Here is a 72,089-nt window from a genome sequence, read left to right on the forward strand (position 1 = left end):
TATGTCATAAAACATACATCATTCTCTTATCATTGCAAATTAATGATAAAACATCACATTGCTCACTTTAAGCTACAACTTATTGCATACACGTTTATCAATCATATAACGATCAACAATAAGCATTAATAGTATCAACATGTATCAACAATCATGTAAGGATACCCTTAAACCATGTTACAAGTGCCTAGTTACACTTATAAACATCAACAACAATTGCTGTCACAGAGGCCTTCGCTAAGCGAGGGCTTAGCGAGACATGGCGAACCTCACCAGGGGATCACCTGCTCATAGCGAGCTTCGGCGAGCTTCAGCGAACCTGTTCGCTACAGCGAACTCCTGGTCGTTTAGCGAACTATACCAGAAAAATATCTGTTCTTGAGTTTCAATAAGGCGGTTTAACCTCAAATCAACTCAAAAATCCATCTAGACATGTTATAAATTCTTATAAACAGCTAATTCAAGCATATATGGTATCAAGGAACATTAATCATCCCTTCCAAACATCCAAATACATCAAACAATCAAAATCATGTCAATTTCTTGCACTTTAAGCAAGTTTATCAAAACATGCAAATCATTGATCAAACATCTACATATTCCCATTTTCAACTCCCCAAAGTTGTTTACCTCATCTACCATGAGTTCACTACACATGTTAGGATCAAAAGAATCCATTTTCCATTAAGAAAATCACCCACAAAACCCACAAGAAAATAGAGTGGAAAGAGTTTGGGAATGGAGGAATCGACATCCTCCCCTCTTTCGAATCACTCACGAATATGTAATCTAACTCTCGTACCTTAGCTCGACGAATCCACAAGCTTGCTCTTCTCTTCCTCTCCCACGAGCTCTACCTCTCCCTCATGAGCTCCTTGCCCTAGCTAAGCTCTCAATCTTCCTTTCTCATGAAACATAATTATGAGACTATTCATGTGTTTGACTTGCTACTTATACTACTTTCCATGGTCATGAACCAAGCCCAAATGGCTTAGGCCCATTGCCTCTCACGCCCATTAAGCCCAAAACAAAGGTTCTCGCGTCTAATAACTTATGCTCGGCTAAATAATTATTCGCCGCTTAATAATTTAATTATAAATCACGCCCTCGCGTAATAAAATAATTAAATAACGAATACTAAATTTTGGGTCGTTACATATGCATTTTCTTAATCCTAGTGTTTTTCTACCTAAGAGCTACTCTCCTAGATATGAGTTACTTGCTCACCTTCTTCTCACCACTATCACAAGTGATGGTTCTTCTTCTTTGTCGTTCTTCAATAATGTTGAATAACAATTCAACAACAACACCACCAAGTAATTAAGTACCCAACGTCTTTAAGCCTTAATCACCTAGTTGAATACCTTGCACAGTGGGCACAAGGTCTTTGACTCGCAATCTTCAGTTATTGCTCGTGCTTCAAAACGTATGCTTGAGTCTCTATTTATAGCCATGCTCCTCCTCTTGATTATAGATTGTTTGAGATGCGCGCCAATAGGGGATTTTAGTTTTAAAACAAACTTTTGATTTAAACTTAGCTCATAAGATAAAAGATTCAAGTAAATCTTTCTACACCTTCTCTTGATTATGGAGATCGTGAGATGCAAGCTCATATGATTAAGTTTTAAAACAAACTTTTGTTTTAAAACAAACTCCATAAGATAAAATATTTAATCTTATCATTTATCAAAGTTAGTTATGATCCCCAATCATATCTAACACATATGTTCGATAACAAACTTCATTATCTCACCATTAAACAACTGCCAATCATATATTTGCGCATGTAACAAACTTTGGAGTAAATCGCGCGCCTTGGATAAGCTTTAAGTTCTTCAGCCTGCTGTACAAGGGCAAGATGTCCTACACTATTGTTTGTGACATCTTGTTCAACATGTTGCACATATATGTATTCTCCTCCTTAATAAGATGCCTGACACATCTTGTTCAACATGTTGCACCTGCACATTTTGTTCCTTGCACAAGTTGTTTTAGCTTTATTATGCAGCCAACTCATAAGAATAACACTAGTAGAGCGAGTATTTGGAAGTGCCCTCATTGGTAGAACGCCTAAATCATTTTGACTATATTATCGAGCATCAAAATTGACCTCATGGTATTCACGACAATTATCTTTTGCGGGTATAATTAGTTTGTCAAAACACTACAAGAAAACATCAAATTCCTTGGGGGCCTAAAGCCCTAAAGAACGACCCAAAGCGGCCAACAACTGTATAACTTATTGGTTGCCTCATGGCGGCCAAAATTCATCAATAAATTGTTCGTCGGTAAGTTTCTTGTCGGCTAAAACCACCAACAAGTAGGAAATGGAACGAACGACCATTTCTTGATGGCTAAAGCCGCCAACAAGTTTATGACCCACTTTTGCTTCACTCACACCTTCATCCTTGGAATACAATGATTCACTTTAATTTTCTTAAAGGAGAATAGAATATGAGAACAGATTCTCCACGGTTTACTTTTCCTCATGTGACATTTCAGCCGCTAATTTTTTTTCCCTAAATTATTGTTTATATCATTTAAAAAATTTCGAAGGTGTTGATCAGCACTAGAATGCCTCCAATGAAGATCCGACGGGAGAGAATACACCCTCATAGAATACTATCATACGAGTCTCTACCTATTTTGACGGATATCCTGTTTCAATGTTGTAATTGCTAGCTTCACGCAATTATACGCAATAAAAAATCTTGACTACCGATAATTTTTAATTTCATCCTTTCACTTTTAATGAGACAGCTTACAACCGTTAATCTATGCAGTAAGTGTTGGGATTGATTGCAATGTAAGTCCCATATTGCTAATGAAGAAAAAGAAGGAGGTTAAAAATAGCTATTGAAAGTCTCACATCACTTAGAATTGTGAAGCAAGGAGGAAATCAAAGCTATATAATGGACCTAAGTTCTTTGTTTATAATTGCACCAAGCAGTAACACTTGTAAACACTTTAAGTTTATATTTGTGTCTTTTTTGCTTTTCTCTTATGCTCTTGTTTAAGAGTATTTGAGATGTAGTTCAAATATTTACTTTGGAGAGTGTGGGTGTATTGGGGCATGGGGCGATTGAGAGTGAAGTCTATGTGTTGTAACAATTTTCACATAGTGTTTATTCTCTGGTTGTCGGTTTTGACAACGACCGTGGTTTTTTCTCCGGTTTTGGAGTTTCCACGTTATATTCTTGTGTTGTTGATTGCGTTCATTTATTTTCTCTATGCCGGTTTTTCCCAACAACTGGTATCAGAGCTCTTGGTTTGATTCAGGAGGAGGGAGTTCCGCTGTGAAGTTTAGGCTAGAGAAAATTGATGTTTGGCTTATAGAAAATCAAGTCAAGGATGTGTTGATGCAATCAGGGTTACACAAGGTCAGCCTGGAGAGGCGGTGGTAATAATACTCAACATCAGTCTGGAGAGGCGGTGCTAAGAATACTCGGGTTACGTCTGAAACAACAACTTATTATGAGGATGCGAAGGTGCTAGTGGAAGTTGAGAATCGGTAGAGTGTTGAGTCATGGACTTTGGAAGCTCCTATCACATGTGGTTGAAGAAGAAATACTTTTGAATCCCTATAGCTAGTTGAAGGTGGATTTGTTCATCTTGGTGACGGAAAGCTTGTAAGGTTCAAGGTATGGGTGAGTTTCTTTTAACACAATGCGAGGTATTTTCTTGAACTTTGATGCATAGATAGTAGGTAGATACTTGTTAGATAGTTATACTATTATTGGTTATACATCTGTTACTAGTGGTGATTCTCATGTTTTGGTTAAGTTGTGGATCTTCGGGTGGGTACTTGTTAGTGACATGAGTTTAGTTGGACTAGTTAAACAAGGTTTACTAGGCGGTGTAACTAAACTGGAATTGTTGGAGCCTAACAATGGCCTGAGGTGGTTTCATAGATGTTTGAAGTTGTTCAAGTGACACATTGACATCGGTTGACATGGATGCAAGGTGTGTGATGATAGCGTGCATGCATTGGTTGGCATTGATGCAAGGTACGCGATTATCTCGATGGCTGATGAACTTCCGGAGAAAGCCAACATGGAAGTTGCACCATAAATTTTCAGCGAGGTTTCGAGATGAAATTCTTGGGATGACTTGGTTCCAAGTGAAGCAAAATCTTGGGATGGTTTAGTTCCAAGTGAATAAAATTCTTGGGATGGTTTAGTTCCAAGTGGAGTGTACTCTTTATGGTGGAGTATGATAATTTAATTTGTTGGTATAGACAATGAGAATTATGATTGTCGGTGAAGACAATGATTGTTGGTATAGACAATGAAGATTGAAGACCATTACAATCAAGGTGGAGATTGTTGGGATTGATTGCAATGTAAGTCCCACATTGCTAATGAAGAAAAAGAAGGAGGTTAAAAATAGCTATTGAAAGTCCCACATCGCTTAGAATCGTGAAGCAAGGAGGAAATCAAAGCTATATAATGGACCTAAGTTCTTTGTTTATAATTGCACCAAGCAGTAACACTTGTAAACACTTTAAGTTTATATTTGTGTCTTTTTTGCTTTTCTCTTATGCTCTTGTTTAAGAGTATTTGAGATGTAGTTCAAATATTTACTTTGGAGAGTGTGGGTGTATTGGGATGTTGTAACAATTTTCACATAGTGTTTATTCTCTGGTTGTCGGTTTTGACAACGACCGTGGTTTTTTCTCCGGTTTTGGAGTTTCCACGTTATATTCTTGTGTTGCTGATTGCGTTCATTTATTTTCTCTATGCCGGTTTTTCCCAACAGTAAGTGAGATATCCAATCCCCTATTTTGACATTGCAACTAGCTCCTAATGCAATAGTAATGGTGGCTATAACTATAACTATAAGTGCAACTCACCAGAATCTACCACTTATTGTCTCAACCGACAATTTACTGACAAATGGAGCCCTTATATTCAAAGAAAATAACTCACTCAAACAATATGTAAAGCACACTATTCCAAATTCCACTCACATTATTATATCTTCACATCAAAGTATCAAACATAGGTGGCATTGTGGCAATGGCATAATCATTAACCATTTTACAAAACAACATCTTCTTCCTCTACCTCACTCTCTCTCCCACAATTTTCTCTCAAATGGGTATCAAAATATTCATGTTTTCTTTCATAATAACCTCAATATTATTCTTTTTTCTCTTTATACCAACAAGATTAACCACTCAAATCTCAACCTTAAAACCTAGTACTATGAACTACTTCAATGTCATAACAACCAACAAAACATATCCAATTACTTTTGCTTACTTAATCTCAGCATCAAAAGGAGATGTTGTAAGACTCAAAAGGTTACTTAAAGTGTTGTACCATCCAAATAACTATTATTTGATTCACATGGATTATGATGCTCCAGATTCAGAACATAAAGATGTGGCAGAATATGTTGCTAATGATCATGTTTTTGGTCAAGTTGGGAATGTTTGGATTGTTGGAAAGCCTAATTTGGTAACTTATAGAGGACCAACTATGCTTGCAACTACTCTTCATGCTATGGCAATGCTTCTTAGGACATGTCATTGGGATTGGTTTATTAATCTTAGTGCTTCTGATTATCCTTTGGTCACACAAGATGGTATGGTGAGTGTCCTTAATTGCTATGTTATGTTATATATGCCATTTGGATTGATCAATATTTGTGTGTGTGTTTAATTTTAGTTTAGCCTAGTTTACTTGTTTCAAGATTTTAAATCTAGATCGTGTTTGTATCGCGATATTTGATATTGTAGAGAATTGCAGTCAAATATAAACGATTGTAGCTCGGCTCCTCTGCAGTCGAGATTCTCGGCATTCATGCCATTTGGACCGTATGACTAAAACTAGATTTGACTTAGAATTTAGGACTATCCAGATTTAAACTCCATATTTTGAATTATAAAATTGAAAACCAAAATCTGAATTTTTTAATCGTCTGATCTTAATTGAACTGCTATGATGTTCAAACTGCTCAAGAATGCATTGAATTGAAATTCACTTATTTGTCACTAATTTTGATCATTTTTGAAATTTGAAATTTCAGATCTGATTCAAGTTTTCTCTGAGGTGCCAAGGGATATTAATTTCATACAACATAGTAGTCACTTGGGTTGGAAACTGTGAGTGAAATTGTTGATTCATGTGATTTCTTATATTATACATATTGTGATTTAATTTGTACTAATTTTATGATTTTTTTTAATTATATCCAACTTTAGGAATAAGAGAGGGAAGCCAATGATCATAGATCCTGGACTTTATAGCCTCAATAAATCAGAAATTTGGTGGATCATTAAGCAAAGAAATTTGCCAACATCTTTTAAACTATACACAGGTTTATTTCCACTTTAATCTCTTAATTATCTTTTTTTTCCTTCTAATTAAGTATTTAAAGGGCATTTATGTGGATCATGTGATTCTATAAAATATGATTAGTGTAACTTGTAACCATTAGTTGTCACATAATATATGTGATTCTATATTTTATATTTCACCTCTTGCATTTACTTATTGGTATAGTCTATGATTAGTTTAATATTTATTATGTCACTCAGATTAGAAAATTTTAAATATGATAAAGTTCAAGGTTATGAAGTGTCACAAACCAAACTTTAGAAGTTACGTGTGATGGTAGAATTTAGTTAGAGATTCAAGATTAAGAATATTTTTATGGTGAATTAAGGATTAAGCTACCAATTCTATAGATATGCTAAAAAAATGTCCCTTTCAATTATTTGTCTGTTAGTCATGGAAGGTAATTTAATGGTAGGTAGTAGCTGTTGAGCATTCATGTGTATAATGTGGTATCAAGAAATTTTACCTAGCTATTGTCGGTTGAGTGAAATTAACTCCACAACCTCCTCTTACCCACTAATATAAGCACCTTCATATGTAAGTTAATAATTGAATATAAAATAGGATAAAATAGGTTGAGATTATCAAATGTGAATACAAAGTCTCACATTGATCGAAAAAGAAAAAGTTGAGATTGATGAACATATATATAAGTGAGACCATTCTTAAACTTAAGAGTATTACTTTTCGCTCCCTAAAAAATTCACATGCGTCCTTTGAAATTATCATAATAACCTTCTCGCATTCTAGTGCGAAAAGAAAACCTCTAAACTCAATGCGTTAATGTTTAGAGTGAAAATGTGGTGTAAAAGTCACTTGTGTGAATGTTCAATGTCCAATATGGTGATCTAACTCAGTGAAGCTCTCTCTATTCGGCCCAACAAAATAGTACAGTTTAGTTGGAAGTTGCATGAATCCTGATTTTAAATGTCTAAATTTAAACTCGAAATTTCTACTTTTTTTTTTTTTAAATATAAAATGTGAGTTTAGTCATTAAACTACTTGACATAAAATAATAAAATAATAAGATAAAATATAAATGAGTTTAAATATAAAATTACCCCATAGTAGTTACACAAATGCAACTAGTTATTAATTGAACAAATAGAATTTGTCCTTATAGTGAAAATTTGGGAGATATTATGAAAATATGCTTCCTTGAAGATAAAGCACAGGAGAATCCATGTAGATATGGTATGGTGATGGTGTTGTGCAGTGTGCAGTTCTAGTGGAAGCACATGCATGATGCCTTTATTTTAGTTAAGTTGTCGATTGATTCTACCAATTCACGTGTTGTAGAGGAAAAAAACAGGGGTACATTTAGTATTTAAATGGTGCATACATAATGTCTTAATAATGAATGAATATCCTTTTCCATTTTATTTTAAGTTTATGTTTTCTAGGACAGAGCCTCAATTTCAAACACACAGAATAAAATAGTAACTAAGTTGTGGATGGAACAATTTTTTTGTCGGACTTTACTTACCTCATAGTCGGATTACTAGAATCCCCTTCCCCTAAAAACCGGAGGATTAACACACACATTTAAACAATTTACACTGTCTCATAGTACACTTCTAAAATTGCATTGCATAATCTACAATGTTACTATGTCAGTAACATTTTGCATAAGCTAACTTGATAAATTAATTTTCACAATTCAGGCTCAGCTTGGACAATAGTATCAAGATCATTCACTGAGTATTGCATAATGGGATGGGAAAATCTACCAAGAACTCTACTCCTCTATTACACAAACTTTGTCTCATCACCAGAAGGATATTTCCAAACAGTAATATGCAACTCACAAGGCTACAAAAACACCACTGCCAACCATGATCTTCACTACATTACTTGGGACAATCCTCCAAAACAACATCCTAGGTCTCTAGGACTTAAAGATTATAGGAAAATGGTTTTGAGTAGCCGTCCGTTCGCGAGAAAATTCAAGAGAAATGATATTGTTCTTGATAAAATTGATAGAGATCTTTTGAAGAGGTATAAGGGAGGATTTTCTTTTGGTGGATGGTGTTCTAAGGGCGGAAAGAACAAATCATGTTCGGGTTTGAGAGCCGAGAATTATGGTTTGCTTAAACCTGGTCCTGGTTCAAGAAGGCTAAAAAATTTGTTAAAGAAAATTCTCGCGGATAGATTTTTTCGCCAAATGCAGTGTAGGTAAACATTTTTTTATATATAAGTTGGGTATTGTGCGCACCGATCAAATCGGTATGGGCGATAAAGCTCTCTCCAAGTGTGTTATCATGCTTCATTTTTTTGTTTCAATTTGAAATTTTGGATCAAGCAGATAAAGATTCGTATCATCTCATCAAAGCATTCTTTGAAAGTGTAGGTTACCATTTGATTTCCAATTTAATGGATTGATCACTTGTAAAGACAATATACCAAAAATTAGGTTAATAGTTTAGATTTTTTGTCACTTTTGTTAATTTGTTTTACACTCATGAAACCAAAGAGACGGATTGATTTGTCATTAGGATTGAGCTCTTTCCATTTCACATTCCAAACAACCTTTAAACAATAATTCAAGTTTTCGACATTAAACAATAATTCAAACTGGTAATTCTAACCGCAAGCTAATTCGAACAAAACAGTTGAAACGTATGTAACAAGAGACATAAACCAGGCACTCATAATATAACCATATTATAATTTGCATTATCGAAGAGCGCATCGACAGAGACAAAAAAATGAAGCAGAAAATCAATCAATACCTGAATGGTTAAGAATTCCTAATGATATCAACTCTTGCATTGCAGGTGGAGAATTTTGAAGTAAGTTCTTCGCCATTCCTAGTAATTGAACATGATCATATTTCCTATTATGCAATATATTACACAATTTCTCTTTGTTTTGTTCTCGAGTCATATTTTATTTTATTTTCCCTATCAAATGGATCCTAATATGTATAGTAATAATCTTTATGCTTACATGAATTTACAGTTTCAGTCCCTTTAAATTACATATAAACTTCAAAAGTTCAGAAGACATATAAGTATACACACACATTTTATTGATCTATCTTCCCCCAAAATTTGTAATCGACATCTGATTTGAGGATCTGGAGGTTTCAATTGAACCATTTCCGGTATAAAATCCAGGAGCCTTCGGCTGAGGCAATAATTTTTCACCATTGAACATAAGAATGACCGAAAACATGTCCGGTCTATCTCCAGGTTTTTGTTGTACACATAATAACCCCACATGTATGCATCGTATGACTTCAGAAGAAATGCACATATCAAGTAAATGTGTATCCAGTAGTTCCTGTTTACACTGATTTTTGGTAAACAACCGCTAGTTTAAATTAATTACTTGAGAGATCAACTAGTAAATCTCGGGACAATTGTTCATGCATTTTATTAAAAGAAATTTGGAAGTTTATCTTTAAAGACATCCTTATTTTGCAAAAGAACAATATGTTTGGTTTCTGAAACATATGTTAAATACGAACAAAAGTAAGTTCACTCAAACGAGAGAACTAATAAAATGCAGAATTTGTAAATGCTTTAGAAAGTAAAGACTTATGGAAAGTAAATTTGCATTTAGAATGTAAAAATTACAAAGAAAATGTAAAGGTTCACCGATTCATACATCTTTCTCGAGTAACTCGTTTCTCGCCTTAACATGGATACTTTGAGTGTTTGAGATTTTGTGTAAATGAATTGTGACCTCTATTTCGACTATACAGACTTCTATTTATAGAAAACTAAGTAACGTCTATTCTAACGTTAAACTACTAAACTTCAGCCACGCGTCCTTTTGCATTTGAAATGAACCAATGCTTTGATCCGTTGTAACCGTTGAAGTCGAATCACATTTAGATAATGAAAAATACTCTAAGTCCACAATTCCTGATTACTTCGATTCATTGGCTTCCATCGAAACATTACTTCGATTCGTAGAACTCTCTTGTTCTTAAAGACATTACCCTTAACCTTCATTTAAACAATATGATAAGAGAGATAATCTCTCTTGTTCTTGAAGACATTAAAGACTGAGGCTATTTAAAGCCATTTAACAGGTTTTTATAGTAATAAATGTCTTTGGAACTGAGGATTATAACATATTTTACCTTGAGCTAAAATATGGGATAACAAATTGCCCCCAAAAATGCCTATTTCGATTTGAATGATTCGAATGAAATAAGAAATGGGCATTTTTCAAAGTACCTCTGTATTTCCAAACGCCATCCCTTTATTTCGAACTGATGATGTCATGGCATTTAAAAGGTAACCGCTTCGTTTCTTACAAAACTGTCACGTTCTGCACCATACTTGAGTAGTGGGACACGCGTCAGCCTGAGAAGTTGAATCGGAAAAGGCAAAAAGCGCCTTTTTAGCATTTATTCCTTTTTTAATTAAATTTTGTCTTAATCCAAGAATGGCTATAAATAGAGCTTTGCCACTTCAGTTGAAACTTTTCCAACTTCCTCCATAGCTTCTCACGCTCCAGAGAATCTCTCAAAATCTTTCTTCCAATCTTGAAACAACGAAGATTCAAAACGACTCTGAACTTACTAGATCTTTGATTATCTTCTTCAAATCGTATCTTTTCAAATCTCAGATCTACATCTCTTCATCTTCATTTTCTTTTCAAAACCTCCATGGCGTCTTCATCCAACAAGATCCAAGTCCCTTTTACTGGAAAATGGAGCGATTTCTCCATAGCTGATGATGGAACAAAGTACGTTCCAGAACCCAAAGGTAGCAAAGAACATCGAGAAATCTGGGAAAGTCAGGTAATGCTTCCCTTTGCTATTAATAAAAATGTTTATGCTTTTGGTGGTCCGATTCCAGATGATACGAACTTGACTAGGGAAGTAGATGAGATATTCCCATGTCTCGAAACTTGCGAACCCAGAATTTTTGACAGCAAACCCTATAACTTTGAATATATGCTGACAAATTATAAACCCTTTCGATCCCATCCTTATTACGGAAATAGCCTTTACCTCACTTGGCTTGATCGAATAGAACAATCCTTTGGCAAATTCTGGAAAGATTATGGAATCTTCGAGTTAATACAATTTTCTAGGATAGGGCCTAAGTATCAACCTGAAATGCTCATTGCCGCAATGCATTTCTTTGAAAAATCTACTAACACTTTTCACTTCAAAAGTGGTATGATGACACCCACCCTATTCGATGTGTCAGCTATTACAGGGTTAAGACCCACTGGCAAAACCTACAGCCCCAATGACGCTAGTGATAACATCACTTTGAACTACAAAGAGAATGCCTTTTCTGCCTATATCCTTAAACATTCAGGGCCTGAGAATGAAGAAGTCTCAGATGAAGAACACGTGGCTTTTCTTAATTTATGGCTATCCCATTATATATTCTGCTCTCGATCTCTTCAAATTGCTAGGAAATTCATCCCTATGGCTGTGCAAATACATGAAGGATGCCACTTTGCTTTAGGACGCCTTCTGTTGGCAACCTTGTATGAATCTATTGGGGAAGTTTGTGATAACCTGAAAGGTTTAGTCCCTGCTAAGTCGAAATCGAAGAAAGCTGCCACAGATGGATGCTTTCAAGCTGCTGGGCCTATGTGGCTATTACAATTGTGGTTAAATGCCACTTTTGAAAAAGAGCTTGGTTTATTCATTCCCACTGAACATCAGGCTTCGATAGCCAAAAGGAAAATTGAAGGTACCCGTTTAATAAGGCTCCAACCTAATCCCCTCGAACAAAACTCTCAACAACTTTTCATGAAGTATATGAAAATTTTCTTAGCCATCGACCAATTCAAGCCTGAACATGCTCCATTTGTGAAAAGAACTATTGGTCCCTCCTGGTTTGTCAAAGAGATACCAGTGCTGAATCCAAATGCTGAGGAGGAAATAAATGAAACCTGGACAGCATATTTAGACCCTACCATTCTGTCTATTCGAATTGGTACCCTATCTTCTGAATATGCACTAGTTGGGTATCAACCGAATTTGGTCTCTAGACAATTTGGTTTCTCACAGCTTCGACCAAAGAGCATGTATATAAGGAAGAAGAACATTGTGCTTGGGACTACTGTGACTTCCACTTTATATGAAAGGTATATGAAGATTAGCCGCGAGAATGTTTATGGCTTCGAGCCATTTGACTTCAACCTTTCCTACTACTGTACACAAGAGTTTGCCAACTGGTGGAGGCGATACTTTAACAGCAAACACCTGGGAGATGCAGTGCTTATCTCGAGGTTGGAGAGTGGTTTTACTCAACCTCAGATTAATAGAATCGAACAGCAAGTCAAGACTACAGGTAACTTGTCTTTATATATGCACTTTTCTTTTGTCATATATTCTCATACTGTTTCGATTTAACCCTTTGCTTATATTTCCTAGTCACCAAGAAACAAGCTATAGAAACTGTTAAGACAGTCAAAGAAAAACCAACACCAAAGGCGGTTGAAACAGCTGGAGAACCTTCTAAGGTATTTACTGAATCGAAACTTGTTTTTCCTTGAAAATTCTAAGTTAAGTTTTTATTCTTTCTAACCTACTTCTTCCAGGCACGTAAAAGATCAACCAACACCACTTTAACTGAGACTGGCCCGTCGAAGAAGCCAAAACCTAGCATGGTAGTCGTCAGTGACGAAGAAGAGGTATAAGTCTTTTCCTACTCCTGGTTTATTCTCAAAGTTTCTCCCAAATCAATTCCATTAATTCAAATGTTTCTTGTCTCGACTTCTATTCGCAGGAAGAGGAAGAAAGTTTCCAGAGAAAGAGGAGCCAACCTCCTGTGCATATCGAAATAAATATTCCAGAAACTACTTCTGATAGTCTTTCTGCTGAAGAGAAGGAGAGGAAGGTGAAAGAGAAAAAAGAGAAGAAGGAAAAGAAAGAAAAGAGGAAAGAAGAGAAGAAGAAAGAAGGAAAGAAAAGTTCAGAGGATCAAACCCGGGAGAAAAAGAACAAAAAGAAGTCCAAGTCTTCAAGTGATCCTTCTGCAACCAACCTTAAAACTCCTTCGATCTCGAGTGAACAACAAGAGCCCACCCCTGAAGCTGAAGTTCAAGAAGATATTGCTATGCCTGATGCTACTCTCAATAATTCGGACAACATGCCCCAGCAAGACATCAATCCAGAGGTACTTGTACTACTTTACTTGCGTTTTCTCATTTATAATAAGTAAAGTTATATTCCCTCATATTCGATTTTGCTTTTTTAGGACATCATATCGAACAAGTCTAGTGGTGATACCCTCAAAGACAGTGAGACCACCATTTCTGAAAAGATCACACCAGAGCATCCTAAATCTGCTGAAACTGATAACAGAACATCTCCTTTCAACGAATGGAACGAGACTGCAGCAGTTGAAGTTGACGCTAATGAGACTTCCTCAGAAGAAGAAGAGTTTGACTCTGAAGCCATGAAGGAAGCAGAAGCTGGTGGATCGGAATTGCTGCCTGAAACTTCAACGTCGAAACTGTCAGCCAGCCTAGGGCTTCCTGAAGAAGAATTCATTGCCTTGCAAATCCATGATCCTGAGGCTGCTCTAAAACTTCTGATTTCCAAGACGACTTCTAATCCTGTGAGTTCGAGTGGACCCAGTAATTCGACTGCTTCAGATTCAGAAATCAATTCTTCTGTTCGACAAGATTCTCTGATTTCAAAGCTGTACACTGATTTCATCAATGGAGATATCTTGGCATCAATGGAGGAGCACCCTGCTAATGCTTTTAAACATAAATCTTTTTTGAACAAGTTGCATAATCCTCAAACTGATCTCGAAACCTTGGGGAAAGTCATCCAGCTCGAATCTATCTTGGACCAATTTGCTACTACTGTGCAAAACTTGAAACGCAACTCTCAAAAACTTGTTGGTCAGCAGGCTGCTTATGATGCATTATTCGAGAAAGCCATGGCTGCCCAGTCGAAAGTTGATCAAATGAAAGCGCAAATTCAACAACCAGGTCTTGGAGTTCAGGAATGCACCAACAAAATTTCTAAGTGGGAAGCAGAGATAGAATCTCTTCGAGCTGAGATTGTTGATCGAGAGAAAAAGATCCTCGAAGAGAAAGCAAAGCGCTCAAAGATTGAAGAGGCTGTTGCTGCTACCACTCAAGAATCTATTCGAGAGGCTGCGAAGGAAGGTATTTCTCACTTCAGTGCTGCTACTGTGATCAAAGAAGAGATCAAGTCTCTCGAAGATGCAATCAAGATCCAGACCGTCGAAGTTGGCCTTATTAAGGATCATTATGCTGATTTCAAGACCAAGTGTTCATCTTAAACTTTCTTTGATGTTTTTAAATTTTTTAACTACTCGAACAATTATCTGGTTTTATTTCTATTTGGTTTGTAACCTTGACAATTGCCTTTTATGGCACTTTTACTTTGTTTATGCCATTTCAATTTCGTTTCGAATATTTATTCCGTGCTAATATTAACTTCTAAAAGCGTTGGTTTATATTTTTTCAAATACTTACCATTTATATTCAACGTTCGCTTTTCTGAAGTTAATTCTTCTATTTCATATGCACCATTCGAAAATACTTGTATTATTTTAAAAGGTCCTTCCCAATTTGGAGACCATTTGCCTAAAACTCTATCTTTTTTGTCCATAGGCAAAATAACTTTCCAAACTAAATTCCCCACTTCAAAGGTTTTTGATTTAACCTTCTTATTATAGGCCTTTGCTACTCTTTCTTTTTGCATACTTAAAGTATCAAGCGCTCTTAGCCTTTCTTCGTCTAAATCAACCAATTCATCAAACATCATACTCCAATAGTGATCAATTGGTATCTCCATTTGCCTTTGAATTCTGATAGATTGCAAATAAATTTCCACTGGTAACACGACATCATGACCATATGTTAATCGAAATGGATTAGAGTTTGTTGATTCTTTAGGGGAATTTCTACATGCCCATAAGACTTGATTTAAAGTCTTGTTCCAATTTCTTGGCTTTTGAGCAATGTGTTTTCTGATTAATCCAATAATAATTTTATTGGCAGCTTCTACTTGACCATTTGCTTGTGCATAATAAGGTGTCGAAGTCAAAAGTTTAAACCCTGTTTGCCTAGCGAATTCCTGCATCTTTCGACCAGTAAACACTGAGCCTTGATCAGTTGTGATGGTTTCAGGAATTCCAAATCTATAAATGATGTGGTTTTGGATAAAACTTATAACTTCTTCTTGATCCACATTGGGCAATGGTATGGCTTCGATCCATTTGGTAAAATAATCAACACCAACTATTATGTATTTTTGATTTTTTGATGATGCTGGTTTTATTTCACCAATTAAATCTAATGCCCAACCTCTAAATGGCCAAGGTTTTATTATCGAATGTAATTCACTTGCAGGTACATGTTGGATTCCTGCATGTTTTTGACATTCTTGACAACCTTTAGCAAAATCTATGCAATCTTTTAACATAGATGGCCAGTACATGCCTTGTCGAACTAAAAGCCATTTCATTTATGGCCTGATTGGTGAGAACAACAGGCCCCACTATGAACATCAGAGATTGCTATGTAGGCCTCATTCTCACTAAGGCATTTCAACAGTACTCCTTCGAGGGTCTTTTTAAACAATTCATTACCAATGATCACATAATTTGACGCCCTATATTTAATCTTTCGAGGAGCACTCCAGATTGGTTTCTCCAAATATCCTACAATTGGTTTTCTCCAATCACCATCTACTAAATTGTCAATGACAAAAATTTGGAATTCATCATAATTCATTTCTTTATCAGAATTATTTATGTCATTTGGTGACATGTCTGCCCCCTCAAGTTTTGGCATTGACAAATCCAATTGCATTGGCTCATTAGAAATCAATTTCTCTTTGATTTCTATTAATTGTTCCAACTTTTCTTTGGACACTTTGTATCCTGAAGCAATCAGTGCTAAGTCATTTGCTTCTTGGTTTTCTATTCGAGGAACATGTTCTATGTCAATCGAATCGAAACGTTTTAGTAACGCATTCGCTATGACAAAATAACGAATCAAATGTTCTTTAATACATTTGTACTCTTTTGTCAATTGTTTCAAAACTAATTCTGAATCACCTTTTATTTTAATGTCTTTTGCCCCCAGGCTCAACAATATTTCTAAACCTGCTATCCAAGCCTCATATTCAGCTTCATTGTTCGAACAAATACCATTAATCCTGTATTTGAACCTAGTAGGAATTTTTTGTGGGGAAATTATCAAAATACCTATTCCAGTACCATGTTGATGTCTAGACCCATCAAAATACAAAGTCCATGGTTCGAGAGCAATGTAATTCTGAGGTGATTCGATTGCTGAATGATCAACAATAAAGTCAGCCACTATTTGGCCTTTAATTGCTTTCAAAGGTTTGTATGAAAGTGAGTATTCAGAAAGAGCTAAAGCCCATCTTCCAATTCGACTATGTAGAATTGGTTTTAGCAACATATGTTTAACAACATCATAATGAGAATAAACATAAACATCAATAGGCTTTATATAATGCTTCAATTTCATACAAGAAAAGTACAAACAAAGACAAAGCTTTTCAATACTACTGTATCTAGTTTCAACATCATTAAGGACTCTACTTAGATAATAAATGGCTTTTTCTTCGCCATTTCCGTCCTCTTGGGCTAACATACTACCTAATGTGGTATCAGATGCTGAAATATACAACTTCATAAACTTATTCCTAATTGGTGGCATCAGAGTTGGAGGATTAGACAAGTATTTTTTGATTTCATCAAATGCTTCTTGCTGATCCTGCCCCCAAGTAAAAACATCTTCTTTCTTGAGTCGAAGCAATGGTGAAAAAGCTTGAGCTTTACCACTTAGATTCGAAATGAATCTTCTCAGAAAGTTGATTTTTCCCAACAAGGATTGAAGTTGCTTTTTGTTTGTTGGAGGGTTAGTTTCCAAAATAGCTTTTGTCTTGTTTTGGTTTATCTCAATGCCTTTTTTATGCACCACAAATCCAAGGAAGTCTCCTGCATGTACACAAAAAGCACATTTCAATGGATTCATTTTCAATCCATATTTCCTCATTCTTTCGAATGACTTTTTTAAACAAACCAAATGATCATTTTGTGATGATGATTTAACAATAATATCATCAATATATACTTGCATAAAAGTATCTATAAAATCATGGAAAATTGAGTTCATTGCTCTTTGGTATGTGGCTCCAGCATTTTTCAATCCAAACGGCATTACGACCCATTCATAGGTGCCCAAAGCCCCTGGGCATCGAAAAGCTGTTTTTGCCACATCTTCCTCAGCGATAAAAATTTGGTTATATCCAGAATACCCATCTAACATGCTAAGATATTCGAACCTTGCTGCTGAATCTATTAACATTTCTGCTACAGGCATCGAATATTCATCTTTAGGAGTAGCATTATTTAAGTCCCTAAAATCTATACATATTCTAAGAGAACCATTTTTCTTAATAACAGGAACTATATTTGCTAACCATTCGACGTACCTGGCAGTCCTGATGAACTTGCTTCTCAACAGCCTTTCAATTTCTTCCTTGATCTTAGATAGGATTTCTGGTGCAAATCTTCTTGGTGATTGTTTACCTGGCAGTCCTGATTGTTTCTTGTCTGTGTTCGACCAAATTTCTGTTTAAACCTGGCATTTCGTTATAATCCCAAGCAAAACAATCTTTGAACTCTTTAAGGAGTTCAACCAGTTTATCACGCAAGCCCTTTGGGATATTGGCACTTATGTAAGTTGGCCTTTTGATCGAGCCATCTCCAATATCTATTTCCTCCAGGGGGTCTTGGGCCTGCATCTTTTGACTGGGATTGGAAGGATCTTTTTCAAATCTTAATGGTTCTTCATCATAGATGCAGTCCAATTTTTGAGCCATTGGCAATAATTTGCCATTTTCACAGTTATTGGCTTCGACAGCCATATTTTCTTGCAGCATTGTGGCTTCTAAAGCCATATTTATCTTGTTTTCGGCCATATAAGCCGAAATCTTGGCCCAAGCATTGGGCTTAGTCATCATAGTATTCTTCAAGGTCCCACCCAGTTGGGCGGACTTTGCCTTCATCCACATGTGGACCATCATCTATCTCCTCTCTCTCCCAAATGAATCCATGAGTTGGATCTAATTTGACAGAATGGTAGACATTATCAGCAGGGGCATAGGCATATCCCTGTTCAGTGCATGGCGATATATTCGCCAATTTCTTATCAAATGAATGCTTGGTTATATGGTGTGTCTCAGCCCTAAAATAACTTTGATCGGCTTCGATATTCTCTACCACACCATCATCTCTCCAAATACTTACCCTCTGATGGAGAGTCGAAGGCACTGCTCCAACACCATGTATCCACTTCCTTCCTAGAAGCAGATTATAATTGGCCTTCGATGCTACAACCAAAAACAGAGTTGGCCTAACAGTGCTGCCAACCGCCACATCGACTTGAATTGCCCCCAGTGAGAAACCAGTCTCACCTTCGTAATTCGAAAGAACGATGTTGTGAGGGTGCAAGTCAGTAGAAAATTTACCAATCTTGGTAATCATGAATTCTGGCATCAGGTTTACTGCTGCTCCTCCATCAATCAACACTTTGTTGACCCTCAAATGCTCAAGTTACCTAAACAAGAGACTTCAAAAACCACAAAGGTTTACAAATGAAAGTATAGAAATATACCTAGGACTTAAATAAACACAAGTATGATAAGTTACAAGTGTTTAAAGAACTATCAGAGTATGACAGAACAAGAGCTTCAGAGCTTTAAGTCTTTTGTGCAGAGATTCTTTCAATTTGATTGCGCGCGTAGGATTATTGTATGCAACAATGCAATTCGTCTTGTATTTATATGCCAATGAAATTATAGACGTTGCAAATGACTGTTTTTTTTTTTTTTTTAAGAAGCTAAATTAGCCCACCCAAATTGGCGCCAGAGAGAATCAAACCTCAGACCTCAAGAGGAGCACACTCTCAGGTCCCAAGCCAATACCAATGCACCAACCCAAGTGGGTTCGTTGCAAATGACTGTTGATGATGATAAGATTGTCAGCTTGAACTTGTCTTGACATAAATTTGAATAACATCCAAATCTGAACAAGAGTTTCAGCTACTTTGGCTTGATGCAGAGAAGACTTTCCTAGGGATCATTAGCTTCCAACCTCTGAGGCTTACATCTTTTGACGTTGATATCCTCTGAGCTTTGAGAAATTCTGAATGGTCATCTTCTGACATATTTTCAGAACTTATCTTCAAAATAATTCTGCATACTCACAAATAAATTTTAGTATCTCCAAACTTTAATAATAATTGTACATTTAATACTTTGTTATCATCAAAACTTTAATAATCACCAGGGGAACATATAAATCTCAATTTTGTTCAAACAATGGTGGGCGTCAAGCCTCTGCCCGTGCTCATTGCCTTGGATCCGTGATCGGTATTTGTGTTCTGTGGTCGTTATGCCACGCATTTAGCTTTATCCCATTTTGATGGGCCTTCATGCGTGTTGGGCTTTTAGTCGATCCGAAACACATGCCCCCAAGTCTTTGCTATGGGGATAGTAAAGAGTTGAATTTTTCTCCGGCTTCGTTCCAACATGACAGATATTTTCTATAAAGGTTTAAAACAAACAAATGAGTAAGGTGTTTCGGATTTATATATGATAATAACCGCACTTTGCGAATGAAAACATGATACTTATTTTTTCCGAGAGCAGTTATAAGTTGTCTTTATTTTCAATTCTGGATGGATGTTTTGATTCCTTAAAAATATAGACGGTACGTAGAGAAGTGTCGTAAATTAATAATAAATGCGATGAATAGATTTATTGGGTAAGAATACTTATCTAGCCATTGGAGAGGTCGTTTTGCGGGGTTTTGACCCTTCCCGCGAGATGGTTGGACTTAATTGATTCCGTTGTGAGGAACGTTTTCCTTTGGGTGTGGTATTTTTGTTCATACCTGCGAGTAAATTCTTTTAAGAATGGTATATCGATCCTTTGTGGTTTTACCTCTCGGCTTGGAGGGTAGTAACCTAGGACGAGTTTGTGTGTCTCTTAAAGCATTCGCATGTGCTTAACTTTTGACCTACTTATATGTTGGATTTAATTCCTTGTGAAGAAAAAACATATTTGAGTTATGATACTCCACTCGCACACAATGTAAATGGTCATGCTGTGGATGATGTTCACACTCGCGAATTTTTGAACACGATTTCTACGGGGATTCCAAATCACAAGTTGAAACTTAAAGTTGGAGTTCCAGATTTATACAATATAAATTTAATAAATTTATTATAGTTTTGATTTCAACGTTGTTGATGTAAAATATGATTTTATTAATTTTAGTTAGTTGCTTGAATTCTTCAAAAGTTACAAAGTTGTTGTCTCATTTTTTACAAAAAAAAAAAATTCTCAAAAGCCTTTGTTTTTTTCCTTAGTATTTTTATTTTTTGGGGAAAACCCTTGCTTGGGTTGCCTTACCATTGGACCGGCCTTGAGAATATTTGTTACACATTATTTTGACTTTCTATATGCTAAACATTGAGAATCTAACATTCTCATGAGAATAAAACTTAACTAACCATAAATTTTCACTATCACTCACAAATTTTTGTGTCAAAAAAATCAAACAAATTTTAACAACATTCATCGAAAATCTAAATTCTTACTAAACACACCAGTAGGAATATTATTCCTAAAATTCTTCACTCAGGATCGCAAAAAATTTCTTCTAAAGTCATCATCACGCGGGAACCAATCCAATATTGTTTGCCACATTAAAGCCTCTAACCAAATATGCTCTACGTAGCTCACCACGCCAATACATATCAAGGGGCTTTAGTGGCCGGTCAGTTTGCTTTGATGCGTTGTTAAGTTGAGTCCGACCCAATTAGTAATGGGCTATGTGGCTCGATGGTCGGTCCGTCTAATTTTCATATTATTTTTTATTTTAAAAAAGAGATGTTATGGACAATAAAATTACATATCACATATTATTATCCATCAAATAAGTGAATGTAACATTCATGTAAAAGTAGAGAGTATTTCTCGATGTGCAATCTTAGATATAGAAAAAAAATTAACCTTATATCAGAAACTAAAATTTAAACATAACAATTTAAAATACATAACAAAACATATTTAATGAACAATTTATTTATAATTTGATTGTTTTTTTTTTATTTGATTGATTATTTAATGAACAATTTCTGTTTTTTTTTTGACGGATCTGTTTTATTATTTTACAGTAAAAAAAAATCTGTTTATTTTTTTGACCTTTCTGACAGAATCTGTAATTTCCGTTAATTATTAGAATGATCGTTGAAAATTGTTACTTATAAACAAAAATTAATTTAATTGGCGGTTTATTTATGTTAACACTGCCACTATCCACAACGAACCCTAACTAACAATTCAAACTTCATACTCCACACGCGATTCCAAATTCCAATCCCTCTCTTTCAATTTTCCATATTCAACTTAATTTCCTTCTTATGTTCTTCGAATCCACTACCTCACTCACTCTGCAGATTCGTTAATTTCACGCCACAATGGTTTTCTGCGATCATTGTGTCACAGACGTTATCGCTGAAAGATACGATGATTGTTACTTGTGAGTATCTTGCAGATTAATTCAAGCTAAAATTTACTTTTTTTGTTTAATTTCTAAAGATTCTTTTAGTTACTATTATTGTGCTTGTGGAATTTGGAGCTGAAATTGAAAAAAGTGCTTATATGTATTGATTTTTTTTGTTTTTGTTTTTTTGGTTATCAGAACTTGTACTTCTTGTGGGAAGGTGTTGGAAGATCAATTTTTTTCTGAGGAGCCAGTTTTTTTTAAAAACTTGGCCGGACAGGTAATGGTAGCTTGTTAGGGTAAAAGGTGGTTTTGTTTAGGGTAGAGGAATTTTAGGTTAAAATTGATTATGTAGTTTTATGAGAGAAGAATCAGAAGTTGAAATTGTAAAGGAATAACGGGATTTTGATTGCTTGCGGTTTAAGTTTAATTTGCGGGTATAGTTAGAGAGCTATGAAGCACAGACACTCCTCAGATTAGGCGTGTCCTGGTGTCGTGAATGCATCCGTGTCCGACACCGACACGACACCAACATGTATGATTACATTGAATTATGTCATTTTCCTAAATTATTATCGGTGTCGATGTGTTAGTTTCCGTGTTGTGTCCGGTGTATGTGTTTGTGTCCGTGCTTCGTAGTTTGAGAGTGAAAGGGACTGTAGTTTTATTTTTAGTTTAATGGATATGCTCATCCAGTGTAAAATTATTTTACATTGTCAGTGCGTATTATATTTTCTATATAAAATAAGGGATTTGATTCATATGCACTGACAGTGTAAGGAGTTTGTACACTTGTCTATCAATCATAATTCATAACCATTAGATTATTAGAAATGCTTGACTTTTATCATAACTACTTCCAAATTCATGCACATGATTGATTGTGATGTGCTGAGAGTGTAAACTATTTTATGCTGGCAGTGTGTGAAAATTAAACTTCTTTTAATATTGGGAGAGATTATACTATTTATTATTTATTTATTTATTTAGGAGGAGGGGAAAACACTAGGCCATATATTCCCCAGTAGGGATTCAAAACTTGTTCCTATGGATTGTAAAGCTAGACAGTCGCAACTACACTGCAGCCATGGAATAAAGGAAGAATAGGTTGATGCTATCTTCTTTTCTCTTGCTACACATGAGATCCAAATTTGGGTTGATGTGCTTCTGCACAGGTGATGCCAGGTCTTTTAAATAGGGAAATGTGTTTATCTTGTAGAACATGACATTGTCGTGCGCTTGAGGAAAAGGGGGATATCCAAATTTGTCAAAGTTCATAATGAAGAGTTTCTCTGAAATGTTACATAAGATTTGTTGTGGCACATTATGTGCTTTCTTTTTATGAAAAGAGAGTGCTATAACTTTATTACTAGGTCTGGGGTTTGAACCGGGGGAGGAGCAGACTATTTTCTTAGCAGGGTAAAAATAAAAATTATGTGATCATTTTTGATAAAATGTTAGAAAGATTAGATATATTATGTGGCCTTTGGACCTACTACCACAGGGTCAAAATAAAAATTAAGAGACCATTTCATTATGTAGTTTCAAATATGTTAAATGCATTGATCTTTTGTTACAAATTTTAAAATGTCTGTAGGGGCTCAAGCCCCTGGAACCACTCACTTGCCTATGCCCCTGGTTTGAACCGAGGTTTCCGGGTTATTGGTGCCCCATGTGAAATACAAGTTTGATTGTGTTTTCCATGAACATTTCTTTTCCTTTTGCTTTTTTGCCACCCTCCGCTCCAGTTTTTGTTACTTAATTTATTATGGTTTTTCTTTTTTGTGTTTAATAGAGCAAATTATCGGGAACTTACGTCCAATCGGTTCAAAGAGAGATCTCTGAATCACGTCGAAGGACTTTATATAGAGGTATATCTTGTTAAACACCATTACTGATTCCACATATCGGATATAAATGACGCAATGACTTCAAAAATGTTGTGTAGTTTAATATTAATGGATATTCTTAATTGGCATGATATACATCATGCGAGAGTCATTGAACTTGTTACCGTGTTAGTGTTGAATATGTCAAGTTCTGCTACTTTTCTTCTGGTCATTCCTTATAACTTACAAATTTGTGGTCCAAGAATAAGTTTAGTGTTTAATATCCATATTAAGACAAGTATAAAAGGGAAGTTTGGATAGTTGTCTTTTAGTACTTATCTATTAATAGTCACCGTAGATAATTTCATACATGCAACTACTTAGATTCACATGTGCCAATTTCCTTTGGTTTACAGCTTCTAAAGAAATGGAATATTTAAGTCTCAACCTTGGAGTAACTGACGATAATATGGTCAGCCAAGCTTTGGCCTTCTATGAAGTATGTTAATATTTTCAACTTCATCCATACCCTTTCTTTCTGTATATATCAAATAAATTGGTTTTCTTTTTATTCAACCAATCTTTTGGTTTTCCTATTGAAGATAGCACTTGCAAAAAATTTCACCCGGGGACGTAAATCAGAGCAAGTACAGGCTGCATGTCTCTATATTGCATTTCGGTATGGAATCTTTTAAGCATGGGTTTTGCATCAAGTTGTATATCTAATAAGCTTCACACATTTATCATCTTATAGTTTCAGTGGCAATAAATAACTACATGATGTGAAAATTTTGAAGATCCCTTTTGCTAAGCTGTTCAGATAATGATCTTGATATAAATGTCAAACCATTATTTTATATTTTTTTACTAGATAAAATATGCATGTTTTTATCATGTGCTTACTTCAAATATTAAACATGCATCTCATTTTCTTACTTCAATATACCTGATAGGCTGCTTGCAGGTGCAAAGTTGTATATTTGTTTGGACATAAGTCATATGTTTGTGTTGTATATATCTTATACTGTATTTTATTTTTCTAGATTCCCTAGATTAGGGTGCATGTAATCAAAGTAGAAGTTGAAATACAAAGTTAGATAGTTATGGATGAATTCCGTAACGATGTAGGAAAACTGTCTTTTCAATCTTTTGAAACCATTACTTCATTTGATGGGAAGGCGTGTAGACAATGTCTGAGGCTGCTTAGTAGAACTACAAGTTGAGAAATTAAAGGAATGTGAACGCAAGTATTATGTGTGTGTGTGAGAGAGAGAGAGAGAGAGAGAGAGAGAGAGAGGAATAAGAACTCTCTGCTATAAACGAGTTTCCACTTTCCATTACACACAAGTCAGTTATATTAAGATCCTATTGTTAGGGAGTCCAGGGGAGCATTAGGTGAAACAACGGGTCAATGCTCCAGGATCTCAAGAGAGAGAGACGTCATATTTTCACCCAAAACCTTAAGGCGTTAGGTATATGTGTCACCTCTCTTATAAATCCAACATTTTTTCCATTCATAGTCGATGTGAGACTTAACCACTCACTGTTGAAACCCAACAATCCCCCCTATGTGTGAGTTCCCACATCCTATAGTTGATCCAATACCGGGATCCACTCCCGCCCCCCTAGCAAGCCAAATCATGACTCTGATATTACTTGTTGGGGAGTTTGGGGGAGCTCAGGAGCAACAACGAGCCAATGCTCTAGGACCACAAGAAAGGGAGCCGCCACATCTCAACCCAAAACCTTAAAACATTTGGTTCATGGGTCACCTCTCTTATATATCCAACCATTCACACTTAAAACCCAACACCTATAACAGAATTTGCTGCTGAGGCAGCAAACTAACTGATAGTTTCAGATTGTATACGGAGGATAACACTGAATATACTACTGTTATTTAATTCTTATGTGTAATAACTTCTCAACAAAGGCAGTTACAGAAACAGAGAAAATACAAATGCAAACTGTTACACATACACAGCAGTAGTTAATTGAAGAAAAACCAACACAACCTCCTAATACTAACACAGCCAACTGCTGCTCACTATTACGGAGTGTAGAGATACTCTTATAGCCTTTTTCTCAAACTCACGATGGTTGGGAATTGGGCCAAATAAAAATTGTTAAGAACCATGAACGTAGATTTAAGATCACAAAATCGAATGGAAGAGAAAGTCTCAGCAAGGTCAGCCGGATGTTCTATTGTAGGAACGTAACACGTTAAGTTCCTATTGAATTTCCTGACATAAAAAAGGGAGACGGGTGTTCTTAATATTTGATAGCAGCGTGGAGCGGCTGACCCTAAAATTGGAATAGCAGTAGAGAGGGTACTAACAGGATAGCCGCTATTGCAAAAAGGAGGAGGAAAAGGAGAAGAAGGGAGGAGAAGGAAAACAGAGGGACTAGGTGAAGCTCAAAATTTAATGCAAATTGCCAGCTTACTATGTATGTTGCTGCTTGGGGTATTTAAAACTGAAGAGGAGTGCTTGCAAGTTGCATCTGTTAGGGCGTCTCTTTTGTCGCTAGATTTGTTGGGGTTAAAAAGGATTGGGTTTTAATGCTTCTCTTTGGATCATGGTAGCTCATAGGAACCTTAATTCTGTCGTTTTCTTTTAGTTTTTGATGAAGAGGGGGTTTCCATTTTTTATATTAAAAAATACTGGACCCTATAGTTCCATGTTTCATTTTTCTATTTCCTTATATTTCTTTCTTTTTTATGTTTTTGGAGGATATATCTTGTCATCTCCGTGTTGCAATCTCCCCCTTTTCTCTGTATTTCCAATTTTACCTAGGAATTTTACCTTTGATTTTCTACCAAAGAAAGCTTCTTTTTCTATTACCTTGTGGCTCCTCTAAGGTGAGCAATTCACTTTAGAGTCTAAAGTGAGTAATATCAACCTTTAATTAACAAATTAAAAGTTGATTTGTAGGTACATCATAACAAATGATGAGGGTGTTACTTTGTTTAAATAACAACCCTTGATTTTTTCACTTCGCACTTTAATCACTTTAGAGGATCCAAATCCTAGGAAGCAATTCTTATCATCTCTCTTTAATATTTTGATTATTTTTGTAATTTTCCATTGGACAGCACTGTACAACAGTGTTTAAAGTTCAACATTAATATTTTATTTTGGCGCTGAAATTATGTTTCTTCTTGCAGGCAAAATAAAAAGCCATACTTTCTTATTGAATTTTCAAATAGTTTAAGGATAAATGTGTGAGTAAGCTTTCTTATTTCTTATTGGTTTTCTTATATCACAATGTTTTTCTGTTGTGTGTTTCTGAATCTTGTTTATGGCTTTGTTCTGCAGCTACAAACTTGGAGAAGTTTTTTTGCAGCTTTGTGAAGTTTTAAGGCTTAATAATCACCCTCTTGTTAAAAAGCCTATTGATCCCTGTCTTTATCTTTATAAATATACTAGTAGTAAGTATCCTGCTTTAGTTCAGTTTTTTTATTGATTATTAAGTGAAATTTTGGTGAATAGGATGGATAGTCTGACATAGGTTATTTGTAGCAGACCAGTGCAAATTTTTTCACACTTCAAAAAATAGATAGACATTTTTATCATCATGTTTATATGATGTCAGCATGGAAAAATATTCATCTAGTTTTATTTGCATGAGAATTTTATAATGTTTAGATTTTATCATTTTTCATTTCAATTTTCGATCCAATTGTTATTTTATCGAGAAAGGAAACATCATTATTTATTAGATTGATTTCCATGTAGATTTGTTAGGCCACAGAAATGGGGTTGTCTCTGAAACTGCACTGAGCATTATCGCGGATATGAACCGTAACTGGATGCAGGTGACTTCTTGAAACTGCACTGAGCATTCTCACTCACAATTTTTTGGAAGTAAAATGTGATTTTCTTTTTTTATCATTAAGAGATTGCATTGCTAACTAACGTTTGAAAACAGACAGGGAGGAAACCTAGTGGATTATTTGCTGCTGCATTATTCATCTCCAGCAATGGACATGGTCATAACATCTCTAAGGCAGATATTGTAAGTTGCGTTTTCATAATTTCACCATACATAAAAAGCTCTTTGAATAAGTCGTTTGACTGAACCAGAAATGCTACAAATTTTTTTTTTTTGCCAATTTTTTAAAAAAAATCGAAAAAATTACACTATGATGGTTCGAACCGGGGACCATCACTTCTCACGGTACCAACACAACCACTGTGCTAGCTATTAATCTTTGTTTAAATTCTCACACGTTTGTATATAAATACACATATAAGTACTGTATAATATTTTTGTCAACAGTAATTAATTATTTTTCTTTCCAGTAAAAAATAAGGCAATTATTTTTCCTTAATGATTATTTATAAAAGGGATTTATCTTTAATTTATATAAACCAATTTGTCAACTCTAGTGATAAAAAGATAGATAGATTCACGAGATCTTGGGTTCCAGACCCCTACACTAAGAGATCTAAGGTCTCTTTTGTCTTAGACTGTGATATCGTCCCCTAACACTATTTTCTTTTTTAAGAAAAGCATTTGTATTTTTTTATGATAAAATTTGTCTTCTTTCATTTACAAAGTTATTAATAGGAGTAATTCTTATATGGACGCATCTCTAAATAATTTTCATTTAGACACACATGCAAAAATTTGGAAATATTAATTTAAAAGATGATGGAGTAATGTTAAATGATGTGACTAAATTATTTTATATTTAAAATTTCTTATTTATGTGTGTGTATGAATATTTTTTATTTGGGGTTCTGCTATATAAAATTACTCTATTAATATTAAAATTCAACTTTTAGAAAATAAATTGGTCCCTTCAATTTCTTTGTTCTATCTTATTTTTTCCAAACAAGATACTTTAGCAGCATCATTTATTTTTAAGGAATCAACATTTTTCCAATTCAACCACAGCTATTGACCCATTATTTATCACCTATTTAAATTTTTAATTAAGATTCACCAAAAAATATAATTAATTAAGATTATTTTTATCTCGCCCTCTAGCACCACCCTTTCACTCTAAGATTATTAGTATCATTTAATTTTATATTTCTTCTAACTCAATTTTATAAAAAAAAATAAAAAAATTTGGGTCCCCTACTCAATTTTATAAAATTGACTAGTAAAACAATGATTTTTTTTCTTTATAAAAAACAAATATATAAGACATATATATAATGAGTTATACTCAAAATCTAATTAATATAAAAACCACTATATAAGACATGTATATATATTTTTGACACAAAATCTAATCAATATAAAAACCACTATATAAGACATGTATATAATAATACTCAAAATCTAATCAATATAGACATTGATATTATTCCTTCAAAAAAAGACATGATATTATTCTCTTAAAATATTTATTATTTAAATTATTTAAAATAATACATTACTTAAGTTTTTTTTTTTTTTTTTCCTTTCACCTTTTTTCCCTTCTGTCGCTGAATCGCGGGAACCTATATAATAAGTATGACGAAATTCCGAAAAAGGCCATCAAAGACGTTTAGCCACTAGGGCTTTTTGAGGGTAGTTTTGGCATTTCATGATATTAAAAATACACCGACTTTGTTTGTTACTCTCATTCTCCGTACCCGCTTTCTGATCTCTCTCACTCTCCTCTCTCCGGCCGCAATTCCATCTCCGGCGGTTCTGTACATCTTCTCCGGCGGTATCTTTATTTTCCCTTTCCTTTCTTAACCTGTATCCGATGCTCTGTTTTTTTCATTCTGATCACTATCCTGTACGTTGTTCGGAAGCAAATCTCTCGTCCCCCTCCTTGCTCTTTTCTTCTCTATTTATGGGTTTTCTTGTTTTTGAATTGCTGAATTTATTTTCACTTTTTTATGCCTTCATTTATTTGGATTTCATCGGTTCCAGTTCTTACACGGTGTATTTTGATTTTCTTATTTGCAATGCAGCTAAGACTATTCCATGTATGTGAGGCAACATTGACCAAGCGATTGATAGAATTCGAGAATACAGACTCTTCTAGCTTGACAGTATGTGTTTGACTTTTAATGCTGTGATATTTATTTATATTTAGTTTATCAAAGCTCTATACAATTTTGGAATCAAAATCTTGGATTTTGAAAGTGAATTGAAAATTTTCATCAAACAATTATGGTTACAAACAACTTACAGGTTGAGGAGTTGAATGCAATGGCAAAAGAGTATGAAAAAAATCCAGTTGTGTTGCCAAACAGTGAATTTAAAGGATCTACTTCAGACGATCTAGTGTGTGAGCACAAAGATAGCGATGTGCCCTGTTTTGCACTTGGACTATGTGAAGCTTGTTACAAGGATGTTAGTAGTTTCTTTCTTGTCTAGATGTTTAGCATGTTTTAAAACAATGCTGATTTTTACTGTTTCTTATTGATCCTATTGATATACTTACAGTTTGATAAGCTCTCGGGAGGATTTGGTGGTGGATTGGACCCTCCTGCGTTCCAGCGTGCTGAGAGGGAGAGAGTAAAGAAAACAGTTTCGAAGGAAAGGGCAGATGTAAGTATACTTTGATTGGGAATTGGGGTATTTTTGCATTTCATTTTATTAGTATGATGTGCCTCTTTTAAACTAGTGTAAACAATAAAAGAATGTGAAATAGTCACTACTCACTAGGGCTTGTCGTTGTATTGAAAGAAGCAAAATATTGATCTAATCAGAAAAGTATGATAATTAAAACAGAAAAATTAGAGCTGGACAATAAAATATCCAGAAAAGGTTTTTATTTTTTGAAAAATTCGCTGTAATTCCATTACATTTTTATTTTATCGTAGAGGAGACTAGATGCACAGACTCCATGGACAACATTTGCCAACTGCCAAATATCTTAAATACCTTGCTCATGATTTAATTTTTTTTTCCTAGTGCTGCTGAAGAGATCTGTTAGAAGAGACACTTTTGGTTCATTTAGTCGAGAGAATTCTTTAGAATGTTCCGAATCTATAATTTCATTTCTTAATTCTGAATCTTTACATATATTTTCTTGTTTCGGTTGAATATATCCAACTGCATTAGATATGAACCATACAAGTCTCTAAGTGTTGATGTTTATCAATGACTTATCAGTGCCATGAAAATTTAACCTCCTGTTAACTATTATGTTACAAGATTACTATTAAAGATGCAAAGCTTTTAAAAAAATGTGATCAAGTATAAGCTCTTACTTTCATACAGTACTTTTCCTACGTGAAAACATCTGTTCTCAGGCTAATGAATATATGGGCATCTAACGAATGACAATTCCATCTTCTCTTTCCATACAACATATGATGGCCTTAAACTAACACAATTTTCAAATATCTTTTCCTCCATGTCTTTTGATTAGGTGGTGAAGACATCAAATAGTGCATGCAAGGGACGAAAAGAAGATTTGCCTGCCTCTGTAGAAAGTATTGCTGCATGTTCCTATTTTTCTCTCTAGAGGATCTTGATTTCCTATGATTACAACTATTAATTCTTAATTTTCTCAAAACTGATTTTAGGGGATGACACCAGTGCGGAAGATGACACCAGTGCAGAAGCTGAAGATGAATCAGGAAATTTCTCTGATATCGATGACCAAGAGGTGACTAACAAGTATAATGTTTTAGAACTGCAAATGACTGCTACATTGTTTTGGCAAAAACTATTTTTAGATTTTGAACGTTGATCTTTCTGATTGCTGGGCAAATAGATAATCATTTTTTCTACTTTCATTACAAGTCAGCTATTTTTTCTTCTTCAATATTTTGTTTTTGATTATGTGGTTGGGTGGGTAGTGTTTTTGTTTAGTATATGTAAAGAGTTGTCAATAAGTCATCAGTCGGACTTTAGTTTTAGTCTATGCAAAGCATCTAATATTTAAATTAGTCTACGTGGAATTAAGTGTTGTATTCCTATTAGAATAGTGGATTATGCTTAGGGAATCTGGTGCCGAAATATTGGCTACATGAATAATTTAGAATGAATAACTTGCATTTCACAACGAGGTTTTACTAATCTATATACAAGGTAGAATCTCTCAAGAAAGGAGTAATAATAAACTATGGAAACTATATCAATTCTAATAAGTAGCGGGAGCCAAGAATAATCACAATTATTACTATATTCAACACTCCCTCTCAACCTGACTGCATCTATATTATCATATGTATCCAGTTTGTTTCATATATAATCAATCTGAGGTTACAATTTCGTGAACCAAAGAGGTCAAGTAAACCTAATCCAAAAATCCTAATAAACATAAACATAAACTTAAAAGATGAAATGCCGTGGTCAATTATTTTTGTCATCTTTTTTTATCTAGTTCTATGCTCCATATCACATGACCAAGGTCTTCTGCTCCCTGTTATTTTCTATCAGAGAAATTGTTTTTTCATAGAGGAAAATTCTGATATATTTCTTATTCAAATTCAAATATTCAAATGATTAACTTGCAAAAGAGAACATGCCAACTGTCCTGCCCACTAATTTTACTTAACTTCAGCACCAAATCTCCCAATTAAGGAAACACATAACAAAGTAAAGGGTTTTTAGGAAACAGTCTTCCTACTCTATTTTGTAAAAAAAATGGTAAAATAAATTATGGAAACAAAATAACATCAGCAAGTCACAAATATTTACAAATTAATCTGATCCCCAAACTTTAGGTTTGAGATTTGAACCCAACAGCCAACAGGAATGAACTTCATCCTTAATCATGCCTTGGCCAAATTGATTTCTCTGTTTGTTGCTAGGCCCTAGAAATTTTTTCATCTTGATGTTGCTTTGTATTACATACACAAACGCATATTTGTGTGTGCCCTGTTGTACTATCAGGTCATTGTCATGTGTAACTCACTGATTATTCTCTTTGCCAAAATGCTGCATAGGTTAACGGGTACCTTTTCAACGAGGAAGAGAAACATTACAAGAAGATATATTGGGAAAATGAGAACCGCGAGTATCTTGCGGTATGGACAATTTATTTAATATTTGTTGTTTTAATAGTGTTTGATAATGTGGTTTGATAGTTATTCCATTTTCTATCGTGATTATTAGTATGTTGTTGGAGTTAGTGTGCACTGGATCTCACTTGGCTTTATATTCTTTTTCAGGAGCAAGCAGTAAAGGAAGCAGCTGCCGCAGCTGCTAAGAAAATTTATGAAGCAAATTTGAAAAACTGTCCAGTAGAATCAAGAGAACTTTATGAATCTACTACTGCAGCTGTGGCAAAATCCAGAAAGGTACTTTCTGAATAATTTTTAGTGAGAACATTATTTTTAAAATAATTTTTTCTGTATAATCTGCTGTTAGATTTGTTTCTCTGATTACTTTAAGCATGTTAAAATCGTATCACATCATTGATTTTAATATATGCTTTCTTAGCAGACCATTAAATTAGCATATGATTTTCCAAATTATAGAAGTATTGTCTACTCTACTAGTACTAGATTTTGACCTATTTTTGTAACCAATCTAATTAAAATTTGGTATACTTGAACTGAAGAATGTGATATACTGTCTCTGGTACATGTGTTTCTAGGCTAGTCTTACACTGAAATCAATTGATCCTGTCCCATGTTATACATTTATGATTAGAGCTATAATGTCACTTACACTTTAATAATGTGGGTGTTACACTATAAAATATTTGGATATTATGTTACTTAGTTTATCTCAAGTTGAGATCCTCTCCATTTTCCCTCTCCATTACTATAGTTTTGAATAGTTTGCAAATATATATTAAATAGTTGGACCCATTAAATGTTACATTATTGCATTTATATTCCCAAAACTTTAATAATGGTAAAAATGGAGAAGATGAAAAATGGAGAGGATCTTGACCCGTTTATCTCGTTTGTTTGTTTTATTATTTTTATTTTTAATTCTATCTTAGATTATCTCTCAAAATTAGCTTCCATGATTCATAGTTAGTATCTTGATTTGTTTCCTACTTTCCTTATTTCTCTATTTACTTGGGATTTGGAGTCTTCCATTTATTTGTAAAAATAAGTGTTGGTTCATAGTCTTCTGTATCAAATTATTATCAATAATATTATATCATCATATTCAAAATCTTTATTCTTTCCTTCTCCTTTTATCTAAATACTAAAACCCATAACTTCATGTGGTATCCAAATGGTACCATCCTACCATACTCTGTGACATGTCTCATCACTATTGCACTAACGAGTTTGCTAAATACTGAACTTCACAAAAAAAATTCGGAGCTCTATTTTCCAAAATTTCTTCCTTTTGGTGTTTCTCCGTCACGTTCTCTACCATATACGACCATCATCCTCCAGTGCTGTTTGATGCGTCAGTTGTATCCACTGTTTCTGAAGTTGCCTCTCAGCTGCCATGTGCCGCCTCTTGTAAATTTACCAGTAAAACCGCCACTAGTGTCTCCTCTTATTTTTCTTCATCATATGTTGGTGGCAACACTAATGTCAGAAACCAAATACTCATTTCATTCCATACTGCAACTCCAATAGCTTCTCCAAGGCTACTTGGAAGTTTGCACTTTGCAACATCTTATTCCAGGCTGGTTTGCTTACTGTTATCCAAAGCTCAACCTCTATGTACATGTTTTTTCATGATGAATTGAATAATAATCATAGAAAGTAGATAAGTAAGAGGAAGCAAGATAGAAAATGTCAAAGCTAAGGAGTGTATTAACAGAACACCTGATGTGTGTTTCTTTTGTTTAAAGCTAAGGAGTCAAGAAAAGCCATTGTTGCTATATATACAAATATGTGTTTGTCTTTGTATAGAGCTTATTCATATTCTTGGTTATTCCCCAGTAACATGTTTGGCAAATGAACTGAATTCATATTCTGATCAAATTAATACTGATTTTTCAGTTATATTAGTTTCAAATGTGACATTATTCTTCGATGTACATGCCAACTGGAATGTTTTTGTAGTACGGATCGAATAGTTATATTTAGTTTTAATTTATCTACATGGTATGATTAATGTTGGATAAATTGCTGCAAGACTTCAAGCATATAATATTTTGGTTTGCTAAATATACGCTATTGTATGAAATGAAACAGAGGCGAGCTCAGCAGGCAAAAAATTCAGGGCCTGCTAAATCTGCTGCAGAAGCCGCCTGTCAAATGGTGAAAAAAAAGGTATTTTTTTCAATAGCAGACGTATCTATGCATTTTTTTTAGTATTTTTATTTATTAAACTTATTATATAGCTTCTAGACTTCTAGTCTTTTTAGGCATATGCAGATAAGCAGATGCTCACATACACGCGCACACAAACTCTTATATTTGTTGAAATTTGAAGTTACGTCTTTCCATTTACGAAGTTCTTTTTGCATCAATAATACCACTGCATCCAATGATGCAACACATCATTTATTGAATATGAAAATTCAAGTAATTTCAAACACATTATATGACTTGACATCATATCATTGGATGCATGTGATGTGAAAAATAATAACTTTACACTGTTAGTGCATACAACATATCTTAATGTGTAATATATCAATACGTACCATAACCTTTCCTTATAATTTATTATTATTTGTTCTCTGGGCATGTTAGCTTGTACAAAACATAAATACATAAGGGTCTTTCTAGATCCTGAGTAGTGTTGGAATGCCAGAAATCACTTTAACCTTGGTCCTTGGATTCATGTGCCCGTTAAGCATCCTGGTTAATGCTTGTTTTGTCACCTTTTGAGATAGATGAGGTTACATCCATACGTGTGTTTTAAAACCAATGACTTATTATGTACAGACAGTTATACTGGTAATGTCAGTGAGCAATATACGGTGAATGTTAGCTATTTTATTCATCGGCATAAGATCTTCTGAAATCGTTTATATATTACTAATTACAAAAAATATTTGTTTACTTGCATCTTTTGCAGAAGCTCAGTAGCAAGGTCAATTTTGAGTGCCTGGCAAAATTATTTGAAGACGAACCAGTAATCCTCTCTTGATCTCTTTTCCTTTTAACACACATATTTGTTTACACTTGAGTTTTGCCAATGAGACAAATATTTATATGATATAGCTGAAATGTAAAATCCGTTCCATCTATTTTGTAGTTTATATGATCATGTCTTGCTCAATCTTGTTTTTCATATTTCTTCAAAAAAATTAATCTGTTCAGTAAAAGAATGGTTTTCTTTCCTCTATTATTTTTTATATTGTTGTTGGCTGAAACTTTTTTTTTTTTTAAGGAAGCTGAAACTTGTTAGTTAATAGGTTTTATGTGATATATCTAAGTTAGTGCTCCCTCCATTCTATATAGATTGATGCTTTAGCCTTTTGTTTTTATTTCAAAACTATTGACATTTTAGAAATTTAATGTGTAATCAATATATTTTTTCCAGCAACACCCTTAGTTGGGTTGGGAGAAAAAAACATAGAAACCTATAATGCATTTAATGACAAATACTGGAGATTTAAATAAGAATAGTGTAGTCCAAATAATATATAATTTTAATCTGTGTGCATTAACCTTGAACATCAGTAGATAGATATGGAAAGGGTTTAGTATTGTATAATTTTGTTTTCTCTTTCTGGGAACTCACTCTTCAATGGACAATTAAATGAGGAGTTAAATTAGACTGATGGTAATGTTTGAGTATTGTTCAATAGATATATTGCACTACTCATCATTTGATTGAAAGTTGTTGTTTACATATATTATCTTTAGAAGTTACATTGATCTATAAAATAATTTGAAATATAATGAGATATTCAGATATGTGTAGTTAATGTCTAATGACATCTCTTTTGTTTTGTTCTCTAAATGTTTAAAAGAAATTTTTCTCAACATATCATAATCAAACAGTTAAATGTTTTGGAAGTTGTTTTCTGATAATTACTCTATATTACAGGCAGATGCGCGTAATCCCAAGAAAGTACGATTTGATCTAGCCTCTGATAATCATGACAAATTTCAGTCTAAGGTTCAGGACCCAAAGGATGATGAGCTTGGATCAGAGGATAATTTTGAGGATGGTGACAAGGATTGGTGTAATAATGAAAATATGGATGAGGCATATATCCCTGAGCAAGATGGTTATAATTATGATGAGGATCATTATTACTGATAAGTTGCTAGAGGCTCTTTCTATTGCAATCCATATTCAACATGGCTGGTGCAAGGGAACCGAAGGTTGTTGAAGTCTTGGATGCTGAAAACTGTCATCTGTTTTAAGCTGGCATCACTAGGTGGGCTTTTCCTCGCCATTTTTAATCATCGGTAATTTGCATAAACCTATAGCAGGAAATTGTTTATTAGGTATTATTTAGGATTCATATTGGTAGTTGTTATCTAGCAGAGGTACTACATTTGACATAAGATGTTTAAGATATTGTGTTGCATACTAAACACCAAAAATTTCTAATTAAAGAAAAATTACATTTAATCACGTCAGCTGCTAAATTTAATATTTATGGTAGCTAGTGTTTTAAAACTTCTATGGCTCTTCCTCGTTAAGTAAGTACTCTTTTCTGTTTTGTTGTCCTTTGCCAGCAAAGTAACAAAGCGGGATAGACCAGAAAATCTTACAGATCACACTTACCAATACCCAACAAAATTAATAGTTGATCACATTTTAGCAAAGTTTTAAAATTTAGATCAACTATCGATTTGGTTGAGTATTCGCAAGTGTTTGAAGCAGCAGGTCTAGTTAATAGTTATATTGGTGGAAAATTTGGATAGTGTTATACTACTCGAGATAAGTTTTTATCAGACATATATTTAGAAAATTCAGCATTGAATTGAATGTTTATATTCATACAGGTTATCTTTTTAAATTTTTATTTTAATTTGAAATTATTTGATGTTATTGATACACATCAAGATTAATGCCGTTTAATAATAGTGTTAAGAGGTTAATTCCGATGTGTGTATTTTTTTTGGCTACATCTGTGTTTCAATAATATTTTAAATGATTTTAGATTTATTTAAAAATTTATAGATAAAATATATATGGTATAAGCTTTCAACTGAATGCTTAATTTTCAAATGTATATTAGTTAAAAAGTTATCGAGTGGTATAACACTATTTTAAATGTTAAATTGGCTAATTGGATCCTTCTTATAATTGTATTGTCAAAACTGTAACATTATTAGCAAAGTAGCTTGATGGCGTAGTATACCTTGTTTTGCTAAAATACTTGGGGTTCGATCCTAGGTTGCTACATATTTTAGATTTTTTTTTTTGCCATTTATAGTTATATTAATTTGATATTCTATTTTCGTCAAAAAAATAAAAATTTGATATTCTATTATTATTATTGCCATTTTTTTTGACGAATATTGCCATGTGTTCTAACTTCTAACATAATTTGATATATTCTCACCAAAAAAACATAATTTGATATTCTATTATAAATTATAATTATTGCCATTTTTTTTTGACGAATATTGCCACGTGTTCTAACATACCCTTTATGTTAACACTAGATATTTTACCCATGCTAAACAACTTGGACATATAATTTTGTATTTGTTGAAAGATTTTTGGCTTAAATGCAGTTTTACCCCCCCTATTTTGAAAAATGCGGAATTTTACCCCCCCTATTTTAAAATGCGGAATTTTACCCCCCCTATTTTATAATTTGTTGGATTTTGCCCCCCACCAAAATTTTGCACAAAATCTGCTTCTGAGCCTCAAGTTCAAAGCTACGCACAGAACTCAATTTGGATCAATAATTCACCAAATTGGTACCGAAACGACCGCAATCGAGTTAGTTTTCCACAGAATCAAACTCCACTAAATTTGGAGTTACAGAGAGAGATTAATTACTGTTTTAGTGAAGGTCTGTTCAAATTAATTATCGTATGAAACTACTACTGGTATTCTCGTCATTCCTCTCACCCTGTAGCTCATTTTTTAATACTATTTACATGTATGGAAATCTAACGAAATTACCCTTGTTGGCATTTCAATTTCGTCGAATTTGGAGTTACGATGTGTTCGGTAGACGATGTTGAATTTGAAGATCACAAGTAGATTTCTGCAGAATTAGTAATTGGACAGACCTTCACTAAAACGGTAATTAATCTCTCTCTGTAACTCCAAATTTAGTGGGGTTTGATTCTGTGGAAAGCTAACTCGATTACGGTCATTTTGGTAGCCATTTGGTGAATTATGGATCCAAATTGAGTTGTATGCGAAGCTTTGAAGTTGTGACTCGAAAGCAGATTTTTTGCAGAATTTTGGGGACATACCTTCACTAAAACGGTAATTAATCTCTCTTTGTAACTCCAAATTCAGTGGGGTTTGATTATGTGGAAATATAACTCGATTACGGTCATTTCGGTAGCCGTTTGGTGAATTATGGATCCAAATTGAGTTGTATGCGAAGCTTTGAAGTTGTGACTCAAAAGCAGATTTTTTGCAGAATTTTGGGGACATACCTTCACTAAAACGGTAATTAATCTCTCTTTGTAACTCCAAATTCAGTGGGGTTTGATTATGTGGAAAGATAACTCGATTACGGTCATTTTGGTAGCCGTTTGGTGAATTATGGATCCAAATTGAGTTGTATGCGAAGCTTTGAAGTTGTGACTCGAAAGCAGATTTTTTGCAGAATTTTGGGGGACATACCTTCACTAAAACGGTAATTAATCTCTCTTTGTAACTCCAAATTCAGTGGGGTTTGATTATGTGGAAAGATAACTCGATTACGGTCATTTCGGTATCCTTTTGGTAAATTATTGATCAAAATTGAGTTGTGTGCGAAGCTTTAAAGTTGTGACTCGAAAGCAGAATTTTAGGGGGGGCAAAAACCAACAAATTATAAAACAGGGGGGGTAAAAGTCCGCGTTTTAAAACAGGGGGGGTAAAATTCCGATTTAATCAAAACAGGGGGGGCAAAACTGCATTTAAGCCAAGATTTTTTTTATATATATCCTAAAATAGCTAAGAAATGATCCACTAACTTCATGAGTTAATCCACTTAACTTAATAAATCATTGTAAACGTTCACAAATTCAACTAAAGAAATAAAAGTTCTTAATAAATCAATTCTGGACATATTATTAGTGGATGTCCTGGCCCATGTAATTGGCCCATTATGTTTACCTATATATAGATACTATGTATCACTATATTGTAACTCTAACTCTAATCCTAATGATGAATAACATACACTATTCTTCTCTTCTTCTCTCCTCTATACTTATATATTATTACTATTACTTATATTTCATAACACGTTATCAGCACGAGCTTACCAACTGAGGTATGCAATTCTTATTCTATTTTTATGAAATCACAAGTAGTTTTTATTTTTGATTATTATATGATTATGAATCGTTTGAACCTTGTATACTTATAAAAGATCAAATAATAATAATTAAAATTAAATAAATAAATAAGCATCATTCCTTTATGTATTTAATTGATTCAATGTTGTTTACGCTTTGTGATATCCGACATTTGTATGGTGAAGCATAACACTTTGATCATTAATATTACATAAAATGTTGATCAATTATTTATTTATTTATTTATTTATAATATGTATCTTGGATGTTTGATATTGTTTGAGTTTCGTGACCGACAATAGTCTGGTGAAGCATCATTATGCTTCGTGACCGACACCTGTATGGTGAAACATCGACACTTCGATCATCCAAAAGAACATAAACATGTTTAAGAATTCATAATCTTGGTTCCTGAAGAACTTAGACAGTTAATACATGAATTCCCGAAAAATTCATAATCTTGGTTCCTAAAGAACCTATTCTCAGTTCCTGAAGAACTTAGATATTTAATACATGAATTCCCGAAGAATTCATAATCTTAGTTCCCGAAGAACTTAAAAAAAATTTGTTCCTGAAGAACTATCACCATTTATCACCATGCATCCCTAATGGATTGCACATCAAAATACTTTTATGTGTTATATAGTTCCTGAAGAACTAATAAAACAACTTCTTTTTCTCTTCAATGAATTCTAGATGAATTCAATATTCCTACATCCTTGAAGGATTGTAAATTGATAGTGATTTATTATATAGTTCCTGAAGAACTCAATGGATAAAATTGTAAAATTCAATTGCTAAGTAAATTTCACAGAAAGCATTTAGCATGAATCGTACCGTTTGTTTTTACGGCCTGCAGTAATATAACCTTGAAAACAAAGGTCTATGGCCGTATTGATTTTTCCGTTAAAAAATCTAAATTAAGACAAATCTTCATATTTAATACTGTTTCCAAATATAACTATCAATGTTTCCAAATATAATTTTAAATGTTTTATTATGACATTGTGTGGATTCTATTATATTCGTATCTTTTACTATTCTATATATATTTCTGAATGATTACATAAAGATTAATCTAATATCATAAAACCAAACTCTACCACACAATTGCTACAAAGGTGTGTACGTACCACGCAAAATCTACTTTCATTTTTATAGCCATGTTCATTTTTATTTGATAAAATTTTGTATGATCATTAACAAGGACTATAATTATGCTTCAGATCCAGAAGCAACTTTTATTTATTTTGCCGTCATATATGTGTCATATCAAATTTTGCCCATATAAATATTTGATGCTTTTGTATACATTAACCATGAAAGGATTTTATAAAGCAGATCACCTTATGATTTAGATTGAGTTTGTGATAAATTGGGTGCTAGTTTTCCGGAAGAATATATTCATGCATCCTCGAAGGATCACAAAAAATATTATTATAATATATAGTTCCTGAAGAACTTATAAATTTAACCTTGAATTCCCGAAGAATTCAATAATTAGTTCTCGAAGAACTTACAAATCTAATCTATGAACTCTCGAGAATTCAATACTCTTAGTTCCTGGAGAACTTAAGAAGTCTCACCATTTATTATGATCTTAGTTCCTAAAGAACAATTTTTATTCTCAATGAACTCCAGAATAATTCAATAGACTAGTTCCGGAAGAACTTCAAAATCTCAATTTTATTATGAATTCCAGAAGAATTCAATAATCATGCATCCTTGATGGATTGCACATAGAACTGATATTATATTGTTTAGATCAATTCTAATTTTTATGAACTCCGGAAGAATTCAATATACATGTATTCCCGAGCTTTGAATATTTTGGATAAAAAAAATAAGTGTAATGAAAAAAGTTATAAACCAGAAGTTTATACTACACTTATATATTAGTGCAATTGAAGCACAAATTATTGTAAACCAGAAGTTTACAAATCATATTTATCTTTGGCAAGATCGGTTGGGTTATCCCGGATCTATTATGATGCGAAAAATAATTATTATATTGTTGAATATGTATTGAAGAGCCAGGAGATTCTTCAATCCAATAATTTGTGTTATTGGTTCCCAAAGGAAGTTGGAAATTTGAATAATTGGGTCTCTCACAATTTGAGAATGTATATAAGGTGATATTTGTAAACCAATTCACCAACCATTTAGATATTTTATGACTTTAATTGATGCATCAACTAAATGGTTAGTCAACTCACAACCAGAAGTTTGTGAAATTGATTTGACAAATAGCTCATTTTCAGAAAGTATTCGATAATTATCATATGTAAATCAAAATTGATATTGAATATCTTGTAGCATATGCTAATTAAAAATATGGACCTGAAGATCCTTCATTTAGACGTCTAAAGTTAAATGTGTGATTGATACTTATGAAATCATAACTTCAAAATTCAACTTTGGGAACATGGCATTATTTATAGAATTTTTGCTTCGCATCAAGCCAATAAGTTATAATATGAAAGTCCTCCCCTTAATTTGCAATTAAGTTTAGGTTTATAACCTAATATTTTTCATATAAGCATTTTTTGGATGTGTTGGTATGTTCCAATTGCTCCAATATAATGCACTAAGATGAATTATTAAAGAATATTGGGAAAATATATTTGATATGAATCTCCATACATTATAAAGTATTTTGAGATAGAAAAATTGGAGACTTATCTACAGGCCTGTAGGCTAATTATCAAGTGATGAGTTGATTTTCCCAATATTAGGAGGAGAGAATAAGCAGCTGAAAAATATGAACCAGAAGTTCAAATGAATCACTTGAAATTAATTAATGTTATTATCTCACATTGATCCTCATATAAAATAGTTTGAACAAGAAGTTCAAAAGATAAATCATTTGCAAAGTTTATGAAATCAACGATCAGCTGCTAATGCTCCGATCAAAATGGATGTCCCTGATGGACAGTCTTATATTGCAAATGAATTTTAACCACCCTGAAGCGTGGTAGATCAGTCGGTTCCAATGAAAAAAAAATATCCTCAAATAAGAAAAGGAGCTAAAAAGAAAGATGACCCAAGTGAGGATATGAAACTGTCAAAAGAGTATTTGACATAATTGAGTTATAAGTTCCAGAAGAACTTCTCAGGTACCTGAAATTTATGATAATAAAGAGATCTCGACGAATTATGTCATGAATGAAAATTATGTCACGAATGGAATATGATGGAACCAAAAGAAAGTCAACGTTGACGATATTTTATATATAATATAGCGCTATTTGTGAAAGGAGTTAATGAGGATCATGAAATAAATTCTATTGAGAATTATAGACAATGATTGTCTAAATAAAAACGCAATTGCTATGTAATTAAAGTCACTTTGCAAAGTGAAGATTTTTGGACCAGCAGTCCATACACCTGAAGATGTAAAACATGATGAGATACAAATTAATTTTCTTGTGAATAGAAAATGTTGCAATACAAACATTAAAAGCTTGATTTTTTATTCAAGCATATTGGTAAAAGTTTGCTATTGATTGTGAAGAGAAATATTCACCTGAAGTGAAATCAAAATTCTTCTCTTACTTGATTAAGTTTGTTAACACATGGAAGATTCAATTTATTTGAAAAATGTGTTACGCTATATTTATATGTCACTTGTTAGCGTGGATTATATAAAACTCCATGAAGAATTTAATTTCCACGAGACATACATTTCAAACTATCGAAGAGATGACTTAATGAAATGAATAAGTCACTTTGGAAATGAATTTGTTATATAATGACATAAACTCCTGAAGAGTTCTTGAAATCTATTGATTAAAGAAAAGTTTGAAATGAAATATATTTGATATTAACAAATATAATTTATTGTCACTTGAAGTGAACAAAGATCATTTCATGTCTCAAGAAAATGATCACTTACTTGAATTGGTCTTGAAGGACCATATTTTAGTTCAATTGAGAACACTATTGCATTTTGCTAATTATGTATGTGATGGTATCAATAAACTCAAAGATATTGGAACAAAGTCAAGTATATAATTTGTATCTTAGAGACACAACAATATCATCCGATCATGTGGAAGTTTTAACACTACATTCAGAAAGTTCAAAGTGTGGTTTTGTTGAAGTTTGTGATTCTACACATACAAGAAATTTGAAGAAGATAATACTGCATCAACAGCTAATTAAGAGAAGATTATATTAAAGAAGAAGAATCAAATCTTTCTACAAAGTCATCATCAAGTAAAGCTTCTGATCAACTATATTGAAGATTAATTGCTCTTATTCATCTCAGATATAATTGTCTTCATGAGGGGGAGATATAATTGTGTTCTGCACTCTTTTTCCCTTAACCATGGTTTTGTCCCATTGGGTTTTCCTGGTAAGGTTTTTAACGAGGCAGTTCAGTTCAAATACAAAGGATGTTGTACTCTTTTTCCTTCACTAGAATTTTTTTCTCACCGGGTTTTTTCTAGTAAAGGTTTTAATGAGGCATATCCTCGATGTACATCCAAGGGGAAGTGTTATGAATATTATTAGTGGATGTCCTGGCCCATGTAATTGGCCCATTATGTTTACCTATATATAGATACTATGTATCACTATATTGTAACCCTAATCCTAGTGATGAATAACATACACTATTCTTCTCTTCTTCTCTCCTCTATACTTATATATTATTACTATTACTTATATTTCATAACAAAAACTATTTTATAGTTCATTTAATAATTTCAATGGAACGTACAATGAGAATTTTTTTAATATATAAACAAATGTCGGACATTCGATTAGATATTTATATTTATGAAACTTTTACAAAAAATTATAGTGTTCATCTATTTATTGCGGCAAGTGTGAGCTAAGTCTCACATTGCTTAAAAAAGTAGAGGTCGAACACTTTATAAGTGAGATGACCTATAAACCTAACGATTTTTTCTCCAAAATATACCCTGGGCCCCTTTAATTTCCCGTAATACCCCCTTCCCCATTTTTTCCCTGTAATATCCCTCTCAGGGGACATAAATTGATGTTGCAGAAGGGAGAGGGAGTAGCGACACTCCCAATGTTGTCATAGCCTCTGGGTAGCGACGGTCAGTGTAACACCCTTTAATTTTCCCCTTGATTTTTATTTGCCAAAAATTCAATTAATTTATTTCATATAAAAGGTGTCACACCTACTTTTGAATCGAATACCTAATTAAATAAGGATTAAGCAGCGGAGATAAAATTAAAACGAATAAACATAAGTTCTAAAATTTGAAGTAAAAAATTATTGAAAGCAATAGAATCATTCCAAAAACCAATTGACACTGTTCAAGTCATTTTGAAGAAATACTAATTGAATATATATGTGAATCCCCCAAGACACCCTATCAGAGCGACTCAATTACTGAAACAGCAAGGGACAAGCTCCCCGAACTCGACAACTATGACTCATCGCCTACCTGAAAATCTACGGTTGCACACCGTAGGGCCAAGCCAGAAAAAGGAAGCAACATGGGGTCAGTAATACAATCACAAATAATATCACAAACGAGCACAATTATTAAAAAAATACAATAAGTCAGCAATATCAACATCCATTCCAATTTTTCATCATGTAGGATCAACACCAATTACAAATTCCAGTTTTATATCATGGAGGATCACCACAAATTTCCAGTTTTATATCATGGAGGATCACCACCAATTCCAGTTTTATATCATGGAGGATCACCACAAATTTCCAGTTTTATACCATGGAGGATCACCACAATTACAACAAGAATCCACATAACCCTATGTACAAAGAGACCATATTGCAACTCAATTACAACAACAGGACCCCTACACTAAATAACCAAAAACGCAGGTTACAACCATAGAGGCTAAACCATAGCAAACAACAATTTCCAGTCCATGAACCAATACACCAATACTTCAAGTACTTGTTTAAACCTAAAAATTCAAATTTTCTTAATAAATTTGATTTCTTTCCAAAACCCTTAAACCCCGTCCTTTTTATGAACTTAAGAGGTTAATCTATGATTTAATAGCATACACGAGACAATCAACATCGCAAACAACACAACACCATTAATCCAAGGAATAAAAACACAACAACACAACCACCATAACAAGCACACATCAAGCAAGAAGAAGGAAGAATCAACCCATGTAATTTCAAGAAAAGGACAGAAATTTAAAGAAAGAATTAAACCCCCTTACTTGGAATAGCAATTAATCTTTGGTTGTGAGTTTTGTTTTCCTCTTCTTTCTCTTCTCCCTCTCATGCGTCAATCTCTCTTTCTCCCTTGCTCCTCTATTCTGTTTTTCTCTTCTCTTCTTTTTTTAGTAAAAAGTGGATAGATTTCAATTTGTTTCTAACTTAGTCTAGTGGTTTCCTCCACAAGAAGGAAAAATTCTGCTTTTATCTATTAATGAGTTTTCTTTCTACTAAGCCCAATTTCATTATTTCTACTATTCTTTCTTACTCACACCCCCTCTCCACCTATTATATAATTTCTATAACCCCGTCTACTCTTTCTTCACTTTTATTTTCAACTTATCATTTTACTCATTTATTCATCAATTATTTAATTACTCGTCACACACAATTAAATGATTAACAATAATCAACACAACTCCTACGAAAATTATTAATTAATTCTAAATTCGGGGCGTTACAACTCTCCCCCACTTATAAAATTTTCGTCCTCGAAAATTAGCTAATGTCATGCAACAAGTGAATATAGCCCTTAATCACCTCACAGTTCACATGTTCTTAAAATTGTAACTTAATTTCTGGCAAAGAAAGCAACATGTATAACATCATGTATGATTGCTAGTTCCTACCAAGGTTGAATTCCTAAATTGTATCAAATCAAAGGACTAATCCACTAGACCTGCTAGACACCATGAATTGCTAAAGTCCCACCTATGTGTGAGCAAAACATAACAACAAGAACTACAAAGCATGGAACCCTGCAACACAATCAAATTCTATAGAAACCACAAAGCAGAACCATCACTCCACATCCATATTGGAAGAGTGTATGCATACAACATGACTCGGATACACTGCAGATCTCAATTACTACACAGCTGAATTTTAATCTATTTGTCCTACTTTAAGACTAGCAAACTTCTTGTCTTTCGACTTAAATTCTACTCTTAAGCATTACAGGCCCTATGTCTTTCCCCTTTAATGGTAGTCACTAGGAATCCAATATTAAAACAATTAGCTTCTTCCCCACTTATATCTTATCAACTAAGGTAAACTATACACATAATAACATTTGTTTATAATATTCATAGGTGCTTCAATTATCGGTGGCTAATGACTAAGGTGTAGAGACTCTCTTATCCAATTAACCAACTAATGATAAAATATAAGTCAAGCACCTATTTTAAGTCAATGTAAAAGGCAGTAGTAAATTGAATTGAACAACATATAGTCACATTCTTATCCTGATGATTATTAAATACCTTGCCAAATAATTCAACATCTATTAAAGGATCATCCAAATTAATATCTTCATTGTACTAAAAAAAAAACTTATTTCAACTATTTATTATTTCATCCCAGATTGTCAAAAACAACCCTTCAAGATCTTAACTTAACCCTTTTTTTTTTTACTTTTGAAATCATATTCAACAAGAATAAGTTCTACATAAAAACCATCAAGTCACTAACCTTTTATCTTTGACTTTGCTCCTTTTCAAAGTTCATGAGTCATGACATCCAAACCTTACACTATTTCACCTCATATTAGTACAATCTAATTTCTAAACCAGATACCGATATTAAATCAACAATATCACATGAGCTTAAATTCTTCTTTCCCTTAAAAAGGTGCTCACAAGTAGTCAATAACAAAATTTAGTATCTCAAGTAGAAGCAAAAGTTTAGGAAGTTTTTCATCAACAACTAAAAAGCTAGGCATTACTCAACATTGGGTTAAGAAACAAAGAGCTGATCTATTGTAACTAGAAAAATATTAAAGGTTAGCTACCAATAACTTAGACAATTCCAATTACAATATAATTGGCCTATCACTCTACACCTTCCACAAATTTCCTCTCATGGCATCATGGCCCCCAATAACTAACCTCTCTAGTCACCATCTATTCCTACAGGAGTATCTCCAAAATTGATTCTTAACTATAAAATCTACATAGGAGTTATAAGGCCACTCATCCATTCATTTCTAAAAGAGTAGTACAAGAGTAACCAGGGAATTCAGATCAGGAAACAAAATCCACAAAAACATAGACTAAACCATTTTATCTTAATAATCCATGACCACATTATTTATCCATCATTAGGTAACTGACTAATCCTCTTAAAAATTCAAACTAACCTATTTAACAAACCAAAAAATACCTTAGTTAATTTTCTAACTCACTTTAACTAACTATTTTTCAAATCACTAGTACATGTACCAGCCACCTCTTTCTGCAGGAGTACCCAAAAGATTGATACCTAATCAAATATAATCTACAAGAACTAAAGCTGGACTATTTTTTTCTAACAAGGAATTTACTCATACTAGCCCCACAATCCCTTTCAACAAAGAAGGCTAACCACGACATGATAAGCGTCACACAAATACAACAACGCATCGAATAGTTGTATAAAGGTCTAGATCATGTGGATACACAGTTTCATAACCTCATAACAGGCTAACATAGGTTACACAATGGAAAAGGAAGCACTAAAATAAAGGATCACAATACATCACAGGGAGCACAAAAGCACGTCCAACACATAATACTAACAACAACCACACATCATAGCAATCACATAACACATAGGCTTGATGGACAACCAACAAGTAGTTAATTAAGCATTGACAGTGTTCACACACATGTCGCTTAATAGGGATTAACAAAATTATAACTTGGTCTGACTAGACCGACCTGCTCTGATACCAATTGTAACACCCTTTAATTTTCCCCTTGATTTTTATTTGCCAAAAATTCAATTAATTTATTTCATATAAAAGGTGTCACACCTACTTTTGAATCGAATACCTAATTAAATAAGGATTAAGCAGCGGAGATAAAATTAAAACGAATAAACATAAGTTCTAAAATTTGAAGTCAAAAATTATTGAAAGCAATAGAATCATTCCAAAAACCAATTGACACTGTTCAAGTCATTTTGAAGAAATACTAATTGAATATATATGTGAATCCCCCAAGACATCCTATCAGAGCGACTCAATTACTGAAACAGCAAGGGACAAGCTCCCCGAACTCGGCAACTATGACTCATCGCCTACCTGAAAATCTACGGTTGCACACCGTAGGGCCAAGCCAGAAAAAGGAAGCAACATGGGGTCAGTAATACAATCACAAATAATATCACAAACGAGCACAATTATTAAAAAAATACAATAAGTCAGCAATATCAACATCCATTCCAATTTTTCATCATGTAGGATCAACACCAATTACAAATTCCAGTTTTATATCATGGAGGATCACCACCAATTCCAGTTTTATATCATGGAGGATCACCACAAATTTCCAGTTTTATATCATGGAGGATCACCATCAATTCCAGTTTTATATCATGGAGGATCACCACCAATTCCAGTTTTATATCATGGAGGATCACCACAAATTTCCAGTTTTATACCATGGAGGATCACCACAATTACAACAAGAATCCACATAACCCTATGTACAAAGAGACCATATTGCAACTCAATTACAACAACAGGACCCCTACACTAAATAACCAAAAACGCAGGTTACAACCATAGAGGCTAAACCATAGCAAACAACAATTTCCAGTCCATGAACCAATACACCAATACTTCAAGTACTTGTTTAAACCTAAAAATTCAAATTTTCTTAATAAATTTGATTTCTTTCCAAAACCCTTAAACCCCGTCCTTTTTATGAACTTAAGAGGTTAATCTATGATTTAATAGCATACACGAGACAATCAACATCGCAAACAACACAACACCATTAATCCAAGGAATAAAAACACAACAACACAACCACCATAACAAGCACACATCAAGCAAGAAGAAGGAAGAATCAACCCATGTAATTTCAAGAAAAGGACAGAAATTTAAAGAAAGAATTAAACCCCCTTACTTGGAATAGCAATTAATCTTTGGTTGTGAGTTTTGTTTTCCTCTTCTTTCTCTTCTCCCTCTCATGCGTCAATCTCTCTTTCTCCCTTGCTCCTCTATTCTGTTTTTCTCTTCTCTTCTTTTTTTAGTAAAAAGTGGATAGATTTCAATTTGTTTCTAACTTAGTCTAGTGGTTTCCTCCACAAGAAGGAAAAATTCTGCTTTTATCTATTAATGAGTTTTCTTTCTACTAAGCCCAATTTCATTATTTCTACTATTCTTTCTTACTCACACCCCCTCTCCACCTATTATATATTTTCTATAACCCCGTCTACTCTTTCTTCACTTTTATTTTCAACTTATCATTTTACTCATTTATTCATCAATTATTTAATTACTCGTCACACACAATTAAATGATTAACAATAATCAACACAACTCCTACGAAAATTATTAATTAATTCTAAATTCGGGGCGTTACAGTCAGACTGTCGCTATTGACCAAGGAATGTTGGTTTTGTTTTTTTCGGTCTCTGCATGGGAGGGAGAGAGAGAAGGGTTTATTTTTATTTTATTTTTATTTTATTTGATGAAAAAAATTACAATATAATATATATTTATATTTATTTGATGAACAAATAAATATAATTTATTACAATAATAATAATAATAATAATAATATAATTTATTACAATAAGAATACTAAAATTCTTAATCCCTACGTCCTCTAGTGCTACAAGGTGGAGGACATGCATTCCTCCAATGTCCTCGTCCATATAATTGCACTTCCTCGTTGTCCTCGTTTGGATTTCTTTTTTCTGTCACATCCACGTCGAGAAAATTTCTAAGTGTACGTTGGGTCCACGGGGAATTGTGACCTTGATATTCCACGAGGAACCTTCACCAGCAGCCCACGTTGAATTTAACATATCGTCCGGTACAGCAGACGCCTACTCGAAATTCTGGGAGGTTTGTTGGGTTTGTTGGGGTTGTATAGAATCATCGGGGTAGTAAACATTTGCTAAATTTTTATTGAAATGTTGAGTTCCCGGTGATTCAAATGTTTGGTTGTCGAAAAAATTCTGCGTTAGTGGCAATGGGGTAAAAAAATCGGATTGACTAAAAGACATTGCATGTTGTTGTTGGGTAAATGGTTGTTGTTGTGTGGGAGAGGTATGTTGTTGTTGAGGGGTATAAGATGGTGGGTCTGAGATATCGGATATCGGTATGTTGATGTTGTTGGGTATATGATGATGGGTCTGGGAAAATGGTATGTTGAGTAAATGATGGTTGGAAGACGGTGTGTTGTTCTTGTTGTTGGGTAAATGTTTGCTGTTGCACATCGGGAGGTGGACGTGGATCAAATAAATAATGATCGAAAGACAGATATGATATGTTAGCCCTTGTATAAGTATTTAAGAACTCCGTTGAGTGCATAGGTAAACCATCCACTTGTGATGTCCGTGCATGAATTTAAATAGGCCATATGCTGGATTTCTATATGTTCATTGTTTTTGAACAAGAACATTTTTTGAATCTTATTCTTTAAAGTTGCAAGCGAACTCAATTTGTCAATCAGTAACTTAAAATGTTCTTGGCGGCCTTCAAATTTAACAGAAAAATTATGGCAACGTTGGAAGAAGATGTTATTTCTTATAAAATAAAGAGAGTGGAGAAAATGAGATAATAAAATGAAGAAGATGAAGTTAGTTGAGTGAAAAATGAAAGTATGGAGTGTGGTATTTATAGAATGAGATAGTAGAATAAAGAAATATTTAAAATAAATAAATAAAAAACCCTTCTCTCTCTCCCTCCTATGGAGAGACCGAAAAAAACAAAACCAACATTCCTTGGTCAATAGCGACAGTCTGACCGTCGCTACCCGGAGGCTATGGCGACATTGGGAGTGTCGCTACTCCCTTCTACAGCGTCAGTTTCTGTCCCCTGAGAGGGATATTACGGGAAAAAAATGGGGAGGGGAGTATTACGGAAAATTAAAGGGGCCTAGGGGTATATTTTGGGAAAAAAATCTAAACCTAACACCTTAAGGTTTTGGGTTAAAGTGTGGTGTTCAATTCACTTGTAAAATTGTTCTTAAATCCAATGTGGATGATCCCCGGCTGCCCCCTCATGATGACCCAACACTATTCAATAAGATTTCCTCAACAATTTGGAATAGAATTCATTTGCACATCTCTTCCCTATTGCAAAACTCACCTTTGTTCCGGACATAATAGTTATTTCAGCTCAACAACAATGCAACCTATTGTGAAGTGGTTATGTTTGGGCATCGACTAATGTTATTTTTGTGGTTCTATTTGTTTAACTCTTTGTATAACTTGCGGTATTTGGTTTCTTTTTTATATTATAGGTTTCATTTTTTATTGTTAAAAAAAAAAAAAAAACCTATTGTGAAGTGAATGCTTTTCTAAATGGTTCTTAATTAGAAGAAGATGTACATCTTTGTATAACATGCTTTTCTAAACCACATGTGTATATATATATATGCGATTGCCAAGGGGTTATTCCATTTAGAGGGAGACTAAACACTTTGCATGCAAACTTCACAATCATTGTATAGCCTAAGACAAGCATTAAGACAATATTAGTTCTCGAAATGTGATAGTAGGGTTTTTTTTTTTTTTATCCATTGAATTATAATACAAATGGCATAGTCATTAAATTCTATTCTTGATAAGAATCTTCCATCTTTTGATGATTAGAAAGACTACCTTCAGTCCCCGTGAACTTAGTTCAGTTGGTAGAGACATCGCATTATATGTGTGAAAGTTTGGGTTCGAACTCGGAACACTCCACTTATTCACCTTTAAGGTGGATTTTCTAGCCACTAACAAAAAAAAAACTACCCTTCAAATTAAAACACGCAAAACAACACGTGTAAAAAAAATAAGTTGGATCAATATGAAAATTTCTTCAAAAAACAGTTTTTAAATTGTTTTCAAATTCTTTTTTTTTTAAAAAAAAAAAAAAATCTATATCCGAAATAATAGAATTCAGGTTTGATTTGGAATTTTGGGTTGATGCGCAAATCTAATCTAAGGTGACAGTTAAACCGCGGGAACCTTCTCTAAGTTTAAACAAAAAATAAATAATATTAGGGTTTGTTACTCACTCACTCTGCTTTCTGGTTTTTCAACTCTGCTTTTTCCGGCGGTTCTCTGTGCCTTTTATCCGCTGGTATCTCTTTTTCCCTTTCTCTTTGCAATGTAATAATTCTTATGTTCTATTTTTATCACTTTTTTATTTCGATTTCATGCTCTGTTTTTTCTTTTGTTACTTTCCGGCAAACTATAATTCCGACCTTCAATTATGAATTGTTCCATATTTGATCCAACGATTACCGATGTGGTAACTGGTAACTACATTAATATGGGATTTTAGATTTACTCCTATTCATAGCTGATTTTGGGTTTAATTGATTATTGTGGTTTTAAATTGTGATCCATATTTCCAATTGCGGCTGCAATATTGCTGATGTAATGGCATCGCACAACAATTGTGGTGTGATTTTGTATCATGTATACGGCTGTATTTTAACCACATGAGGAGCGGCATCTATGGTGTACCCCGTACCAGGGACGGACATGAGGGGGGGGGGGGGGGGGAGTAGGGGCTGAGGGCCCCCTCTTGTCATATTTTTTTCATATACTTGTTCTTAATACATATGTACACATAAATTGATATTTGAGAAATGTGTTAAAAGATTTGTAACGACCATTTGGTGTAAAACATACACCCACAACATAATAATTGGAACAATTTACTTTAAAATATTTTGATAATATATATTATACACTGTTAAAGTCCAAATTCAATTAAGTTAGTTCTGATTGTTTGCTACAAGTGAGAGATAAGGTTGAGAAACAAGATAGAAAATGAATTTCAAACTAATTATGTGATTACTTATACCGAGAGAAGAATTGCTGAAAAATTTAGTACAGATTTAGTTGTTGATCAATTTTATGATATAGAGCAATGTCATGTATAATTTAGATAAACAATGTGATGTATTTTTTATTTTTTTATTGAGTATATTTAAATACTATTATAATTATGATTTATTTATTATTTAATTATTTCGGCCCCCCGTTTTATAGATTCTTGGATCCGTCCCTGCCCGGTACCCTAAAATCCCTCATTAGGGAACACCTGTAAGACGAGTCTGCCGCGTACCGTACCATATAGCATTGATCATTCTTCGTGGTATACTAGTTGCACACTTGTTGATTAATTTATCCCTTCACTCAGTGTTATGTCCAGATTTCATAGTTTCTGTTTTGTGCTGCTGTGTTTTATATTTGGATTATCAAAGCTCTATACAATTTTCGACTCTTTAGTTTACCGAGTATGTATTTAGTATAGAACTCAAAATCTTGAATTTAAAAGTGAATAGAAAATTTTGATCAGTCTATTATGGTTACAGGCTGAGGAGTTGAATACAATGGAAAACGAGCATGAAAAAAATCCATCTGTATTGTTAGACAGTGAGTTCAAAGCATCTACTTCAAAAGATCTGCCGTGTGAGCAAAAGCATAGCGATGATGACACCAGTGCAGAAGCTCAAGATGAATCAGAAAGTTTCTCTGATATCGATGATGAAGAGGTGCCTTATAATGTTTTATCTATTAAGTGTTTTTCAAAATATGCTTCTGCTTTTAGAGCTGCAAATGACTGTTACACATATTTTTGTCTGTGCATAACACACTGACTTTTCTCGCTGCCAAAATGCTACATAGGTTGAAAGGTACCTTTGTAATGAGCAAGAGAAGCATTACCGTAGACTAATGTGGGAACGCGAATACCAAGACTTTCATGAGGTATAAACAATTTTATATTTAATCTCTGTTGTTTTAGTAGTTCCTGCCTGATAAGGGTAACTCGTTTTAGCCAAGAGTTAGTTAAAGGAGTTAGATGACCTGAGTTCAAACTCTGGTGTGGTGAAGGAGAAAAAACTAACTTGACAACTAATTACTTGCATTTACATTGACCCTTTTTTAAAAAAAAAACAAAATAGTGCGATAAAGTAGTCTGCCGGCCAGTTATTTCACTTTCAATTCTTCTATGATGATTGTACAAACTGGAACAACTGGTGTCTTGTTGCTTATACTTCTATTAGATTTGTTGCTGTGATTATTTGGTGTGTCGTCTTTTGTATCAAATTATTATCAACCATGTTATACCATAAATGAACTGAATTCTTATTCTGATCAAATGAATACTCGTCTTTCATTTATATCAGTTTCAAATGGAACATCATTCTTTGATTTACAGGCCAACTGGAATGCTGCTTTACTTTTATTTTGTCTACACAGTATGATTAATTTTCCATTAAGTACATGGCTAGACTTCAAGCGTATAATCTTTTGCACTAAAAGAAATATGCCTTATTTGTTACTATAGATATATCACTTTTACCAATTGGTTTGTTAAATACACTATCATAGGAAATGATGGAGAAACTACATCAGACCTAAGAGAGGAGGCGACGCTAAAGACAAGACTAGACGCGATGGAGATGATATGCGACTCTAGAGACCTGGTATTTTTGGTTCTGTGTTCCAAAGTTTAGGTTGGATATGGACTTGTTGGTTTTTTTTGGATCCGGTTTGATTTTTATTTTTTTGCATTAGTTAGATATGGATCTCTTGGTTTTACATCTCATAGAGCCTTTCCTATTATTTTGTGATGAACAAATATTTATTTTTCGAAAGGAATAATCACATTTTTGGAAGGTTTTAAAATTCAGACCAACTTGATATACCATGATAGTGTTATATTGCTCAATAACTTTTAATCAGATACATATTTTGAAAAACATTATTTGAACGTGTTTCAATAACATTAAATGATTTTAGATTTACTTAAAAGTTTACGTAGATGATCTGCATGATATAAACATTCAAATCAATGTATTCAATGGAAAGCTATTGAGTAGTGTGACACTATTAAAATTTTAACTTGGTTAATTTGCTCTTGGGTCTACAAGAGTCACCGCACATGTCCCCCAAATTTTTATATAGGTCTACGACAATACAAAAAATTGGGCGCCAAACGAGACAAAATCGTAGATTTAGCCTTTACTTACAAGAGCGGTTATATTTTCATGGAGAATTAAGGTGTTGTTTATTCCTACAAGAACGGTTTTACCAACAATACACCAAAATGTTACTCTTTGATAGGACATAGAAAACAATTTTAGTAAAATTAATAGCATCAATTTTGAAAATATTTTTATTGGTATATTTAGGGAATACTTTAAGACCGTTGTCGATAATTTTTTTGAAGCAAGGTAAACTCATTTCATTTCATCAAAGATAATAGAAGAAATATAATTGGAGGCTAGACTGAAATACTTACACTCTAAACTCTAATTATAGTACTACTAATTAAATTTTTTACTTTATTCTCATTAAAGAACCAATTTTTTAAAATTGAAGAAGATCTCTAAACTCTAAAGTTGCAGACACATTATCAATATTTTTATTTGAAATAAACAACTCAGGTTACATACAATGACAATTTGTGACTAAAAATAGAAAACCAGCAACAGAGCTGCATGACAGAGCAAACAGATTATAATTAAATAAGGAAAGGGAACCACATGCAAACATATATTATTCAGACATATAAACATATAATTAATTTCATTGTCAATTAGGGATTAAACCCTTCTAGGGGGTTTAGGCTCATGATCTCTATTTGCTCCTGTTCCATCATAGTCTTGAGTTTCCAAATCCATCCTCCTTTCTACCAATCCTTCCTCCTTATCAACTAGCACCACTTCCTCACCATGATTGTTATCCACCTGCAAATTCAACACATTACATATATGTGTACTGAATTTTGGAGTATCTGTTTCGTATTATGGTGGATACACCAGAATCAATCCACCGTGATTTTACAAAAGTTACACTTTGTAGTTTCTGTGAAATCAGGTGAGTCACTGACCGTGACCGTTATTCAGGCGTAGCCACCGTAATACCAAACATAGACTATAATACTACTAGTATATCTTATTGTGAGATATGATATACTAACTAATATCTATATATTATATATGATTTTAACATAATAATAATAATGCCATATCAACTTTTGACATAATAACCTTAATTTTTTCCAAGGCTATATGGAGATGAATAGCACTGACCTTAGCTATAGAAGGTATAGTTGATGTATCTTCACCTTTCAAATTTTGGCTTCCTAGGAAAAATTAAACCATATATTAATCAAACATTCTACAAAGAAATTGAGATAGAAGAACTAATTAACTAAAATATTAAACATTAATCTGTTAAATATCCTATGAAATGCTTACTAGTTGCAGGGGAAGCAGAGGAAGAGAGAACATATGAGAAACTCAAAAGGATAATCAGTAGCACAAACAGTGTTAAGAAATTTCTATGCATCTTGAATAACCAGTGTTAGATGTGAGACAATGGGAACAAACAAGAACCTTTTAGTGTTTAAATAATAATATTATTTAAACACTAATATTATTTATTTAAACACAATAAAGAGACATGGCATGAATGTACACCAACCAATAAAAGTCAACTTGTTATAATTTAATTTTCTACTATAGTATAGTATATTGTGCCCACTGACCTAACTTAATTGATGTATTCACGGTTCATCATCTACAATTGGGTAGAAATCACAAAAAGTGCTTTTGGATCATATATAAAGTTGTGGCCTGCATTTGTTTATTTATATGCCGTTTTTAGCAATATTTCAGTGACTTTAACAAATAAAATAAATACTTTTTCAGATTGAATTATTATGATATACTAATACTAGTATATTATAAATAAGGAGAATGTTAACTTGTGCCCTTAAGGCACATGTTAAGGAAGCAAAAATAGAAATTATTAAATACTAATTTGTGCATTTTGACTTTTGAAACATTAAATTTCTTATATCATTAAATGTTGAATTTCTATTTTGGTATATCTTAACATGTGCCATAAGGGCACATGTTAACAAGACCCTATAAATAATGCAGTATAAATGTATGTCAATACTTCAATATTGTAAGTTAGTTTTTATTTTATTTTATTTTATTTTATGAAGTTCAATATAGGTTAGTTGACAAAATAGTGATAGTATTTTATTTTTGTTTATATAGTAATTAAATTATTGTAAGGTCAATCTGTGTTTCATCTTATTGGATTCATGCATTGCTGCTATTAAGTGGACAACACAATACTATTAAGAATTTAATTTATATGCACCGTCGGTGTAAATTTATTTTGCACATTCGTCCAATAATATAACGACACATCATGCATGGTAATTAAAAATACATGAAGTGTCACATTCATTAAGTGATGTGGCAACGTGTTATTGGATGTATGTGTAAAAAAAATTTACACCGACGGTACACAACAATTAAACTCTACTATTAATTAGTGGGAGATATATTATTCTTCGTATTGATACCTCAATTCATTAACAATATATATAATGCGTTGAATCCAAAAATAGAGGAGTGCTATTTAAATATTAAATTTGGGGACAAAAAATTGACATCAACTTTTCTCCACTTAGAAGCACGATACATGCTAATAATATTAAAAAAAAAATGTATATTTATTGTATTTTTGTTTGAGAATTGTGTTGGAATAACATTTTCCCACGATTTAAGGAAGGACTTTAGATTTTTGAAAAAGAAAAAAAAATGATTATGTAAATTTTATTTTATAAGTTCATTAATTTATTTATAGTAAATAAAAGTCTCCCGAAAAAATATAAAGGCATATGAGAAAATAAATTATAAAAATGAGACAATAACCTTACACCTCTATAAAAATTTAAGCAACCATTTTTGCCTTCACTTTAAAATTCGTTTTCGGCATCATTTAGTATTTGGCTAACTCTGACACATGAAGTATATAAGAAAGAAAAATGGTCCTAGTAAGTAGAAAAACAAAATAATGTTAGCAACACACTTTTGATACATTCTCTTTAATTTGTTAAAATTTATATGAGATTGAAAATTTATTTTAATCCCTCTCACAATTTTATGACGCCCTAATTTAGTTCTTAATATGTGTCAAAAAATAAATTAGTTCTTAATAAAAATATATGTCTCTGTTTATCACATGTTGCACGGGTACGCCGTTTTAGACAGAGTATCGGTACCGGGTACGTATTGGGTACCGGTACGCGTATGGTACTCCCATGGTACATACCCTCAAAGTACCGAGTTTTTTTTTGTTTTTTCACGCGGGTACACACGTGGTACTTCTGGGGTACGTACGTGGTACTCTTAGGGTACACACGTGGTACATATTTCATCAGAAACTATTCTCATTTTTTTTTAACACTTTTCAATCTCATTCTTTTTTTATTTATTTATTTTTTTAATAAAGATTCACTTTAGTTTAAAATTAGAATCGATTCAGTCTAATTCCCTTTTTATTTATTTTTAAAAGTAGAGCCGCATAGTCTTACTACTACTCCTAATTTCCTAAACGTGTAAACCACAATATAACTATTTATAAAAATTGCTATTTTTTATGTTTAATTATTTATTTTAAAAATATAATTTTATTATTTAAACTATATAACTATATTAAAAAAATTATACGAGCGTACTTATACCTTATTTTTTTTAAAAATATCGTACCACGTACCGATACCAGTACCGGTACGGTACCCGCACCTATGCTACATAGCATTTAAGTGAAGTCAATAGTTGTGCCAACTTTCTGTCAACTTGAGTCATAACAATAGTTTCTATGGTTTTATTCTTTGATCATCCTTTTATCCCTTTGTCATTTGTGTCTTCATTTAAATATTTTGGGTGCAGCACATTCCGTCTTGATCCTTAACTCTTTTTTCGTGTTTGCCTTCTTTTATGTTTCTATGAGGATATCGAGGCATTTGTCTGATCGGAAGAAAAAAAGAAAAAACAAATTAAAAAAAACAAAAGTTTGCCAGCCTTCTTTTAAGTAAAAGAATTGTATTGTTAGTAATTTTTGTTTTGGTTTTCATCAATATTTGTACTTCTCTTATATGTTAAAATAATTTATATTTGATATTTTGAAGATATTTCTCCCCATGATATGTTGCACTTGCGCGGCTTGTTGAGGTGGCCAATTAGTCATTTTTATTAGTCATCTTAAAATTGAATATTGGATATATTTCATCCTTATAAAATCGGTTTGAAAGATGAAGATTGTCATTAGTTTATAAATTAACATATATTCATGTTATCGCGCAACCGATGTGAGACTTTGTTTAACACATCTCATCGCGCCCAATAGGCGGCCCAACGGATAGTGGAGATGCTATGATATCGTCTTAGAATTGAATATTGGTTTTAACTCATCTTACAAAATCAGCTTGTAAGGTGAGGATTGCCTCTAGTTTATAAACACATATGCAAATCATCTCGCAACCGATGTGAGACTTCGTTTAACAAGCCATAAACCAATAATTACATGGATTTAATCTTTTTTGGCTAATTGCAGAGTAAGGTTGTTGGAGTCTCAACAAGAAGAGAAGCTGAATATTAAATACAGAGTTTTTTTTTGTTGATAGACGAAATGATAAATCCATTGAAAACTCACTCACACAAAAGTGATCGGGGTTCGAATCCTGGTAATGACGTCCGACACAAGCAATTTCGGCATTTCTACAAGTTGAGCTATGATTTGTGGACAATACAAATATTTTTTTACTAAAAATAAATTATATTCGTCCATTCAAATTGATAAAGTACATCGATACAATATAAATTCAAATTTACTAAAAAGAAAACTGATGAATCTGTGAACAAACCCACAAAATCCATGCAGGGCCGGTCCTGAGTTTTTGGAGGCCATATGCAAATATAAAAAGTGGCTCTTTAATAAATAAAAATACAAATTTTTTTTTAAAAAAATTATCCTTGATTTAAATTACAAATAACATAAAAAAAATAATGATCACTGCAATTAACATAAAAAAGTCATAGTCTAATCAATAATAATAAATTATTTTCTAACTACTTAAACGAGTCATTTTTGGAATTTTTTTTTTAAGGAAATTGGTCAATTAAGTAATAATGTATTAAATTTTACACTCCCTAATTTATTAAAACTACAACTCTATAAAAGAGATTATGGGCCTAACAATTGGGCTTTTACAGTTTGTTGTGTAACATTAATTTTGGCACCCGTAATTTACTAATACTACTACACTTAAAAAATGAATTGAGGCCTTCATTTTTAGGAGGTCCGATGCCACAGCACATGTTGCACATGTGTCTAGGTCGGGCTTGAATCCATGTTAATAGCATAAAATGACAAATTGCATAAGCTTACGAATATGACTATAATGAAGTGTCTGAAATGTCAATGCCTCCAGATCTATAGCGTTGATGACACAACACAAGAGTCGACATTAAATGGATTTCCACTTGATCGAAATTAATCCTTCAACCTGAAATAAATGAACACCGCACAAAGCCGAAAACCAAATACATTACATAGGATAAAGGACATTCAACTTTTCACTTAAAACTTATATAAAACAATTTTTATTAGTTTTTTTTAACAATACGATATAAAATCATTTTTCTTAAAAAAAAAAAAAAAACAAAAACTGTTGTAAAACGGTTTTACTGAGTTTATAAAAACAGGAAAACGAATTTTCAAAATTGGCAAAGAAACAAATTATTGGCTGAGTCGCGTACTAGGTCGCTTTCTTTAAGACGTTTCGCGGAACTACTCGAAGAAGTGCACTGTAGTATATCAACCGCGAAGTCCCCAGGATAAAACAGCCGTTTTCAATGAAAATACCGATAAACTACTGCACTGTAGTATCGGCCAGAATAACACCAAGTATGGTCGAAAATTTCGAACCACTCTAATTGATATACGAATATCAATTCTACGGCAACAACCGTTCAAATTTTGAAACAACAAAAATTAATTTCGAAGAAGAAAATGAGAGAAGGAAAGAAGCAGTTTTCTCAGAATGCAGAGAAAAAGAAGTGAATAAAAACTGAAGAAAATAAGTGGTATTTATAGGCAAGTAGGGAGCTGGAATCAGAGCAATTTCAGGAGCTGAAGGCACACGTTTTTGACCGTTTAAAGCTCAGTCAAATCTCAAAACGTGGCAAAAAATTAGGGACACGTTTTTGACCGTTAACAGATTTGAAAATCTGTTTCAGACTTGGTCTCAGCACATTTAACATGTGCGAATTAAGGGACACACATAAAAGAAATTTAAATTCAAAAATTTCTTTGTGTTAAAAAATTAATATATCACCCAAGCCCGGCCCGAACCGAGCCGAGCCGGCCGGCGGCGGCGCGTGTGTGATATTCGACATTGTGTGTGGTCTCCCTTTCTTACAAAAGTGGGTACCCCAAGGGCACACCCTTGGTTGCCAACTTGTGATATATAAACACTACCAAGTGGTGTGATTTTTCCAATGTGGGACTCAAAGAGTCTTTTTTCAATTCACACTACACATGGTTCTTGCACTTGTGTTTATTTCAATACCAAGTTCCCTCCAAATTCTTCATCATGTTCCAACAAAAACAAATTCTTATTAAATACAATTTTTCACTTATAACTTATATAAAACAATTTTTATTAATTTTTTTAACAATACGATATAAAATCATTTTCCTTAAAACAAAAAAAATAAACTAAAACAAACTAGCCAAATATTTGTGCCCCAATTGATTATGTATAAAACTCTATATTACTACTCTTTCCTTACAAGTTACATCTTTGTTTCTTTTTTCAACCAAACATTTTTCCTCTTTCTCCTTTCCTCCTTTTCTTAAACCACAATTATATCTAATTTATAGCTGAAGGGAAATTTCATTGCGAAGCATAAAAAATGAGTATTTTTTTTTGGGTAAACAACCACTTTGGTTCCTGAAAGTGGCACTCGCTGTCACAATAGTTCATGAATCATCAAAAAATAATTTAAGATCCCTGAAAGTGACTTCCGTTAGTCAGAATAGTCTCTGACGTTAGTTTATGTCAAAGAACCATTTGATAGTGCCGATATGGCCGTTTTGTTGACTTTGTTGACCAATACGTGTCATTTTTTTATAAAAAAAAGGATGCCACGTAGGCAGGGACCAAATTGAAGGTAAAAAAATCAAAAAGGTAGATGGATGTTTTTTTTTTACAGTAGATGGATGATTATATCTTCTATTTGGTCCATTTCACTTTTTCAAACACGTTTCATCTCACCCTTCCTCAAAGTGACAAAGTCAAACCGTCACTCATCTTCTTCATCAATCACCCTTCCTCCATTGTTACTGGTTATTAAGTTCATCGGTTTGTTCACCATCATCATCGAGCAAGCCTACGATTTCGTGAAAACAAGGTGATCACTGTCGTTTCGTGATCAAAATAATTTTAAAATAAGTAGTACAAGGTAGTGACCTTGGTCGTTTCGCAAGGACTCACGATCGGTTTAACAATATTAGAATGAATTTAAAGGTTGCAATTTGGGGTTTTTTTTGTTTGTGGAAGCAATAACAGAGATTACGAATTTAATTAATATAAAAGCAATCAATCCATTGGTTTTAGGCAACTTTGTTTATCATCTATCATAGGTTCTTATATGAATATTCATACAGTTTATGCTTCGGCTGATTATAGAACTAATTTAACAAGCGAAAATCAGTTTTATAACGAATTCGTTGATTAAGCACCAGCGTGTTCGACTAACTATGGCGATGATCAAGCGTCACCAATAACACAGTTAAAAATCATAACAATAATTCGGCAGCCCTATTTTGCAAGCGAAAATAATATAACAATTTCCTATTCAGATTAATTTGAAAAAGCGTGAATTAATTTGAATAGTCTCAATGTTATGAACGTGAAACAAAATAATTAAGCATCAATTGCATCAACTCATACACAAAAGAGAGACAAGAAAATTGATATATGATAAGCATAAACATAACGATTTGCTATTTTTTTATTTTTATTTTTTTGAAAACTTGGTATCCGGCCTTAGGACCGACTAATCCAAGGGGACCAATCCCACCGCCCACTTGCGGGGGCCCCATTTAAAGCCAGAGTTTTTTTGCTCTGTATGGACTTGGCCCACCGAAATTGGCACCAGTGGGAATCGAACCTGAGACCTTGAGAGGAGCATACTCCAAGGGCCCAAGCCAACACCACTCGACCAACCCCAAGTGGGTTCATAACGATTTGCTATTAAAACCGAACCTCAAGATTCGAGAACAAAGTTCCTTACACCAATGGATCAATAGAAGTTTAGTTCTCCATGGAAGATGACGGCTGCTCTAGGGTTTGAATATTTCGTGAACAGTGAATGATCACCCTAGCTGCCTTTTTTCGGTTTAAATAATACATGGAACGGGCCTCAAAACAATTGGGCCGAAAAATATAAAGTTGTGCTGAATTAAATTCGTCTGGAACATAAACGCAATTATTTGACACACTTGCGCTCCGAACTGGGTTTTGGACTCAACATGAAAGTCGTAGCTCTTGATCTCAGCTTTCCAACGCATCTTCCCGCGCCTCAATCCGATATTTATAACTCCAGTTATGACCTGCGGACCGGAAGGGTGTCAAAGTGCTATTTATTCATAAATTAAGTGCGAAAATAAAATAGAGTTAGAAATAAACTTAAATATAAAAACACCTTAAAATAGTGAAAATAGTAAATTAAACCATAGGAATACACTAGTACAATAGTAGAAGAATGTGCATTAAAATGCACTGATCACAAGGTAAAGTCTTTCGTCAATCTATTCTATTTTTCGTCACTTTTGTGTCCTTAAGAATAGTGTTTTTGTGTTGAGTTTGGTGGTTTCTTAAGTTTTTTGTTGTTGTTGTTGTTCCCTCAAAAGCACATTTTTTAAGTTTACACTGTGTGAGTGTATGTGGTTGTTAACAATGTTGCTATTTTAGGGCTTTTTTTATACTTGTGTTTCTTTTGTTTAATGTTGTTGTAGAAGTGTATTTGTGGCTGTTTAGTTTTATTCTATAGTTGTATTTTAAGATTATGAATTTTTTTAGGGTTTCATAAAAATGTAATGTATTTGAATGTGTTTTTAAATGATTGTTTTGCTATCATTTTTAGGATGGAAACTGAAACTGAGTTAACACTGATCTTCCACCATGGTGGAGATTTCATTAAGTTCGGAAGCGCTAACTTGCAGTATATTGGAGGTCAAATGTGTGTGTGGGAAGGACTTGAAGTTGATTTCCTCAAAAAATTTGACTTAGAAGCCATGGTGAATAAGTGTGGGCACTACTTTAACATTAGTCGTATATGGTATTTGCTCCCTGAGATGACCATGCTTGATGGTTTAAGGGAATTAGTTAATTATAAAGACTTTATGGACATGGTTGGTGTTGTTAAGGATAACAACAATGAGATTGAGTTGTATTTTGAACATGACATAGAGGTACCTCTAATCATCACACCTGCAAGTGAAGTTGAGCTTGAGGTGGAGGGGAAAAATGTGACTGATGTTGAGCCTGTGCAAAATGTGTCTGAGTCTGAGGTGGAAGTGCAAAATGAGCTCGAGGTGGAGGTGCAAAATGAGACTGAGGTGGAGGTGCAAGTTTCTGATGCCGAGACTGAGGTGGATGGTGATTATGATGCTGAGACTGAGGTGGATAATGTGGTGGATGGTGATTCTGATGCTGACACTGAGGTGGATGATGATTCTGATGCTGAGAATGCAAATTTAGATGCATCATTTGTATGGCATAATGATTATGATGGAGGTGAGGTTCAAGAGAATATCATTCATGAAAATGTTATTCATTCAAGTAGTGAAGAAGAACGTAATTCTTATCATTCAGAGGAGTTAAAAAGCCCCATTAGCACTAATGATGAATTTGAAGGCAAGGAGATGGAGGTATTTCCACAATTTAATGCAACTGAATTTGGTCAAGTCCATCTATAAAAAGGCATGGAGTTTGAAACACTAAAAACCTTTAAAAATGTTGTTAGTGATTATTCTATACCTTTTTTTATTTTGTTACCTTCAATTTGGTCCCTGCCTACATGGCATCAATTTTTTTTAAAAAAAAATGACACGTATTGGTCAACAAAGTCAACAAAATGGTCACCTCAACACTATCAAACGGTTCTTTGTCAGAAACTAATGTCGGAGACTATTCTGACTAACGAAAGTCACTTTCAGAGATCTTAAATTGTTTTTTGATGATTCGGGGACTATTATGACAGCGGGTGCCACTTTCAGTGACCAAAGTGATTGTTTACTCATTTCTTTTCGTGTGATCTAAACTACTTGAGCGCCCCCTAAACTTTTGATTTTATCCCTCTTGTAGGTTAGACGACGAATGTGTAAAATAGAAAAAATTATAAAAAATAGTTCGCTACTTAAGTAGCAAACTTTAAATAGCAGAACTTAAAAATCAAATTTTTTTAATTCCCTTCGTCCTTCCGTCACATCGTTTATAAGTTAAAGTGTCAACCCTTCTTTCACCCCCCACCCGCTGACCGCTCTCCAAGAAAATATTTTTAATGAAACATTGTATTAACCAGCGATTAAAAAAATAAAAAAAATGGTTTCAATTTATATAATTCTACGGTGTCCTAGCCGTTAGCGCTTCAGTGGCCAATCAAAATATGGTCTTGGAGGTTGACTAATTTTTTATGAGGTTCCCTAGTTAAAGTGCAAACTGAGTTCGCACTCTAAGTAGTGGACTATGTTTTTTTTCATAATATTTTTAGTAAAGGGTGCATGAGAAATTTTGAAGGGTTAACCAATTAAAGTGCGGACAGAGTTCGCATCTTAAATAACAAGCAGGATATATAGATAATTTAGAAGGGTGGACGAGAAACTATACGGTGCAAAAAGAAATACTCTAAAAGAAGAAATTTGACACATAGGGGATGGAGACAGCCTCAGCCCAGCCCAATTGTCAAGCCACTCAAGTTGGAAACTTCAAAATTGTGGGCAAAAGAAACTAAAAATAATTCAATTTATTTTTGTAACCAATTTTTTACGGAAACCATTTGTTTCTTTGGGTATAAAAACTCTCTTAAATATCTTAACTAAAAAAAAAAAAACTCTCTTAATCTAGAGTTTGGCTAGGAGAAAAATAAAATTTAGAAAGAAAAAAATACTTGTTCCAAAAATTGTTGATCAAGTTTTCCAAATAAGTAGAGAGAGGGAGGATAAAGAGAGGGGGAATAAGAGGAAAAGAGTTAGAGAGAGAAGGCAAGAGAGAAAAAATAGATGCAACTGAATTCACAAATGTTATGATTGCTAAATTCATAAATATTGTTGAATTAAAGGATTGATTTAAATATTTTACAAGGTTGTTATTATTGTTGCAACTGTTCTCTCTCTTTCCGTCTCTCTGTAACTCTGTCTCTTTCCTCTATCTCTCTCCCTCTCCCTCTCCCTCTCTTCTTCTTCTCTCTCTATCTATCTCTCTCTATTTATTACATTTTATGCAAATTAATCTCGTGATTTTGCAAATTTTAGTTAATTACCCCTGTGACCTGTATCATATTAAATTATCCTTTGTGACATGGCACCACGTTCACGTTGGCATGTGCCACGTATGCAGTTAACAGTAACGTCATTAAAATAAACAGAGTAAACAGACCAGAGAACAATTTGATTGACGTTTTACAATTTCAAGAAGATATTTACCTATTTTTAAATTTTAGGAGGATATTTTACGAATTTTGAAATTTTAGGGAATATTTGACATTTTACTCTAAAAATATTTGACATTGTTGCTATTTTTTTTGTCTATTACAATCTTTGAGAGGTTCGACATAATTTATTTTTTTCTAAACGTTTCTAGTTTGTTTTGAGTCTTTCATTCCTTTTATTACAAAAAAAACCCTACTCTAAATTAATATGACTCTTTATTTTCAGATATACGAATATTTATACGATCCTTATCTTAGGCTATATTCCTTTATCATATTATATAAAAAAATTGATGTATTATACATCGGTTATAAACAAAAATTCATTTTTTAGATTCATAAAATAATTGATGTATTATATATCAATTATTCAATAAATCTATAAAAAAAAACTCATAATTAAGATCATAGGGAGTATATAAGCTGAAATATAGATTAAGAGTATCCCGCAACTGCGATCGAAAATGAGCTGAATCCACTTAATGCTATAATTGATTCAAATCAAATTAAGTGATTTAGTAGGCCGAATACTCGTGATGAAAACCATACATTAGTAGCAGGTGGCAAAGATGTGGAAGGCGGCGTAAAAAGCGAACATCCTTCCTTAGCCTTAGCCTTAGCCTTAGTATTGGAATGGATTCAAATTCAATGGGTTGTATTTGCATGGAAGTATGGGCCAAGTATAAGTCGGCAATACAATTGCAATTGCAAATGCAAACAAACGCAAAAGCATCAAGAATCACTTTTTTTGTTGTTTCCTTTTTCTCTTTCTGATGTCATCCACATCTTTACAATTTATTTCTTGGCTATCATTTAATCTCTTTGCTGACTCATATGCCACCTGTCTCCACCCCCAACACCATATCACTCACCTTTTGCTTTTGCTTTTGCCTTTTTCCTCCCCACCACCACCACCACTTCTTTTCATCCTTTACACTTTTTCCATTCTAATTCCAATAATAATATAATATTCTATATATATATATATATGCTAGTATTCCATTATTCGATTTTTTTTTTCCTTCCCCAAACACGCGTGATCAAATTCAAAACCAAACAATGAAAGTAATTTATAAGCACACATATTTTTAAGAGTGTCTCATCCACATATTAACCTTTAACATTATATGTTAAAAGAAAATTACAATGTCGGTATAGAAATTGTTCTCACACAGAAAAAGAATAAAAGAATTATATAAAAAAAGAATAAAAGAATAAGAACAAAAATGTTAGTATATTGCTTCTTTTGTTATAAATTCCACTGTTTCAAGGTATCATTCGTTTTGAATCACATATTAAATGGTTTTTTCTTTATATTTTTTTGCAAAGAAGTATACTTTTTCTAAATAAAGTAAGATAAAAACGTGATATTGTTTTAAATTATTATTCTGAATACACTAAAATAATCTCACATCCCTTAGTAATCGAGGTTAAAGAATATTTTATATATAATACCCACATCTTTCAAACCCCGAGGCGCATTTTCTACAAAGAATAAAACCGTGACGGGTCAACCCTAAAGCGGACAATATCTCGGAGATGTGGACTTCGAGCTAACATCGGAACATTGACGCCGTCTGTGGGAACGACACCGCGTATGCTCGTGGGTCGACACCCTTTAGCCTCTTAGCATCGATTGGGGGGCTACTGTTCTGGATACACCAAAATAGTCACACATCGCTTGGTAATCGAGGTTGAGGAGTGTTTATATACAAAACTCACACCTTTCAAACCACTGAGGTGTCTTTTTTACAAAGGACAAAATGTGACGAGTTAATCCCAAAGCGGACAATCTCTCAAAGACGTGGACTTGAGGTAACATCCAACAATTATAAAAGAAAATAGAAAATACTTTTTACTCTAAACTTCTTCATGCTTCTAAAATTAAAAAGGAAGCTTTTTTCTTATAGGATAATGATCTAGTTAAGAAATTAAGAGTGGCCGGATCCACATAGCATCACTCTCTGGACTTGCGGATTATTGATCCATGGAGTGATTCAGTGACACATTTGGACTACATTCAAGATTTCTATGATGACTTCTTCCAACGTCACTACTTCTAATGCTATTCTAAATCTTTATGTTGCTCATGACTTGGAGATTTTGAGAAAATATGTTTGGAAGGATAACGAGGCTAGTGATATTGGGCATAGAATGTATACTGATGAGGAAGAGAATGCGGCAACAACTATTGATTATTTGAAGAATTGCTCTGCAGCTATAGAAAAACCTTTTATTGAGGTGATGTCTAAGGCTAAGAAAAATAACTTGCAGAAGGAAGTTCCTATTCATAATACCTGTTCTAGGGGAAGGTATCTATTGTAGTACAAGTACCTTCTTTATTTTTCTTTTGTTGCGTTTGTTTTTCTTTTACTATGTTTTATTAAGCTTTTATTTTCTTGTTCTTTTGATTTGAGAAGGTTTTGGTCCATATTCCCTTTTTTTATTTTATTTCCTTCTTGTTCATAAAATTATTGACATTTTGTTAACAATTCTATTATTACCATGTTCATTTTTGACAAATTTTCAATTTATAATGTTAAGATTTATAACTCAAATACATATAATTAACCTTTAAATGTTTTTAAGATAAACATGAAAATATAATATCAATAAATAAAGTAAAATTTTCATGAGGAGTTTCTTTTTAATACCAATACAAAATGAACTCATATCATTAAACAAAAAAATATGTTAATACAAGGAGGTACAATCTCAACACTACATTACATCTTCTATTTCACAAAATGACTATCTTTGTAAGAGTATGAATAACTATATTCACTTGTCGCCTAACAAATTTTGATTTAAAGTTAGAATGTAGAGATTATGTAGTCATAGTGTTAGACATAAAAATGCTAGACTCGTAAACACGAATTAAAAGAGATAAATAGAATCTACTAAAATTTTGGAATCACCCTCAAACATTGCTCACTTTCAACCCTTATTGATGACGATCTAAATTGCTTCAAGTAATAATGCATTAAATTTCTTTTCGAACTTGAAATAGTTATTAGTGTCACTTAATAAAAATTAACAGTTTAATTTTTTTTATTAAATATCGTTAATCTTTATGAATCTCAATAACATATCAAATGATTTTTATTTTTATTTTTTTATAAAAAATATGGATGATCTATATGATATAAACTTTCGATCCAACAATCAATTTTGTAAAATTCGTACTCGTTATAATGAAATCGCTAACTTGTGCATCGTGCATCGTGCATCATATTGTGCACTTGTGCATGTTAGCCAAAGCCTGAAGAAAGGTGGTAATAATTTGATTATATAATTTTGAAAAACTAGGTTTAAATCCACTTGAAGACCATTGTAAAATAGTGATTAATATTATTCCAAAAAATAGTAACTAATATCATTTTAATTGATGATAATTTCTCTATTCTCTAATTATTTTATAAAAAATAAAATAATTAACATTACCATATTTTATTCGTATATGGAGCGACAGCTATACTAAAAATTTACATTTATACTTAAAATTCTAAATTATTCAAACTCGTATAAAACTATTTAATCTAATAATATCAATATTTAACGTAGGTCTTACGTAAAACAACATCTTACAATTATTTTTGTAAAATGAGAAACTAAAATAATATAGAACGGATTTATATTCAATGTGTAGGGTCCACGTTTGAGCACAATCAAGAGCAAAAGAAACACTTTTATTACCAAAGAAAAAAAACACTTTTCAATAAAATAAAAAATAAAATAATTAACATTACCGTATTTCATTCGTATATGGAGCAACAACTATACTAAAAATTTATATTTATACTTAAAATTCTAAACTATTTAACCTAACAATATCAACATTTATCAATTAACGCAGGTGTTACGTAACGCAACATCTTACCATAATTTTTGTAAAATGAGAAACTAAAACAATATAGAAGGGATTTATATTCAATGTGTAGGGTCCACGTTTGAGCACAATCAAGAGCAAAAGAAACACTTTTATTACCAAAGAAAAAAAAAACACTTTTCAATAAATAAATAAAAATTAAAAGAAAGGCAATCTTTTTAAAAGAAACACTTTTGTGATTACAAAAGAAAAGGGAAGAATTAAAGAATACTTTTTTATCATCTACCTAAAAATAAAAAAATAAAGTAAATGAAAAAAAAAAAATACTAGTGTTTGTGTGTGTGTCTTTGATGCCTCACGTTCTTTGTGCTTTTTGCAGGAACCTTTTTTCTTTCAGAGGGTTTATAGTGCAACTTTCAACTCTTTCTTTTCTACCCTTTCAAAAGTTCTCTTGTTTTCTAACAATTTTTAGACACAAAACATAACAACTTTCTTTGTTTTTTTTCACTCTCACACGTTTCATATTCTTCCTCTGTTTCTGTTCTGTGTTCTTTGTATTCAAAGTGTGTGCAACATCAACTTCAAAATCAACATGAACATGTCTGAGACTGAGAAGAATCCTGGTATTAGGCTAT

At 33.2% G+C, this 72,089-nt stretch overlaps 6 protein-coding genes and 1 long non-coding RNA gene across 7 annotated transcripts in view; 3 read left to right on the top strand and 4 right to left on the bottom strand.

Moving 5' to 3' along the window:
• The first annotated feature begins 4,898 nt into the window (after positions 1-4,898).
• On the top strand, positions 4,899-8,769 carry LOC123892638 (beta-glucuronosyltransferase GlcAT14A-like). Its single transcript, XM_045942482.1, has 4 exons — positions 4,899-5,589; positions 6,034-6,109; positions 6,209-6,324; positions 8,009-8,769. The coding sequence occupies exons 1-4, from the start codon at positions 5,097-5,099 to the stop codon at positions 8,521-8,523; spliced, it is 1,200 nt and encodes a 399-aa protein (XP_045798438.1). The 5' UTR covers positions 4,899-5,096; the 3' UTR covers positions 8,524-8,769.
• Positions 8,770-14,727: 5,958 nt separating this feature from the next.
• LOC123891746 lies at positions 14,728-15,396 on the bottom strand. Its single transcript, XM_045941644.1, has one exon. The coding sequence runs from the start codon at positions 15,394-15,396 to the stop codon at positions 14,728-14,730; it is 669 nt and encodes a 222-aa protein (XP_045797600.1).
• Positions 15,397-15,776: 380 nt separating this feature from the next.
• LOC123891747 lies at positions 15,777-18,252 on the bottom strand. Its single transcript, XM_045941645.1, has 4 exons — positions 17,882-18,252; positions 17,531-17,727; positions 16,975-17,287; positions 15,777-16,719 (listed from the first exon to the last, which is right to left on the bottom strand). The coding sequence occupies exons 1-4, from the start codon at positions 18,250-18,252 to the stop codon at positions 15,777-15,779; spliced, it is 1,824 nt and encodes a 607-aa protein (XP_045797601.1).
• Positions 18,253-21,625: 3,373 nt separating this feature from the next.
• On the top strand, positions 21,626-37,062 carry LOC123889286 (transcription factor IIIB 60 kDa subunit-like). Its single transcript, XM_045938557.1, has 19 exons — positions 21,626-21,901; positions 22,064-22,145; positions 23,661-23,736; positions 24,111-24,193; positions 24,297-24,373; positions 26,861-26,917; positions 27,012-27,124; positions 27,432-27,511; positions 27,625-27,711; positions 29,613-29,693; positions 29,836-29,997; positions 30,091-30,195; positions 31,022-31,085; positions 31,179-31,261; positions 32,547-32,627; positions 32,772-32,900; positions 34,716-34,793; positions 35,548-35,604; positions 36,526-37,062. The coding sequence occupies exons 1-19, from the start codon at positions 21,840-21,842 to the stop codon at positions 36,739-36,741; spliced, it is 1,773 nt and encodes a 590-aa protein (XP_045794513.1). The 5' UTR covers positions 21,626-21,839; the 3' UTR covers positions 36,742-37,062.
• Positions 37,063-45,135: 8,073 nt separating this feature from the next.
• LOC123893050 lies at positions 45,136-50,226 on the bottom strand. Its single transcript, XR_006803335.1, has 3 exons — positions 49,986-50,226; positions 47,566-49,164; positions 45,136-45,342 (listed from the first exon to the last, which is right to left on the bottom strand). It is a non-coding gene; the product is annotated as an uncharacterized LOC123893050 (long non-coding RNA).
• A 6,210-nt stretch (positions 50,227-56,436) lies between these two features.
• LOC123890149 lies at positions 56,437-57,464 on the bottom strand. The gene is made up of 3 exons (XM_045939702.1): positions 57,303-57,464; positions 57,135-57,187; positions 56,437-56,789 (listed from the first exon to the last, which is right to left on the bottom strand). The coding sequence occupies exons 1-3, from the start codon at positions 57,391-57,393 to the stop codon at positions 56,646-56,648; spliced, it is 288 nt and encodes a 95-aa protein (XP_045795658.1). The 5' UTR covers positions 57,394-57,464; the 3' UTR covers positions 56,437-56,645.
• Positions 57,465-71,701: 14,237 nt separating this feature from the next.
• The window catches only part of LOC123893240 (cyclic dof factor 3-like), a 3,064-nt gene continuing 2,676 nt past the window's right edge, over positions 71,702-72,089 (top strand). Inside the window, exon 1 of the mRNA XM_045943175.1 lies at positions 71,702-72,089. This exon is cut by the window's right edge and continues 56 nt beyond it. Within this exon, the coding sequence (XP_045799131.1) occupies positions 72,047-72,089 (43 nt within the window). The 5' untranslated portion in view covers positions 71,702-72,046.

The sequence above is a fragment of the Trifolium pratense genome, linkage group LG6 (assembly GCF_020283565.1).
Source record: "Trifolium pratense cultivar HEN17-A07 linkage group LG6, ARS_RC_1.1, whole genome shotgun sequence".
Classification (NCBI taxonomy): Eukaryota; Viridiplantae; Streptophyta; class Magnoliopsida; order Fabales; family Fabaceae; genus Trifolium; species Trifolium pratense.

What these genes read in the sequence shown, in the direction of transcription:
- LOC123891746 (XM_045941644.1), bottom strand. Translation starts at nt 15,396, where the DNA reads ATGCAGGAATTCGCTAGGCAAACAGGGTTTAAACTTTTGACTTCGACA.
- LOC123891747 (XM_045941645.1), bottom strand. Translation starts at nt 18,252, where the DNA reads ATGGCTTTAGAAGCCACAATGCTGCAAGAAAATATGGCTGTCGAAGCC. An exon ending in GAAACAATCAGGACTGCCAG is followed by an intron (nt 17,728 to 17,881) that starts GTAAACAATCAC and finishes TGGTTCTCTTAG; the next exon opens with AATATGTATAGATTTTAGGG. An exon ending in TCGATGCCCAGGGGCTTTGG is followed by an intron (nt 17,288 to 17,530) that starts GCACCTATGAAT and finishes GTGTACATGCAG; the next exon opens with GAGACTTCCTTGGATTTGTG.
- LOC123890149 (XM_045939702.1), bottom strand. Translation starts at nt 57,393, where the DNA reads ATGCATAGAAATTTCTTAACACTGTTTGTGCTACTGATTATCCTTTTG. An exon ending in CTCTGCTTCCCCTGCAACTA is followed by an intron (nt 57,188 to 57,302) that starts GTAAGCATTTCA and finishes AATTTTTCCTAG; the next exon opens with GAAGCCAAAATTTGAAAGGT. An exon ending in CTATACCTTCTATAGCTAAG is followed by an intron (nt 56,790 to 57,134) that starts GTCAGTGCTATT and finishes TTGAATTTGCAG; the next exon opens with GTGGATAACAATCATGGTGA.
- LOC123889286 (XM_045938557.1), top strand. Translation starts at nt 21,840, where the DNA reads ATGGTTTTCTGCGATCATTGTGTCACAGACGTTATCGCTGAAAGATAC. An exon ending in TCGAAGGACTTTATATAGAG is followed by an intron (nt 23,737 to 24,110) that starts GTATATCTTGTT and finishes TTTGGTTTACAG; the next exon opens with CTTCTAAAGAAATGGAATAT. An exon ending in AATTATTTGAAGACGAACCA is followed by an intron (nt 35,605 to 36,525) that starts GTAATCCTCTCT and finishes TCTATATTACAG; the next exon opens with GCAGATGCGCGTAATCCCAA.
- LOC123892638 (XM_045942482.1), top strand. Translation starts at nt 5,097, where the DNA reads ATGGGTATCAAAATATTCATGTTTTCTTTCATAATAACCTCAATATTA. An exon ending in TCCTTTGGTCACACAAGATG is followed by an intron (nt 5,590 to 6,033) that starts GTATGGTGAGTG and finishes TTGAAATTTCAG; the next exon opens with ATCTGATTCAAGTTTTCTCT. An exon ending in ATCTTTTAAACTATACACAG is followed by an intron (nt 6,325 to 8,008) that starts GTTTATTTCCAC and finishes TTCACAATTCAG; the next exon opens with GCTCAGCTTGGACAATAGTA.